Source organism: Rhinopithecus roxellana, chromosome 10 (genome assembly GCF_007565055.1).
Source record: "Rhinopithecus roxellana isolate Shanxi Qingling chromosome 10, ASM756505v1, whole genome shotgun sequence".
Taxonomy (NCBI): domain Eukaryota; kingdom Metazoa; phylum Chordata; class Mammalia; order Primates; family Cercopithecidae; genus Rhinopithecus; species Rhinopithecus roxellana.
Window position 1 is genome coordinate 78,811,584 of NC_044558.1, and position 72,089 is coordinate 78,883,672.

General features: G+C 41.5%; 1 long non-coding RNA gene across 1 annotated transcript; it reads left to right on the forward strand.

The window, feature by feature from the left end:
• The first annotated feature begins 10,018 nt into the window (after positions 1-10,018).
• LOC104666346 lies at positions 10,019-50,570 on the forward strand. The gene is made up of 2 exons (XR_748540.1): positions 10,019-10,298; positions 50,429-50,570. It is a non-coding gene; the product is annotated as an uncharacterized LOC104666346 (long non-coding RNA).
• Positions 50,571-72,089: the final 21,519 nt, after the last annotated feature.

The window sequence follows — 72,089 nt, forward strand, 5'->3', positions numbered from 1 at the left end:
AAGTATTTGCTATTTTGTTCTATGTTAAGCATTCCAGATTTGTGGTGAGCAAAAATGCATGGATCCCTCCTTCTATCCTGTTTATACAGAAAGGATCTCATTCCCTCTCCAGGGTCCCAGATTACCCATACAATATGCTCTTGAAATATACATCACAGGATGCATTGTTGAATGTTACACAATGTTGAATGTTATACAATATAATGTAGTTGATTTCAACAGGAATAGTTTTATGAGTTCCTCAATGCCACAGTTATTATTATGCATTCCCAAATAACATCAAATCTTATAAAAACTGAAATAATTTTTCCAGGAGTTAGCAGTTGACAGGAAACTTTTTCCTCAGTAATGACTATAATCTAATTGTCCGTATTTTCTATTTAAGCACTGTATTAGTCTGTTCTCATGCTGCCAATAAAGACATACTTGAGACTGGGTAATTTATAAAGGAAAGACAGTTAATTGACTCATAGTTCAGCATAGCTGGGGAGGCCTCACAATCATGACAGAAGATGAAGGAGGAGCAAAGACATACCTTACATGGTGGCAGGCAGGGAAGTGTGTGCAGGGGAACTGTCCTTTATAAAACCATCAGATCTCGTGAGACTTAGTCCTTATCATGAGAACAGTACAGGAAAAACCCGCCCCCATGATTCGATTACCTCCCACGGGGTCCCTCCCACAACACATGGGGATTATGGGAGCTACAATTCAAGATGAGATTTGGGTAGGGACACAGCCAAACTCTATCAAGCACTTCAGAGTAATTATTTAAGCCAACTCACAATGAAAACATAACATGATACATGATATTCACGTAATTCAAGCTGTAAGGCCACCTTTTTCGCTAAACATAAACAAAGGAAATCCAATTAAATATTAATGGTAACTACTCAGAAAACAGCAAAGCACATGAGAGCCCTGCACACAGCAAGGGCTCCTGGCCCTGCCATGAGTCAGCCAACTTCTAGAGCTGTAAAAGGAGAACTTCTGTAACTTCACACCACTGGCACAGTGGCACAGTGGCACAGAGGCACCGTGGCACAGAGGCCTTGTCTTGCAGCCTCAGCTGCTTCAGGGTTAGAAACAACCAAATGGGTCCTGAGAATAGGTCTTGTGAGCAGAGAGTGGGGGAATCAAATGAATTCTTCTTGCCGAAACCAAATGTGCAAATCTGGTACTTAGACTGTATGCATGTGTGAAAAAGGAGGATAAGGTATGATTAACAAAAGATAAGTCAGCTGTCTATAAGCACTATATTTTCAGGTGATTTTTTAAAGATTGTTTTTCACAATTTATATATATATTATATATAATATAATATATAATATATGTATTTTATATAAAATATATAATACATGTATAATATAATATATATACATATATATGTAATTTTATGGCCAGGCACGGTGGCTCACGCCTATAATCCCAGCACTTTGAGAGGCCAAGGCAGTTGGATCACCTGAGGTCGGGAGTTTGAGACCAGCCTGACCAACATGGAGAAACCCTGTCTCTACTAAAAATACAAGAAGTTAGCCTGGCATGGTGGTGCATGCCTGTAAACCCAGATACTCAGGAGGCTGAGGCAGGAGAATCGCTTGAACCCGGGAGGCAGAGGTTGCCATGAGCTGAGATTGTTCCATTGCACCCCAGCCTGGGCAACAAGAGTGAAACTTAATCTCAAAAAATAATAATAATAATTTTATAATAAGAAGTCATTTGAATTAATAAAAAAGGGCACCACAAACTACGTGAAAATTGAGCAATGAGCCAATGGATTACTGATTCTCAGGTCACCAACTTTGTCCTGAAAAATGAGTTTCACTCAAATCCCAAGCCTATATGGCTGCCATAATCCCCAAGAACATGTAAGGATAAGGGATAAAAAGGAATAAACTGCATCACCACTTGTAAATGTGGAACGTCCTGGGGCTGTTGCTGCGATAAGGAAAAGCTGCAGCATCTGGCATCAGGCATCCATCCTACCTCATTCCTTGCCTTCTCTTGGGCCACATGTCATAGTGATGCCCCCAGCCAGCCCTCCACATAAGTGGTCCTACCAGCTGCTACCTGGAATGGAACTGAGAGGCCAGATTCATTTTCCAGGAGGAGGCCCCAGTGAGATTAGAGGACATTTACTGAAATGACGGTTCTCTCTGCCTGGAAAACAGCATCCCAGCTCAGGCTTATGCTATACCCCAGGATTTGGTGTGTAATGACAGAGGTCATCCATCCATTCAGGGGACACTCTGGGATCATAGAGCCCCTCTCCCATTTTTCCCTGGAGATAATCTTGCCCATAACAGGAAGATTCTGTGGCAATTATAAAGCCTGGGAATCTTGCGGGCAGGAGACTAGACTTACCAGTGTCCAGCACTAGAGAGAGGGCTGTGGGGAGGAGAGGTGATCCTTTCACAACCAAGGGTTCAGGGTCAGTGGAGGTTGGCAACCCTCTCCCCACCCCGTGACCCCCTCCATACACTCTACCAGGGGTCTGACCTTGGGCAAGTTACCTACCCTCAGTTTTTCTCATCCATAAAATGGGATACTTAACATGACATACATCACAGAGGCGATGTGAGGATTAAATTAGCCCGTGTGCAGACAATGACTGGAACAGTGGGTGTCATGCAGAAAGCACTCAGTAAATTCGGTCAGCAGCCAGTGTCATTGCTGTCACTCTTCCCGCGTCCTGTGTGTGCTCATATGTGGACAGTGCCCTGGTTGCTGTTGCAGTGAGAATGAGCAACAAAGGATTTAGCTTCTAAGAGCTCAAGTTCAGCATTTCCCAGGAAAATTAGAATTTTAAAGGAGCAGTCTCCTGTGCACCCAAAATGAATGGAATTTTAATTCTGCCAGATCTGTGTTAGACCTTGACTGTTACCAAGATATTTAACTTTTGAATGATTAAGTTTGCTAATCTACAAAATAAGGATATTGATATTAACCTGTGGGGTCTGTAAAACTTCAAAAAAGGAAGGGTGAAAATCTGATGGGGTTCAGAAGAGTCTGTGCAGTTAGAGGCAAATGCATGCAAATTCCAGCTCAGCCAATGAGAACTTATCTCCTCTAGCTTCATGTTCCTTATCTATAAAATCAAGATAAGAGTAGCCTCATACTTTAAATAATTATGAGGATTAAATAATCTGTGTAAAATGCTTAGTGTCTGCTAAGAATTTTAGATTTGGTTCTTATCATTACATGAAATTCTATTGTATTAATCAGGCAGGATCCATTCAGCTGCAAGTGACAGAACACTTGCTTAAGCAAAATGAGCTGATTTACTGCCTCATGTCCAGGAATTGATCTGAGGGTTCAGTCCGGATGGGATCCAGGAGCTGAAACACTTCGGTCAGCAATTGTTTTCCTCTCTGTATCCTCACTCTTTTGTTCTTTATAATTTGCCTCCATCCCAAGAAGGTTTTCTCCTGGTGATGTTAAAGCTCTAGTCACATATTCTGCGAGTTTGGCCAGTCTCCGCAGGAGATACCATTTCTTAATTCCAACACTTAAAACATGAAGTCTTCCATGCAGTGCTCACCAGTTCTTATTAACTTGGATGCCATTGCTGGCTCATTCCTGAAGCACTCATTGTGGACAGTAGGCTGAGAGGCTCTGATTGGCCATCCTGGATCATTAGCTCACCCCATAGCCAGGGTGGGAGTCAGCCCCACCTGACGGCATAGGCTGAATATGGTGTGGTGTTTCTCCAAAATGAAAGGGAAAAATTGTGCTGTATCAGTTTGTTGGTGCTGTATCAGTTTGTTAGTGCTGCCATAACAAAAGAACACAGACTGGGTGTCTAAAAAAATAGAAATTTATTTTCTCATAGCATGGAAGCTTTCATAATATGAAAATCCAAGATCAGGATATGGACAGGGTTGGTTTCTTTGGCAGCCTCTCCCATTGGTTCCCAGATGGCTGTCTTCTCTCTGCATCTTCCCATGGTCTTTCCTCTGTGTGCACAGTTACCTCTGTCCAAATTTCCTCTTATTAGGAGGACACTAGTCGTATTGGATTATGACCCACCCTGAAGACTTCATTTTAATTTAATTATTTCTTTAAAGACTGTATCTTCTGATAGGATTACCTTCTAGGCACTGCAGGCTGGGATTTCAATATATGCAATTCAGTGAGGGAGGGGGACACAATTCAGCACATAATTGCTGCTACTAGAGGAGAGGTGCTGTTCAGGAGTGGAAGGTCATGCTGGAATTGCCAACACTCCAAACTATCACTGGTTTATCTCATCACAGGTTGAGTTCTGTTTTGCAAAGTAAGATGCGAGCTCAGCATCGACAACAGGCTTGTTCTGTTTTGTGCCTCCTCTCTCTTGACTGTGGCTTCTGCTTTTCTACCACTGGGAAGAGAAGCTGGAAATTCAGGAGTCAGCCTTTCCACGCTTGAGCCCAGCAGAGATCTCACTTCTGCTCAACCCACTAGCAAAAGGAGTCACAAAGCCCCACCTAACTGCAGGGAGGTTGGACAATCATAGAGAGAAGATGGATATTCAGTGTGCCATCTCCAAAGGAAAAACTGAGTCACTTCAGAAACTGCAGCAATTATCTCATCTTTTCTTCCAAGTTTCCATGCTGGTAGTGGTTACTGCATCATCCTATCACTGTAGAGGCACGTGTTTTTCTTCCTGCCTGCCTCTGCAGTTGAGCAGGCTCTATACTCCATCAGCATCTATACTATACTCCATCAGTTATGTCTATCACATCCTTTTCTTCATGTTTAGTTTAGTGCCATTATCTTTGTTCAGGTTCTCTACAGCAACATATATAGCAACATAGACTATTGCAAGAAGAAGATCTAGAATATAAAAAAGCTCAGAGTTGGAAACTCGAATATGTACTGGAAAAGTAGGAAGGATTCTTCATCCCCAGAGCATAAAATTCAGGACTGGAATGAGGCAAGAGACAGGAGATGAGGCTGGCTGGGCAGGTGAGCAGGAGACTAACCAATACCAGCCTTGATCAAGTCAGTCCAGAAAACTGAGAACTTGCATCCAGTGAGTAATTGGGAGCTGTTGGGTAACCTGAGTAGGGAAGGTGAAGGGTGAAGGGGACTGGGGAAATATGAAGCTAGAAGCAGGAGTCTGGTGTTGGTGGAGTCAGATTTTTAGCCTGTAAAGAGATCACAGAGGTCCACAGGACTTTTGACAAGTGACTAGAGTTCTCTGTCCCTTTCAAGTTCCTTATTTATAAAAAAGCAATAATTCTAACATTTCCCGCAGAAGTGGATTTAGGGAGCTAATGTATACATGACAGCTATCACTGTTCTTGAGCAGAGTAAGTGATCAGTGAAAACTGGTTATAATTCAGAGGGGGAGAGTCAGATGGAGCAGGCTGCCTTGAGAGAAGCTGTGAGATCTGTAACCAAGCACACCCGGTCCGTTGGCGACCCTGCCTGGAGAACACTGATGAAACAAACACATGACTTGATTCTCCCTCGCTCTTTTATCGTCTTCTATCATTGGCCAGAGCTAACTGGAAACCAAGGCAGAAAGGAAGAAAGAACCAGTAAGGGTAGACAGCAAGACAGGGAAGGCAGAGAGTGAGTTCGTGGGGCAAACAGAAAACATCCATTACCCCACTGTGGATAAAATTCAAGAACAAGTATTCTCTCAGCTGCAAGTGATGGAAACTCAAGCCACACTTGCTTATGCAAAAATGAGATGATTTACCAACTCATGCCATTGGAAAGTCCAGCAGTAGATTTTGTAGGTTCAGGCAAGGTGGGATCCAGGTGTGGAAGAACTGTGGGTAAAAGCACAGAGAGAATTATCAGGGTTATTGTACTTACATTTGAGTAGTAAAGTGACCCTTATTAATAGGACATGGTGATCTGTGCTTTGATGCAATTCATGAACAATAGAGAGGGCTTTACTGTCACACACTTGCCTGTCCTTGGCCATCACTATATCACTACAGGTAAACTGAGCCAGCCTGGTTCATCTGTACACTGGTTCACCTGCCCTGAAGAGTGTCATTATCAGCAATTGATTATCTTCCAGTTTTAACCTTCTTGATCATCTCTGGTTACTGAGTGAATTATCTAATAAAAGAAATACACATTTGAGTTGACCATATGCACTGTCTGCATGTGAAACTAGAACCACGCAAGCTTCATTGAAGACCCCTCCAAAGTGGCAAACCAGGTAAGGGGAAGTGTGATCAGAGAGTTATTAGCAAAGCCACAAGCTGTGAAACTCTCCACCCACCACTAGCGGATCCTGAAAGGTATCACGTGGACAATCTGTTACTTGGAAGTCCAGTGTCCCACATGTCCTAAACTCAGAATGTTTTAAAGGTGTTCGACTGGAGTTAGCAAGGAGGTGAGACATGACTATAATTTTATCTCTTAGCATGCTCTTTGACGTCTGCCAGTCCAGGGTTTTTCGTTCTGCACATTTGTCATGACTTGTCGCATGATTGAAAGGAGCACAAGTATCGTCTCCCACCATGATTCTTTTATCAGAGATCTGAATTGGAAAAAACTGATGTGGCAAAGCCCTTCTGTCTAGGGATGGATATCAGAACCCTGTATCCAGGGGATGGGTGACTTTGGTGGGCATAACTTGCCTAGCATGTGACCTTCTCCCACTACAAGAATAGGCAACATCCATCTCTCTCCTGTCTAGCCTAAGCTGTGCAGTATAAGAATGAATGGTTTCTCGTGGACATGAAATAGATGTTTCCTCAGGCACACTCAATACATTTGTCACTGAATTCTTCTTGTTCTTGGGTCTGTAAGAACTGATTATGCATGTCAGATTTTTCCTCAATTCAATGGAGTTTAGCAAAACATTCAAAGGCAGTTTAGAAATGTCTTTCCTGGCCGGGCGCGGTGGCTCAAGCCTGTAATCCCAGCACTTTGGGAGGCCGAGACGGGCGGATCACGAGGTCAGGAGATCGAGACCATCCTGGCTAACACGGTGAAACCCCGTCTCTACTTAAAAAATACAAAAAACTAGCCGGGCGAGGTGGCGGGCGCCTGTAGTCCCAGCTACTCGGGAGGCTGAGGCAGGAGAATGGCATGAACCCAGGAGGCGGAGCTTGCAGTGAGCTGAGATCCGGCCACTGCACTCCAGCCTGGGCGACAGAGCGAGACTCCGTCTCAAAAAAAAAAAAAAAAAGAAATGTCTTTCCTTAGAGTTGGCGTCTCCATCATGCAGCAAATGACTAAGGTCTCCTAATGACTGTCTGCAACCATGGTTATTAATCACTGCAGGGATAGGTTTTATGCCCAGGGACTCCTGCCCCTGGGCTGGTGAGTGGCTGGTGCTCACCGGGGCCCAATGGAAGGTGTCTGATGCTTCACTGTTGCATCTAAATACACCACTTGTCTCAATGACCGCAGATACTGGGTTGATGTGTGGTGCTTTCTGTATTCTCTGATGGTTTTAATATTTTCAACTAAGGAAAAATGCACAAAAGATTTATAATTGCTGTTTGTGGTTGACTGTCGTTTCCCACAGTATTTTTTTCCCGTATTGGGTACATTATTTGAAAAATAAAATCACGAGTTGGACAAGAAATGTCATTACGGGAAACAAACTGTGTAAGGAAATTACCTGCTGTCTTCAAGGACACAATTGTCCCTTCTGACTCAAAAACCTGAAAACTTGCCTCAGGTGAAAAGGGTTGATTAGAGTGTGACAGTTAATGTATATGCCAGTTCGATTGGGCCCTGAGGTGCTCCTATCAAACATCATTTCTGAGTGTATGTCAGGATATTTGCCGACGAGATTAGCATATGAATTGGTAGACTGAGTGAAGTGTAATATTTCCCCAAAGTGTGCAGGCACCAACCAATCCACTGAGGGCCCGAATAGAACAAAAGGTGGAGAAACGAGAATTTTTCCCCCTTGTTTGTTTATTTTTTTCTGCCTCATTGCTTGACCTCAAACATCTCATCTCATCTCATCCTGCCATGAGACTGGGATTTGTACCATCAGTCCCCACCGGTTCTCAGGCCTTTGAGCTCAGACGGAATTACACCAACAGCTTGCCTGGGTCTCCAGATGGTTGGAGGCACATTGTGGGATATCTCATCTCTATAACTGTGTGAGCCAGGTCCTCATCGCCGCCGCACAAAACCCAAAACCGTCTCCCTGTGCATCCATCAGGAGACACCTGATATGACTGATAAAAGGAAGAGATTGGCCACTCAATGCCAGAAGACAAGAGGAGGCGATGGGAGATTCTACCTGACATTCATCAATGGCAAACCATCCAGGCCTTGCTGGTGAAATATGGGCATTGTCAGTGGACACGACAGAGGGAGTCATGCCCACCTCAGGAAGGCTGAGCGGCTTCTCCATGCTTCTGACCTTTCTAGGGGAAACAGCCATCACTGCAGGCCAAGCTCTGATCACTTGTCTTTGCCCAGCTGCCCATGTTGGTTCCTGGCCTGGGGGCTGAGGACAGACACCGGGAGGTGGCTGTGCTAGACTTGACTGGGGCTGCTAGTTCCTCCCTTCTCCTCAGCCTCCTGCAGGCTACAGGCTGTTTCCACACCTGCAAGGAGGTTTCAGCATCAGTCAGGAGAGGGGGTGGTCAGACAGCAACGGGGTCACAGGGGAACACAGAGCTGTCAGTCCAGGGACAAGGGACTGACCGATGAGCCAGGCCTCTGCAGTGACAAATGTCACAGCTGGGCAGTTTTTTTCTGAATTGAGGTGCCCCCATTTGTCTGACTGATTCACCATGGGGAAATACAACAGACAGGTTCTCAGGGCTCAATCTACTTGAAGAAACCTGAACTATACCATTGAGAACATATAGAATTTATAGCCACAACAGGGGCTTACTCTATCCAAACTTTAGTTCTAGTTTTCCTTTTGTCGATGAGTTCATCTACATTCAAATTTAGAAAATGAAATGTATTTTAAAACTCCAAATGCAGCTCATATAGGAAATTTTCAAGCCCTGTAACCTATCAGAATAACAAATGCAAGAGCCCACAGGGGTTAGGCGGGCAGCGTGGAAGTGTGTCTTGGCTTCTTGGCGCTGGAGCAAAGTTACCAGCCAAAACTCAGCATCTCAGGGACACTCAGCCTCAGCCACCTACTGCCCATGGCAGCCAGAGCCACCTGTACCAAAGGTCACCGCCCCTAGGTGCTGACAGGCAGGGCTTCAGAGCCACACTGCAGCTGCTAATCCCAGCAGGGCCACTAACTAGCTATAGGATCTTGGCCCAGTCAGCTACATTTATCAGGGCCTGTTTTCTTATTTGTAAAATAGGAAAACTAACAGTGTCAGCCTCATGATGAGTGTTGAGTCCAGGATTAAATACATTAATGCAGAGAAATCATTTAAAACAGGGGTAACACATTGGAAATGCTACATAGATGTTACCTACTGCTATGGCACATTGATTTTCATTTTTAAAAATACCTTAAAACATGAATTATTATGAGAAGTCTCTTTAGATATGGACAACTAATTGAAATATATTAAATTCATATATTCATATTTATATAGGATACATTTAATATATAATAAATGCATATATACAATAGAGCTTGAAATATGTATATATAATATAAATATATGAAAATATATTCAATACATTTAATATAGTATATGAATATAAATGCAGTATTTATGTCAATGTACTCACATATTTGCATATATTTACATTTATTTGAACTTCATATGCCCTGTATTTGCTATGGGCTGTGGGACACCTGCGAATAATCTCCGAAGAAAAGCGCTCTTCTGTAACACGTGCTGAACCTGTGAGCAGGACAGAACTGGCATCCACATTGTCCATAGTAGAAAATGAACCGGTCTTCTTTGGAGACGAGCTCCGTTTCCAGAAGGAGAAGCCGTGGTTTGCCCATCCTCTTCAACTCCTTCAGTACTGATTGTTCCAACGTTGATAGCCTGCTCCAAAGTTTGTCCCACCATTGGCTAACCAGTGGCCAATCAGATACTCTCAATGGCATGAACCAACATTGGGCTGTGGGCCCTGAACTGTGATGTCACAGAACCTGGGACCTGCACCCATACTAGGCTAGGACAAGGGGTAGAGGCAGAGAGAGAGAGAGAGGAGCCACCCTGAGAAGGAAGAGACCAGGTGGGCTCTGAGATAGGGAGCCCCTTTTTATGTCGGTGCCTTGACATGTGGCACTTTGTGCTCCAGGATCGCCCCCGGAGGAACTGCTATCACTTTCAAACGACCTCGTCTTTTCTAGGGCCTTCTGAACTGATCATCTCTCCCTTCTGATACAAGAGGGTCTTCCCTGGAAGACCACTGCACACCTTCTAGTAACACTGGGACCCTGGGTGAGTCGCTTAACTTCTCTGGGTCTCAGTTTCGGCATCTGTAAAATGTCCAGAGCACCTCCCCAACTCGACAGAGCTATTCTCAGGATCAAAAGAGCAAACTCAGTTCATACGTGAGACACCTGCCTTTTGCCTGGCCCTCAGTAGAAATCGTATATCTTATAATCAGCCACTTGCTTCTCCTGAACCTTTACCAAGTAAAAGTCTGCGTCAGGACTCACAGGCTCCACACTTGTGTCCCATCGGAGTCTCTGACCAGGGAGAGCAGCCTTCAAAGTGCAAACAGGAAATTAGCCTCCAGCCACAGCTGTTCCTCCAAGTGCCATGCGGCACTCAGGCTCAGGCAGGCAGTAGGGCTACAGATCCTTGTTTGTCCACTTGACTCAGTTTCCTTATCTGTAAGTGGGGATAAAATAGTAATCATGTGAGAGAGATACATATTATATATACCTCTCCCTATGTTTGCTATGGGCTGTGGGACACCTGTGAGTGTATATATATATATATAAATATATATATAATCATGTGAGAAATCTATCGATCGATCTATCATCTATCTATACACACATACTACAAGATGAATATGATATAGAGATGAGACATCCCCAATGTGTCCCCCACCATATATACTTGTAAATATACAAGCATAATCATGTGAGATATATACCATATAACAACAGTAACAATAGTAATAGTTAACATTATGATTGCTAACAATAGTTATGTGAGAGATGTATATAATATATATCACATACACCTCTCATGTAATTACTAAAAATATGATATATATCTCTCTCACATAATTACTATTGTTAGTAATCATATATATTAACTACTACTATTGTTAATATACATGAGAACAAAATATACGGATTAAGTAATCTAATGTTCTAATGCCTCTAAAGTGCCTAGAGCCTGTCACATAGTGTTGTATAAATATTAGCTATTACTATTATCTTATTGTATCCAGTCAGCAATGCAACAGTACTCACTGTGATTATTCTAAATTACAGATCTAATTTTCTGGTAAAAATTCTTCCGTGGTTCTCCATTTCTGTTACTTGGCCTGGCCCCTGCCCACCTCTCCATCCTCATCTTATGTTAGACGCTCCTTCCCCAGCAGCCACACTGGCATGTTCAGTCTCTCTTTCAACCCTGGGCAGGTAGTCTGAGGCCCCTACCTCCTGCCTTGTGGAGATGACTCTTGCTCATCCTGTGTGTCACAGCTCAGGGCTTACCTCCTCTGAGAAGGCTTCCTTGACCCCCTAAGTTTGAATTAGATGTCCCCCATCACCTTAGACTTACTTCCACCAGAGCACTTACCGCCCGTGCGGTAATTATTAGTTTGCGTGCTGCCGCCTCACAGATCAGTGAATCCACCTGCTTGTGTGCTATACCCGAGGGAATGTAGCCTAATCACCAGCAAACTTCTCACCCAACAAGCGACAGGTGTTTCTAGGATCGGTTCATTGACTCCAGTCAGAGCTCTGGAAGGCTTCTCTGTGATTCTTTTGGTCTTCCCTCATTGGCAGAAGGTGGCTGCCAAGGCCTCCAAATATTTGGTGCTCACAAAACCACCTGAAAGTGGAGCAAAGGGAGGGATTTTCTTCACACTTCTCCAGCTTAAAAGAGCTAGAGGGAGAGGAGGGGGAGCAGGGTGTGGAACTTCCTGGAGACTGCTCAGTTCTCAAGACTCTAGAATTTCCTGAAATACAATGGTGTAAATACTCTTCAAAACCTCTTCCAGGATTCAGTGACTTTACCCCTAGTGAATTTCATATGTTTCTACATCTATAAATGCTTTGCTATTTTATATAAAGTTGTTAGTGAGGAATGCAGATATCTACATACTAAAGATAAAAGTACGAGGCATAGTTATCAAAAACCTTTGTTGTTTAATAGATAAATATGGGAAACCAGGAGATTGTGCAGTTCTGTTTGGCTCTGGATCCCACTCAAGCTTTCCCCAGCATTGGGAGTGTCTCTCCTGGACTTTTAGCTATCATAGGTGTTATTGGCCTACCTCCTATCATTGCCAGGTAGGGCTGGGGCTGAGATTTCTGCCTGTAGTGTTTTCTGGACTCCTTGCTTCCTGAAGGGACCAGAGGGTTCAGTCATGGCAGAGACACTTTCTGGCCTGACACATCAGGATGAGGACTAAAACTACAGAAAAGAACAAAGCCTCCCTGTTGGCTCCTGCTACTCAAAATTTCCTCTTTTTTAAAAATTATTTCCATAGGTTTTTGGGAAACAGGTTTTATTTGGTACATGAGTAAGCTCTTTAGTGGTGATTTGTGAGATTTTGGTGCACCCACCTCCCGAGCAGTATACACTGAACCCAATTTGTCATCTTTTATCCCTCACCCTCTTCCCACTCTTTCCCCCTGAGTCCCCAAAGTCCATCATGTCATTCTTACGCTTTTGCATACTCCTAGCTTAACTACGACTTATAAGTGAGAACAAATGATGTTTGGTTTTCCATTCTTGAGTTACTTCACTTAGAATGATAGTCTCCAATCTCATCCAGGTTGCTGCAAATGCCATTAATTCATTCTTTTTCTGTGGCTGAGTAGTATTCCATCATATATATTATATTTTATTTATATATATATATATATACACACACACACACACACCAGTTTCTTTATCCACTCGTTGATTGATGGGTTTTGGGTTGGTTTCACATTTTTGCAACTGCGAATTGTACTGCCATAAACATGCATGAGCAAGTATTTTTTCATAGAATAACTTCTGAACAGTAAATCTTCTAATTTCGGATTAATGGGTTTCAGTTTCTCACGGAAAGAGGGTGCATCCTGTCTTGTCTGTGAGAATGGGGAGAAAGATTAAAAAAGCTTAGTTTCTCTTCCACCAAATTCTACCCTTTTTCCTAAATGACAGGAGAGTGAAGCAAATGACCTGCTAATAACCTCCACTTTGGTGGAAAAAAAATTGTGTGGCTGAAGACTAATAATGATAGTAAATTAATAATTGAATAAAATGTCGCATGTGCTCTATGAGAAAAAATAGCTGTGGTCACATGTTGAACTAATTTTACGCATGGCTGCTCACCCTATATAATTGTATCTAACTACTTATTATGAAAATTTTCAAATATGCAGAAAAATTGAAAGAAGTTTTTAGTGAAGACCCATATACCTACCAGCACCTAAATTCTACTGTTAACATTTTATTCTTCTTTCTTTATTCTGTATCTTTTCATTTCTGTCAAAGGATGATGACTTGATACCTGAGATATGTGGTGAATCCTATCAATCTCTTCTCCTTTATGATTTGAGACTTTTATGTCTTTTTTTTTTTTTTTTTTTTTTTTTTCGGAGTCTCTCTTTGTCACCTGGCTGGAGTGCAATGGTGTGATTTCGGCTCACCACAACCTCCGCCTCCTGGGTTCAAGTGATTCTCCTGCCTCAGCCTCCTAAGTAGCTGGGACTACATGCAGCCTGCCACCAAGCCCAGCTAATTTTTAGTAGGGATGGGGTTTCACCATGTTGGCCAGGATGGTCTCAATCTCTTGACCTTCTGATCTGCCCACCTTAGCCTCCCAAAGTGCTGGGATTACAGGTGTGAGCTACCAAGCCTGACCTTTGGCTAAATCTGTCCCTGTTCTCCTCTTGTACTTTTATCATTTTGCATTTTACATTTAATTTTTAATCTAGTAGAAATTATATTTACATAAGAAATGAGAAAAATCTCCAACTTTTGTTTGTTTTTCTTCCCAAATTGCTAACTAGTCATTCTGCTTCTGATTCCAATTTAGGGCTTTGGACTTGCCCTAGAATTTCTTTGTGTCCACTCCTTCTTGGCCCCTGTCTCCTCCATGTGTCTCCATAGCTGGATGCCCTCGGCCCATGTGCTCAAATGAAAGATACATCACAGCTCTGCAAAAGGCACTGGAGGGGACCAGATGCTGAAACTGCAGAACTAATGCTGGAGGCAGCAGTATCTGCTGAGAAAATTAAATCTCTCCTCTGGGATGCAGAAGGGAGAGGCCCAGGATGTGAGAACAATAAAATCTGTTCACACAGCTCAGGGGCTTCTCAGATCCCACCCCACCTATGGTGCTTAGCTTGTATTCAGCTTCAGCCCTGGCCATACTCCAGGACTCCTGGGCAGCCATGTCCCTGGTACTATTCCAGGCCTCACTGGGCTGAGTTGCCTGCTTCCTTCTCATCTGTTAAAACCATAGGCTTAGAATTTAGGATGGCATTGGGGGAAGGGAACTAACCTCTCTTAGGAAAAAAAAATAGGGTCCAGAACACAGCTTTTCAGGGAGAGAGACTGGCCATAATGAGAAAGCAAGAAAGAGAGAAAGGGAGGGGGAGAGAATACAGTGGTGTCCATGAAAACCTGGGTTCTGAACCATGACAATGTTCATAGGTGTTATAGGATCCAGGGTGTGATCACCTATCTGAATTTTGGGTACCCACCTATAAATGATGATGTAATTCTCTTACCGCTAAGGGTTTTGAAGGATTGCGGCAATCCATGCAAACTGCTTCACTCAATAACTAGCAATAGTAGTCACTCAAAAATTAATATTTACACACACACGTGCACATGTACACATATGCACATGCGCACGTACAAGGAAAACATAAGGAACTTCTGGCTACTGCGGGACCCTGACAGGGATCCTTCATTCTCCTCGTAGACAGATTCAAACTTGAACATGCCAAAATACTGAGCCCCATCAAATGACTTTCCCAGGCACTGACTTGAGCTGTCAGGGTATCTTGTGGTCCAGAAACCAAATGCACACAGCGGGGAAGGCAGAGGAACATGGCTGAGTGAGTCTGACTCTTTTGTCCCTCCATCCTGGAAGTCTAAAACCATCAAGGCCTCTTTGGTCTTTGTATCACAAGATGTCAACAATGAAGATGACAGGCCTGGTGAGAGCAGAGGAGGAAATGGGGGAGCAGAGCCCCCAAGTCAGAAAGACCCTGGAGGGCAGTCTGTCTAATGAGGATTTTTATGGTTTTGCTCTGTCTCTCCACCCAACTCTCATCTCAAATTGTAATCTCTATGTGTCAAGAGTGGGACCAGGTGGGAGACGATTAGATCATGGGGGTGGTTTCTCCATGTAGTTCTCATGATAGTGAGTGACTTCTTACAAAATCGGATGGTTTTGTAAGTGTTTGGCAATTCCTCCTTTGATCTCTCTCTGTCTCTCTCCTGCCACCTTGTGAAGAAGGTGCTTGCTTCCACTTTACCTTCTCCCATGATTGTAACTTTCCTGTGGCCTTCCCAGCAATGTGGAATTGTGAGTCAATTAAACCTCTTCCTTTATAAATTACCCAGTTTGGGGTATTTTATAGCAATGTGAACACGAGTAATATAACGGGTATCAAGAGTATGGTACTGCCATAAAGATAACCTGAAAAAGTGGAGGCCACTTTGGAACAAGCAGGTGTTGGAACAGTTTGGAGGGCTCAGAAAAAGACAGGAGGATGTGGGAAAGTTTGGAACTTCCTGGAGACTTGTTAAATAGTTTTGACTAAAACCATTTGACTAAAACCATTGTTCATAGTGATATGAACAATGAAGTCCAGGCTGAGGTGGTATCAGATGGAGATGAGGAACTTATGTTTACAAGGGAAGCAGAGCATAAAAGTTTGGAAAATTTGCAAGCCTGATGATGCAGTAGAAAAGAAAACCCCATTTTCTGGGGAGAAATTCAAGCCACCTGCAAAAATTTGCAAAAGTAACAAGGAGCTGAATGTTAATCACCAAGACATGGAGGAAAATGTCTCCAAGGCATGTCAGAGATCTTCAAGGCAACCCCTTCTATCACAGGCCTGGAGGCATAGGAGGGGAAAATGCTTTAGTGGGCCAGCCCCAGGGCCCCGCTTCTCTGTGCAGCCTTGGGACCTGGCTATGTCCCAGTCACGAAGTGCAAGCAGTGACTAAAAAGGGGCCAAGGTACAGCTTGGGCCATTGCTTGAGCGAATGCACACCCCCAGCCTTGGCAGCTTCAACCTGGTGTTGGGCTTGTGGGTGCACAGAAGACAAGGGGTGCACTTTAGAAATCTCTGCCTAGATTTCAGAGGATGTATGGAAATACCTGGATGTCCACGCAGAAGTCTGCTGCTGGGGTGGAGCCCTCATGGAGAACCTCTGCTAGGGTAGTACAAAAGGGAAATGTGGGGTTGGAGCCCCAGCACAGAATCCTCACTGGGGCACTGCCTAATGGAGCTGTGAGAAGAGAGCCACTGTCCTCCAGCCCCCAGAATGGTAGATGCACTGAGAGATTGCACTGTGCACCTGGAAAAGGCATTCGATGCCAGCCTGTAAAGGAGCTGCCCAAGGCTGTGGGGGCCACACGTTGCATCAGTGTGCTCCAGATGTGAGACATGGAGTCAAAGGATATCATTTTGGAGCTTTAAGATTGAATGACTGCCCTGCTGGATTTCTGATTTCATGGAGTCTGTAGCCCCTTTGTTTTGGCCAATTTCTCCCATTTGGAATGGGAGCATTTATGCAATGCCTGTACCCCCACTGTATCTTGGAAGTAACTAACTTGCTTTCGATTTTACGGGCATATAGGCAAAAGGCTCATGCCTTGTCTCAGGTGAGACTTTGGACTTTGACTTTTGAGTTAATGGTGAAATGAATTAAGACTTTCAGGGACTGTTGGGAAGTCATGATTGGTTTTGAAATGTAAAAAGGACAGGAGATTTGGGAGGGGCTAGGGGCAGAATGATATGGTTTGGCTCTGTGTCCCTACTGAAGTCTCATCTCAAATTGTAATCCCCATGTGTCAAAGGAGGGACCTGGTGGGAGGTGATTGGATCATGGGAGGTGGTTTCCCCCATCTGGTTCTCATGATAGTGAGTGAGTTCTCATGAGACCTGATGGTTCTATAAATGTTTGGAAGTTCCTCCTTCACCCTCTCTCTCTTTTTCCTGCTGCCTTGTGAAGAAGGTGCCTGCTTCCCCTTTGTCTTCTGCCATGATTGCAAGTTTCCTAGGGCATCCCCAGCAATGTGGAACTGTGAGTCAATTAAACCTCTTTCCTATACAAATTATGAAGTCTGAGGTATTCCTTTATAGCAGTGTGAAAATGGACTAATACAAGCCCCCCACCCAGCCCCACTCAGAACCACTGTATTTTCAAAGGGTAGGGGACACTGGGGCCAATCCTTCTTATCCCACAAGTTTAGAAATGTTTAATTGGTAGGACCCAGAGCTGAGCACTAATAATGAGAGTCTGGTGAGATTCTTCTTCTTCTTTTTTTTTTTTTTTTTTTTTTGAGACAGAGTCTTGCTGTGTCGCCCAGGCTGGAGTGCAGTGGCAGGATCTCAGCTCACTGCAAGCTCCGCCACCCGGGTTCACGCTATTCTCCTGCCTCAGCCTCTGGAGTGGCTGGGACTACAGGCGCCCGCCACCTCGCCCGGCTAGTTTTTTTGTATTTTTTAGTAGAGATGGGGTTTCACTGTGTTAGCTAGGATGGCCTCGATCTCCTGACCTCGTGATCCGCCCGTCTCGGCCTCCGAAAGTGCTGGGATTACAGGCTTGAGCCACCGCGCCCGGCCAAGATTATTATTCTTAAAGAGCAGAGCTGCATTTCTGGTGTAGCTTCTGCCTGATACAGATTGGGGAAGTTCATTTGCGAATCTCTTTCATGAGTGAATAGCAACAGACCCACATTTCTTTTGGTACCAATTAAATAACTTCATTCAAACAGCAAACATGGTAATAGAAATGAATTCAATAATTCTGTGTTCTTTGACTTACAAGAAAGATAAATTTGAAAGGAACAAAACAAAACCAGAACTCAACATTGAACAAATGCCACAATTTAAATGTTTTTTATGTCATAAAAGACAGTATGACCATAGAAATGTAAAGAGTCATTGGAAAGGAAAAAGTTAAGATGTCTCTGCTGCAGAATGAATCCAAATTACCGCAACAATACTGCTGGAAATTTGAAAATTAAGTGGAAAGGCTTGTATTTCTGTCTCTCTTTCAGCAGAGGACCATCAGTTCTTTCCTGTTTGCACCCTTGTATTAAAGAAGATTGTCCCCAAAAGTTCCAGTGCCACTGCTTTAGCCCTGACAGAATAGCCACCTCAGGAGACAGAGCTGGTACATTCAAAGGTTAGGAGAAAGGCAGAGTTTAGGGTGGTGGATGAGAGTCTGGGGATTAAGTCAGAGAACCTGTGTCAAGTTCAGGATCTGCCTATCAATAGTTATGTGAGAATGCAATTGGCTGATACTTATATAGAGCTTATTGTTCAAAAGTTACTCATACATTCATCCTCACTGCAGTCCCAGAGAGGTCAGGCACCCCTGCCTGTCCTCTTGTAGTTCCTTGTGCATTTTATGTGTGGTGCATATTTCAGTATGTAATTTAATAAGTATGTGCTTGTTTGGTTAATGTCTTTCTTCTCTGGTAGACTGTAACCACCATGACTGGATGGTCCAGGTTTGGTTTAGTTCTCCACTGGATATTCAGCACCTAGGGCAGTGCCTAACATATCATTAGGGGTTCAGCTATTTAATGAAGGGAGGCTCAGGGCTTTACATTGGAGAGATTGCTGAGCTGCACAAGGTAGGAACTCAATAAATGTTTGACTCTTAAATTCACAAATGAAGAGGGGGGCCTGGATCAATGAAAATTTAAAATCCAAATGTCCTGTAATGTGTTTGGTGCTTAATATGCAGCAGCTATAATAGAGTACATAACCAAAGACAGAATGTTCATAGGCCTAGACGGAAATAATGCTGGTGGGTAGAGGGCATTTAAACACTCCTGAGCAGGTTGAGAATAATCGACTCACAGTGGTGGAGTGAACTCAAGTTGACGCACTTTTGTCCTCAGGAGAATCCCTAAATGGGGTCTGCAACCTGGGCAGAGTTGTGTGATATTTCCTCTTTCCTCTAAGAACAAATTGTTTAGAAGAAAGGAATTCCAAAGATTCTTCCACCTTCAAATGAGAAATAATTGAGAAGGTGGGAACTGTGTCCTGCTTTATATTCCAAATAAAGACAAGCACTTGTGATACGAATAACTGCAGGTAGAGGCTGAACTGGATTTCACCAGGCATGGAGGGTAATTGAATTTCACTTTGGGCTCACTATTTTTCTCTGGATAAATAATAAGAATATATCCTCCAATATTTCTTTACTATAGGCTCCTATGAAATTTTTTCTATCACCTGATCCCAAATGCTGAATGAGAAACACCAGTTCCTGGACTCAAATCACTCAGATCAGGAAAGAATCACCTTCAGTCTTCAGGAAGAAGGTGAAGAATTGCAAAAAATATCTCAGCAATTTCTGGGCTTTATATTTGAAAAAGCAAAAATAATTGTGGCCTGTGTACCAATTTGCAGTTACTTCCTCAGTCCCTAGGTATCTAATTTGGGTTGACATGTTCCACAGTTAGAAATGCACATGGGATATCCGTCCTGTGAGGTCAGAACTGGCATAGTGGGAAAGGCCAAATATGAGTCACTTTAACTGCCCCCACACAGTCAAAGTTGCAAAACCAAAACAATATTACATTTTGAGGAGAAAGCTAGCAGAGATTCACTCCCCAATTAAAGATCAATGAGTGCGCGGATCATGGCCACAATCATATTTTCGTTTATTTCACCAGTTGAGCCCCTCCAAAAAGCAGATGAAGCTTAGCCTGTGACTTTACACTATCTCAACTTCCGTCAAGCAGTAGCCCTGTTCAGTCGCTATCTCAGATAGGCTATTGTTATTAGAACAAATTATTAAAGCCTCAGGTCCATGGTATGTGTCTACTTATTTGGCCAACAATTTATATTTTAATCCCAGGAAAATCAGACACAATTCATATACAAATGGGATGCATTTCTTTACATCTTTGCTCCAATATTATGCTAATACTCCCATCCTTACTCATGATGTATTCTAAAGAAATATGGACCATCTAGACATCCTGAAAAATAACATGTTGTTTCATTATGTTGATGGCATCATGCTGATTGGTCAGGGCAAGCAACAGGTGATTGGTTTGCAGAAGTCTTTAATAAGACACGTATGTAAAAAAATAAAATTCTGGGACCTGCCATGTCAATATGTTTTCAGGTGTCCAGTATTCAGGGTATATAGGAACTCCTCATTAAAAGACAAACTGCTGCACCTTGCATCCCCTGCAACAAGGAAGTAAACATAATATCCAGTGGGACGCTCCAGGTTCTGGAGGCAGCACATTCCACACACAAAAACACTGCTGAGAACCATATATTTTAAGACACAGAAGTTGACTTGCTTTGGTCAGAAAAAAGCTCTGCAGCAGATGCAAGCTCTACTGTAGACAGCCTTGCCACTTGGGCCATATGATCCATCAGTCACTACAGTCACTATGATGTTAGAGATGTCAGGGTTGTATATACACATACACACAGAGACACACACACGCATATATGTATCGTGCAGTTTATGGCAAATCACAATTGGAGTTTTAAAGCAAAGCCATGAAGTTCTACAACCAGGCCATACAATCTGTAGCAGAAATGTATTACTTTTCTTGTGTGAGTCCAATCCTGGCATATTACTCTTCTCCAGTAGGGAAGAAACAGAGATGGACCAAGAGGGCACCAAATGACCATGCATCTGGAACTGTTAGTTATGAGCTATGTTCTATTGGACCCTCTTTTCCCAAGGTCAGGCAGGACCACAAAATCCATCATAAAATGGAAATGGCACATATGACATTAAGCCAGAACAAAACCAGAGGGACTGAGTACACTGTATGAGCAAGTAACTGAGCCATGCATGTCACCTGCCGTGGTTACACAAGAATCATTCCATCAGCTCACTCCCAGATCTTGGTTTTTAGATAGGTCAGCTAGGTATGCACATACAACTTAAAAATGGATGGGGGCTGCATTACACATATACTCAGTGGTGGGGTTGAAAGGCAGTGGTGAGGGTAAATCTTCGTCATTGTTAGAACTGGAATGAGTGTACCTGGCCATCCTCTTTGTATGCAAGTAGAATCCTGAGATGCAAATAGTTATAGATTCCTGAACAGTGGTCAACGACCTGGGTGGCTGGTCAGAGTCCCGTAAGGAAAAGACTGGAAAGTCTGAGACAAAAGATCTGGGAAAGAGGTACATGGATGGGCATAACGGAGTTGGCATAAGCCATGAAGCTGTTTCACACATTTATGTCACTATAAGTAATCTATGATTGAAGAATAAATCAACAATCCAGGAGACAAAATGATCCTGCCAGTTCACACGAGCAAACCTTTGTCATTATCTACTCCAGAACTAGCATGGCAGACACACTGATTAGTCTTCATGGTGGCAAAGGTGGAAAGTATAGATGGGCCCAATAATATGGACTTTAACTCATAAAGTTCATTCTCATTATTGCATCTCTAAATACCCAATCTGCTTGCAAGAGAGATCAAAACTGAGTTTCAACTGCATCTCTAATTACCCAATCTGCTTGCAAGCGAGATCAAAATTGAATTTCAATTATGACACATTGGTCCCAAGGAGAAGAGCCACTTTGTTCCAAGCCGATTAAATTGGATCCCTTCCTTTCTGGAAAACCCAGTGACTAATCACAGCCTTAGATATATATTTTATAGACAGATTTACTTTCCTGCCAGGGAAACCTCAGCCAGTACCACTATCTGTGTGCTTATAGGTGGCTTGATCCACAAGCATGAAATTTCATACAACATGGCATCCAACAGGAACCCACTACATAATAAGGAGGTTCATGAAAGGGCCCATAAACATAAGATCTATCAGCCATAAAACATATTGCATTGCATGGAAGGATTGGAGAGCTTGAGAGAATTGGAATTACTTACTAAGGCATGGTTGAAATACCAGATTGGGGTAATACTCTGTGAGGATATATTACCATTTTTTAGAATGTAGTATATGCATTAAATCAGAGACCTCTATATGGTGTTGTGTAGCTAAGGGAAGACTAAGTTGATCCATAAAATCAGAGTAATAAAACAATGGCTCTATTTACCATCTTCCCAATGGCCCATTGGGAGAATGTTTGTCTCTCATTCCTGCCATTCTGAGCTCTGCACAGCTAGGGGTCCTGTCCCTGAATGGAGGCACTCTGTCCATGGGAAAAGCAAGGTTCCCCTTGAGCTACAGGTTATGGCAGGCACCTGGGCACCTTGGACCCCTTGTGAAGAGGTCAACAGATAAGGGGTCACCATCATGGCAGGCATAATTGACCCTCATTGAAAGGAGATGAAAATGCTCTTACACAATGGGGGCAAGAGAGGAATGGGAAGAATATGCATGGAACTCACGTGATCCACTTTGGTACCTTCTTATATTCCTTTGTCTAATTATAACTGTGAGTGAACATATATAGCAACCCCCGACTGACAAGAGTATGATTACCATGAGGGGTGGTTAGGCTGCAGTATCAAGTCCGCCAGCAAGATCTTCAGGGAAAACCCATGAGAGTGGAAGAATTTGTCATTTATACTGAAGGAGAGAGATGGTAGGAACCTCATGTGGTGCTAAGATCAACTGCAGCAACCAAGTCTGTAGGGTGTTCCATATACTCGCTCTTCTTATCTTCCCTTCAGGGAATAAGGCTCATGGGATACACTGAGTAACTGCTTCCTGATCATGTGCAGAAGAAGCCCTGTGCAGCCCAAGGGGTGGACACTGGCAGCCTTAGATTCCAGTGCTCACATCTCCCTTCACAAAAACCTGCTTCAAGGACCATATGTCTCCATCCTCCCACCCAAGGTATTTCTAAACACTAACCAAAAGTGGCAGTGGGGTAGTAGAGCCAGGACATTTCTGCCCAACGTGCAACTCCCACTGGGCATTTTTGCCTGTGGACTCCTTATGTGCCTGGCTGGATTTCTTAGAGATCTGCAACAGTGTGGGTATGAGTCTTCCTTCCCTCTCTCCACTTGCTGGAGTCAAACCTGCCTCATAGTCTAAAGCCTCTCCTTGCATGTCCCTGTCTACTCTTCTCTTCATCCTTCACAAGCATTTCTCATAATAGACCTTTCATGTGTATAATGTCATCGTGGAATCTGCTTCTCAGTGGACATGAATTGGCAGAAATATTTATCAAATGGAGAATACATAAATAAATGAACAGACCAGTGTTTAAATCCTTATTTTGTCACATTATCACATACTCGTACAGTGTATTTTGACTCTTGTAATTTTTGTTCTCCTCCTCTTTCCCCACTTCCTCCCCATTTAAAGCAAAGTCTCTGTTTGAGGATTTCCTATTTTCCACTAATTTTATGGGCTTTGAGAGTGGCCCAACCCTCAAGTCTCTCAACCCTCTCCCCAAACCTAGGTGAATATATGTCTCAGAGTCCAGGACTGAAAATTACACTCTTGTCCTGACCCCTCAACCACATAGAGTAGCTACCTTGAGAACCCCTTCCCTCTCTATTGCTGCTTTCTCCTTTGGCCTCTCACCCTCTGAAACTAAGGGAAAAAAAGAAAATTAGGATAAATAAAGGTAAAAAGGGAAGACTAGAAACTTTTGTTTAGTATTGAGCTAGTTCACATGGCTCTTCTTGTCTTTACAGGAAAGATAGCTTCTAAAACTCTTTAATGTGGTTTATAAGGTCAGGGGCCTTTTCTAAAGACAGCAGCCTTTTCTAAAGACAGGGGCCTTTTCTAAAGACAGCAGCAGCAGCAGACCCAGTATGGGTAACAAGTAGGGCTCAGTGTGTCATTTGCTCTTTTGCACCATGACAAGCTTGAACAGCTGTTCAGTGTGAAGAGCATCTCCACCCAACAAGGAGGTTTTCCAAAGGACAAAGGGAATTGTTCTGGCCTTGTGACTCACAGAGAGTAAATAGGGAGTAAGTGTCCAATTATGGTCAACTCAACATTACATTCTGGGACACTTTGTTATGCTTGAGTGCATCCCCTCTTTCTCAGAGAAAACAAGGGATGCACAGAGAAATTGCAGCCTAAATGGGAAGGTACTTAGAAAGGAAAGAGGAAGAAACCTCTTTTGCTCTTTGAGAAAGACATAAAATAAGTGAACCAGGGGTGCTTTTTATCTGTTGTTTTATCTCAGGTCTGCCTTTGAGTTGCACTCATACCTGTTTAGCTTTTATTTTCAAGAACGTAGAATTAAATTAGGAAGAACAGCTTTTCTTGAGCTCGAGATTCCCTGAAGGAGGATCTGCATTTCACGTGGATGGTCAGGATACTAAGGTCTCTGAGCCTCTCAGTTCCTTCATTTGTATGATGGGTAATGGTAGCACCAACCTCACAGGGTGCTCGTGGGGATCACCTAAAAAGCTGGCTAGGAAACCAACTGGCATAGTTAAGTAATCAAAAGATGAAAGGCAGTGGTGGAGAGAGGGGGCACTAGAGGAAGGTGGTGTTGTCCAAATGACAAAGGTCTGTTGACAGAGGCCTAATGACAAAGGTCCAAATGAAAAGGTCTGTTGTCATTAACCATTTGTGTGACACTGGCCTGCCTCTCTCTCTTGCTTTAGTTGCTTTATTAGAAAAATGGGATGTGTGTGCGTGTGTGTGTGTGTGTATATATATCTATATAGTACATATATATGTTGTACATATATGTGTAATATACATATACACACACATACAGACATATATTTACAAGCCTATATGAGAGTGTGTGTGTGTGTGTGTGTGTAGAGAGAAAGAGAGAAACAGAGACAAGGAAAGAGGGTTGCTGTATAACATAATTTAACTCATGCAAAGCAATTAGGAGAGTGCCTACATGTTGTTGCTGCTCAACACAATGTAGATCTTCTGGTCACTATAATTATGTAAGCACATAATCTAGACTTAAAGTGGGATACCCAGGGAAATCTCAGCTGGCAGCAAGATTGGCCCCCAGATCTTCCTCAGGCAAAAAGAAAAGAATGAAAGACAATAAACGCCTCCCTCAAAAAAGTAGAAAATCTTCAAATAAACAAACCTAACGATGCATCTCAAAGAATTAGAAAAGCAAGGGCACATTTAAAGCAGTGTGTAGAGGGAAATTTAGATCACCAAAGGCCCACAAAAGAAAGCAGGAAACATCTAAAATTGACACCCTAACATCACAATGAAAAGAACTAGAGAAGCAAGAGCAAACACATTCAAAAGTAGCAGAAGGCAAGAAATAACTAAGATCAGAGCAGAACTGAAGGAGAGAGAGACACAAAAAACCCTCCAAAAAATCAATGAATCCAAGAGCTGGTTTTTTGAAACGATCAACAAAATTGATAGACCGCTATAGCAAGACTAACAAAGAAGAAAAGAGAGAAGAATCAAATAGATGCAATAAAAAATGATAAATGGGATATCACCACCAACCCCACAGAAATACAAACTACCATCAGGGAATACTAGAAACACTTCTATGCAAATAAACTAGAAAACCTAGAAGAAACAGATAAATACCTGGACACATACACTCTTCGAAGACTAAACCAGGAAGAAATTGAATCTCTGAATAGACCAATAACAGGCTCTGAAATTGAGGCAAGAATTAATAGCCTACCAACCAAAAACAGTCCAGGACCAGACGGATTCACAGCCAAATTCTACCAGAGGTACAAGGAGAAGCTGGTACCATTCCTTCTGAAACTATTCCAATCAATAGAAAAAGAAGGAATCCTCCCTAACTCATTTTATGAGGCCAACATCATCCTGATACCAAAGCCTGGCAGAGACATAACAAAAAAAGAGAATTTTAGACCAATATCCCTGAAGACTATCAATGCAAAATCCTCAATAAAATACTGGCAAACTGAATCCAGCAGCACATCAAAAAGCTTATCCACCATGATCAAGTGGGCTTCATTCCTGGGATGCAAGGCTGGTTCAACATAAGCAAATCAACAAATGTAATCCAGCATATAAACAGAACCAAGGACAAAAACCACATGATCATCTCAATAGATGCAGAAAAGGCCTTTGACAAAATTCAACAGCCCTTCATGCTAAAAACGCTCAATAAATTTGGTATTGATGGAACGTACCTCAAAATAATAAGAGCTATTTATGACAAACCCACAGCTAATATCATACTGAATGGGCAAAAACTGGAAGCATTCCCTTTGAAAACTGGCACAAGACAGGGATACCCTCTCTCACCACTCCTATTCAACATAGTGTTGGAAGTTCTGACCAGAGCAATCAGGGAGGAGAAAGAAATAAAGGGTATTCAATTAGGAAAAGAGGAAGTCAAATTGTCCATGTTTGCAGATGACAGGATTCTATATTTAGAAAACCCCATCGTCTCAGCCCAAAATCTCCTTAAGCTGATAAGCAACTTCAGCAAAGTCTCAGGATACAAAATCAGTGTGCAAAAATCACAAGCATTCTTATACACCAAAAACAGACAAACAGAGAGCCAAATCATGAGTGAACTCCCATTCACAATTGCTACAAAGAGAATAAAATACCTAGGAATCCAACTTACGAGGGATGTGAAGGACCTCTTCAAGGAGAACTACAAAACACTGCTCAAGGAAATAAAAGAGGACACAAACAAATGGAAGAACATTCCATGCTCATGGATAGGAAGAATCAATATTGTGAAAATGGCCATACTGCCCAAGGTAATTTATAGATTCAATGCCATCCCCATTAAGCTACCAATGACTTTCCTCACAGAATTGTAAAAACTACTTTAAAGTTCATATGGAATCAAAAAGAGCCCATATTGCCAAGACAATCCTAAGTCAAAAGAACAAATTTGGAGGCATCACACTACCTGACTTCAAACTATAGTACAAGGCTACAGTAACCAACACAGTATGGTACTGGTACCAAAACAGAGATATAGACCAATGGAACAGAACAGAGCCCTCAGAAATAATACCACACATCTACGACCATCTGATCTTCGACAAACCTGAGAAAAACAAGAAATGGGGAAAGGATTCCCTATTTAATAAATGGTGCTGGGAAAACTGGCTAACCATTTGTAGAAAGCTGAAACTGGATCCCTTCCTTACACCTTAAACAAAAATTAATTCAAGATGGATTAGAGACTTAAATGTTAGACCTAAAACCATAAAAACCCTAGAAGAAAACCTAGGCAATAACATTCAGGACATAGGCATGGGCAAGGACTTCATGTCTGAAACACCAAAAGCAATGGTAACAAAAGCCAAAATTGACAAATGGGATCTAATTAAACTAAAGACTGTCTGCACAGCAAAAGAAACTACCATCAGAGTGAATAGCAACCTACAGAATGGGAGAAATTTTTTGCAATCTACTCATCTGACAAAGGGCTAATATCCAGAACCTACAAAGAACTCAAACAAATCTACAAGAAAAAAACAAACAACCCCATCAAAAATTGGACAAAGGATATGAACAGACACTTCTCAAAAGAAGACATTTATGCAGCCAACAGACACATGAAAAAATGCTCATCATCACTCACCATCAGAGAAATGCAAATCAAAACCATCAATGAGATACCATCTCACACCAGTTAGAATGGTGATCATTAAAAAGTCAGGAAACAACAGGTGCTGGAGAGGATGTGGAGAAATAGGAACACTTTTACACTATTGGTGGGACTGTAAACTAGGTCAACCATTGTGGAAGACAGTGTGACAATTCCTCAAGGATCTAGAACTAGAAATATCATTTGACCCAGCCAACCCATTACTGGGTATATACCCAAAGGATTATAAGTCATGCTGCTATAAAGACACATGCACACGTATGTTTATTGTGGCACTATTCACAATAGCAAAGACCTGGAACTAACCCAAATGTCCATCAACGACAGACTGGATTAAGAAAATGTGGCACATATACACCATGAAATACTATGCAGGCATAAAAAAGGATGAGTTCATGTCCTTTGCAGGGACATGGATGCAGCTGGAAACCATCATTCTCAGCAAACTATCACAAGAACAGAAAACCAAACACCACATATTCTCACTCATAGTTGGGAATTGAACAATGAAAACACTTGGACACAGGAAGGGGAACATCACATACCGGGGCCTGTCATGGGGTGGGGGGCAGGGGAGGGATAGCATTAAGAGATATACCTAATGTAAATGACCAGTTAATGGGTGCAGCACATGAACATGGCATATGTATACATATGTAACAAACTTGCACGTTGTGCACGTGTACCCTAGATCTTAAAGTATAATAATAAAAAAAAAATTTCTTCTTTTCCTGTTTCAATGTAGAATGTTGCTGTGGAATAAAAAAAGACCTCAATTTTGATATTTACTTGATACACTGAATTACTGCAAATAAGTGAATATTCTGAAATATTGTCTTATTGCTTTATTTCTTTAGAGAGTAAACAAAGTTAATGTGGGTATTGAAGAACAGACTTCCTTCATTTAATATCTGAGCACAAATTTAATAAAATAAATTATTCTGAAATATTAACATTTGCTGATAATAGAGAATACTATGGTTAACACTCCAGTAACAAAAAAATGAACGTAACTATGTTCAACAAAAAGAAAGAAAGAAAAGCATGGGCAAACCAAACCCAAAATTAGTTGAAGAAACAAAAAATAAAGCTCAGGGATGAGATAAATTGAGTTGAGACTCAAAAAATACAAAAGATCAACGAAACAAAAAGTTGGCTTTTTGAAAAGATAAACAAAATTGACAAACCTTCAGCCAGACTAAGGAAAAAGGAGAGAATAGCCAAAATAAATAAAATCAGGATGAAAAAGAGAACATTATAACTAATGTCACATAAATCCAAAGGATCATTAGAACCTATTATTAGCAACTATACACCAACAAACTGGAAAATGTAGAAGAGATGGATAAAGTCCTACATACATAAAACCTACCAAGATAGAACCATGAAGAAATCCAAAACTTGAATAGACCAATAACAAGATAGAAGCAGTAGTAAAAAGTCTCCCATCAAACAGCACCTGCTGAATTCTATCAAACGCTTAAAGAAAAATGGATGTCAATCCTAACTAAATTATTCCAAAAAAAATCAAAGAATAGCAAATACTTTCAAACAAATTCTATGAGGCCAGTATTCCCCTGATACCAACACCGTACAAAGACACCAAAAGAAAATTACAGGCCGAAATCCCTAATGAACACAGATGCAAAAATCCTCAAAGAAATGCTAACAAACTTAATTTAGTAACATATTAAAGAGGTCATTCATCATGATTATGTGGGATTCATGCAAGAATGTTTTAACATACGCAAATCAATAAATGTGATACAGATACATCATAACAGAGTAATGCACAAAAAACATAAGTTCATTTCAATAAATGCAGAAAAAGCATTTGATAAAATGTAGCATCTCTTTATGATAAAAACTCTCAAAACACTGGGTTTAATAAAGGGAACATTCCTCAATATTATAAAAGTCATATACAACAAAACCACTGCTAATATAATAAACAGGGAAAAACTGAAAGGTCTTTAACTAAGATATGGAACATGACAAGCATGCCCACTTTCACCAATTTTTTTAAACATATTCCTAGGAGTCCTAATTGGACCAACTAAACAAGATAAAGAAATAAAGGGCATCCAATTTGGGAAGGAAGAAGTCAAACTATGTTTGCAGATGATACAATCTTACATTTTTAAAAACCTAAAGACTCCACCAAAAAAAACTATTAGTACTGATAAACCAACTCAGTAAAGAAGTAGAATATAAAATCAACATACAACAAATTAGTAGCATTTCCATATGCCAACAGTAAACAATCTGAAAAAGAAATCAAGAAAGGAATCCCATTTACAATAGCTACAAATATAAAAAAATTTTAGCAATAAATGTGGCCAGAGAACTAAACAATCTCTTCAATGACAACTATACAACATTGATGAAAGTAACTGAAGAGGACACACAAAAAAACGGAAACATATCTCACGTTATTGGATTGGAAAAAGCAATATTGTTAAAATATCTATACTACACCAAACAGATTCAATGCAATCTCTATCAAAATACCAAAATTTTAAAGAAATACTTTAATTTAAAATCTTAAAATTTTAATGGATCTACAAAAGACCCAGAATAACCAAAGCACACATGAGCAAAAAGAATAAAGGTGAAAGCATCACATTTCTTCACTTCAAATTATACTACAAAGCTGGCCAGGTACAGCGTCTTGTGCCCGTAATCCTAGCACTTTGGGAGGCCAAGGCAGGTGGACAACTTGAGCCCAGGAGTTCGAAACCAGCCTGGGCAACATGGCAAAACCCCATCTCTACAAAAAACACAAAAATTAGCCAGGTGTGATGGTGCATGCCTGTAATCTCAGCTACTGGGGAGGCTGAAGCACAAGAATCACTGTAATCCAGGAGGTGGATGCTGCAGTGAGTTGAGATCATGCCACTGCATTCCGGCCTAGGTGACAGAGTAAAACTCTGTCTCAAAAAAAATAAATAAATAAATAACTTTAAAAATCTGTCTGTCTATACTATAAAGTGATAGTAACTAAAACAGCATGGTACTGCCATAAAAACAGACATATAGGCTAATAGAACAGAATAATAGAGATCCCAGAAATAAATATACACATTTACAGTGAACTTATTTTTGACAAAGGTGCCAAGAACATACTCTGAGGAAAGGACAGTCTCTTTGATCAATAGTGCTGGGAAAACTGGACATCCATATGCAGAGGAATGAAACTAGACCCCCATCTCTGGCCATATACAAAAATAAATTTAAAATGGAGTAAAAGAATTAAATCTAAGACCTGGATCTATGAAACTACTGAGAGGTGACAATGTGCTAGCAGCCCTCACTCTCAGCGCCTCCTTGGCCTCCACGTCCACTCTGGTGGCGCTTGAGGAGCCCTTCAGCCCCCCACCGCACTGTGGGAGCCCCTCTCTGGGCTGGCTAAAGCCGAAGCCTCCTCCCTCTGCTTGCTGGGAAGCCAGCAGGGAGAGGCGCCGGCGGGAACTGGGACTGCGGAATGCGCACAGCGCTCTCGGGCCAGTGCAAGTTCCAGCGGGTGCTGGTTCGGCGGGCTGCACACAATGCGGCCATACGGTACCTCCGGCCCAGGGCAGTGAGGGGCTTGGCACCCCGGCCAGCAGCTGCGGAGGTTGCGCCGGGTCCCCCAGCAGTGCCGGCCCTCCTGGGTGGCACTCTCAAATTCTCACCGGGCCTTAGCTGCCTCATCGCAGGGCAGGGCTCGCAACTTGCAGCCAGCCACGTCTGAGCTTCCCCCGCTGCGGTGGGCTCCCGCGCAGCCTGAGCCTCCCCTACGGACGCTGCCCCCTGCCCCTGGCTCCTGGGTCCCACAGGACAGCGCAAGGGCTGAGGAGTGCAGGTGCAGCTCGGGACTGGCGGGGAGCTCCGCCTGCAGCCCCAGTGCAGGATCCGCTGGGTGAAGCCAGCTGGGCTCCTGAACCGGATGGGGACTTGGAGAACTTTTATGTCTAGCTAGAGGATTGTAAATACACCAATCAGTACTCTGTGTCTAGCTCAAGGTTTATAAATACACCAATTGGTACTCTGTATGTAGTTAACTCTGTAAGTAGCTAACTAGCACTCTGTGACTGTCTAGCCCAAGGATTGTAAAGGCACCTATCAGCACTCTGTCAAAATGGACCAATGAGCTCTCTGTAAAATAGACCAATCAGCAGGATGTGGGTGGGGTCCGATAAGGGAATAAAAGCTGGCTGCCCCAGTCAGCAGTGGCAGCCTGTTCAGGTCCATGTGGAAGCTTTGTTCTTTTGCTCTATTGTAATAAATGTTGTTGCAGCTCACTCTTTGGGTCTGTAACATTCACTATGAAAGTCTGCGGCTTCACTCCTGAAGCCAACGAGTCCACGAACCCACTGGGAAGAACAACAACTCCAGACGCACTGCCTTTAAGAGCTGTAACACTCACCACAAAGGTCTGCAGCTTCACTCCCGACAGTGAGACTATGAACCCACCAGAAAGAAGAAGCTCCAGACACATCTGAACGTCTGAAGGAACAAACGCCGGACACACCATCTTTAAGAACTGTAACACCGCGAGGGTCCGCGTCTTCATTCTTGAAGTCAGTGAGACCAAAACCTACCAATTCTGGACACACTAGAAGAAAATATTGGGAAACTCTAGGATATTGGTCTTGGCAAGGATTTCTTGAATAATACCCGCCCACACAGCAAGTAAAGCAAAAATGAACCAATTGAATTGAATTAAGTTGAAAACCTGCACAGCAAAGAATACAATAACAAAGTGAAGAGACAACCCACAGAATGAGAGAAAAATATTTGCAACACACTCATCTGACAAGATATTAATAAACAGAATATAGAAAGTGCTCAAACAACTCTATAGGAAAAAAAATGTAATAATCCAACTAAAACTGGTCAAAAGACCTGAAGAGACTTCTCCAAGAAGACATACAAATGGCCAAGAGGTATATGAAAAAATCCTCATAACTTATCATCGAGAAATGCAAATCACTGCTGTAGTGAGATATAATCTCACTCCAGTTAAAATGGCTTTTATCCAAAAGACAGGTCATAAGTTCTGGTGAGGATATATACTGTTGTTGAGAATGGAAATTAGCACAACCACGGTGGAGAACAGTATGAAGTTTCCTCAAAAAACTAAAAATAGAACTACCACATGATCCAGGAATCCCACTCCTGGGTATATCTATAAAAGAAAGGAAATTCATATATTGCAGAGATAGCTGCACTCCCATGTTTATTTTAGGACTATTTGCAGTATTCACACTATTCCAAGATTTGGAATCAACCTGTCTATCAGTGGATGAACAAATAAAATGTGGTACATTACACAATGGAGTATTACTCAGCCCTTGAAAAGGATGAAATCCTGCTATTTGCAACAACATGGATGGAACTAGAGGAAATTAAGTAAAGTAAGTCAGGGACAGAAAGACAAATATTGCATATTCTCACCCATATGTTGGAGCAAAAAAAAGTTGATTTTATGGAGGTGGAGAGTAGAACGCTGGTAACCAGAGGCTGGGAAGGGTTTTTGAGGGGGGCGTAAACATGCAGTTAGAAGGAATAAGTTCTAATATTTGACAGCAGAATAGGGTGACCATATTTAACAACAATATATTGGGTATTTTAAAATAGCTAGAAAAGAGAACTGGAAATGTTCTTAACACATAGAAACAATAAATATTTGAAGTGATGGAGACCCCAAATATCCTGACTTGATCATTACATTTAACGAAGTATCACATGAACCCCATACATATGAACACCTTATTATGTGTCTATAAAACATTAAAAAATAATTTCCCAGTAAACTAATACCAAGCAGAGCCACTCTGTGATTCTAACAGACTAAGATGATAACTAGACCACTTTAAAATCATGTCTGAATTCTCAAAAATACAATGACATTAAATAACCTACAAAAACGATGAAATATCCCTTTATTTTCCTGACTGATATGAGTGAATACAGTTTTTTCTTAATTATAGGCTTAACTTTGATCTGGTATTTCTGCCTTTTAGATAGACATATGAACAAGTCCAGTTGTAGCATTAACCTTGCTTTTAAAAAGCATTTTATTCAAAGTCCTCACTTTACGGAACCTATCCAAAAATCATCTGAAAGAAGAAAGCCCAAATCCTAGAATGCTCTGTTTCTGATACACTCTTCTTGAGACACCTAATGGTTCCCATGGTGTTCACCTTTTCTTGTTACCACAAGGTAATTAACCCAATTTTGCTGAGCTACAGGTGTGTCCTTGCATGTCTTTGATTGAAGGGTATTGGCGCCATTCTCACTGGAGTGGGCCCTGCTCTGTGCTGACCCTCCCCTCAGTGTGAGACCCCGCACCCCTGTAGCATCAGCCGCTGACTTCCGCTGGATGGGACGCTCCACATGAGCAGGCCTATTAGCATCTAAATTTGATAGAAGAGAAAACTAGACCCAGAGAGGCAAAGTAACTGCCCACACCCATGCAGTTGTAGGTGCCTGGGAGTCCAACCCAGCCTTCTGTCTTCCCGGCTCCAGGACCTGCATTCTTTCACTGCATTCTTTTTAACCAGAAAGTTTGTCTTTTATTTTTTTATTTTTTTATTATTTTTTATTTTTTGCCAGAGTCTTCTCTATCACCCAGGCTAAATAGAGTGCAGTGGTACAATTAAGGTTCACTGCAACCTTGACTTCCCAGGGTTCATGACTACCTCCCACTTCAGCCTTGCACCTAGCTAGGACCACAGGAATGCACCATCACGCCCAGCTAATTTTTGTAATTTTTATAGAGACAGAGTCTTGCCGTGTTGTCCAGAATGGTCTCGAACTCCTGGGCTCAAGCATTCCTTCTAAAGTGCTAGGATTGCAAGCATGAGCCACCATGCCTAGCCAAAAATTTGCTTTTAACCAAAATTGCCCAAACCTGTCTGGTTTTCTGAGTCACATTGGCACTTATTAAAAGTACTTATTCCTGGGTCCCACCCTGAACTTATATACCTCTCCCAATGAGAAGCCTGGCATCTTTACATTTACCAACATCATCAGGTCATTAATTTTTACCAGTCGGGTTTAGAAAACTCTATTTGGATAATACAACACGTGTAGAGGTAAGACACCTGCCAAATTAAGTTCACCAGGCTTTATTGAAGACAAAATCTAATTAGCCATCTCCTCAGTGAGAAGTAACCTTTCACTGAAAGATAACTTTCGTGTTTTTTCTGCTTCTCGCTAACTCGCCCATAAAAAATTATAAGGAAATAAAAATAAAAAGCTGAGAGGCAGAAGTATTTACCACTTACTGTTTATTCAGGGCAATAGGCAGTTTCAAAGAGGACAGGAAAGAAGAAAACAAAATGTTGTCCAACATAAAGCTTTCCCTGCTGTGAAAGGCAGCACAGTGGCAAATCTGATTGGTCTGGATCTGTGCACCTTTCAAGGGATGAATTCATAAAATACTACATATACAAGCATAATGAACTTTAATGGTGTCTCCCTTCACTAAAGGAAATCAAGGACACGCAGAGAAAAATCAGGAAACTTCCTTGCAATGAATGATTGGGTTCTGGGTGAAGATAAAGTGGACTTGGTTATTTGTCCAAGAATATTGAAGACTTCTCCATCTTTCCACTCTCTGGACTGAGGGCAGGCTGAACCATCAAAAAATAGGTAATCTTGGCTGCGTGCAGTGGTTCACGCCTATAATCCCAGAACCATGCAAGGCCAAGGCAGGTGGATAACTTGAGGCCTGGAGTGACCAGCCTGGCCAATATGTCAAAACCATATCTCTACTAACAATAGAAAAATTAGCCGGGCATAGTGGCATGTGTGTGTAATCCCAGCTACTCAGGAGGCAGAGACAGGAGAATTGCTTGAACCCAGGAGGCAGAGGTTGCAGTGAGCCAAGATCATGTCACTGCACTCCAGCCTAGGAGACAGAGTGGAACACTGTCTCAAAAAAAAAAAAAAAAAAAATACTACTACTAATAAAAAAAAGGCAACCCAGATACCTATATGTTAAAGAAACCTGTTGAGGGCTGCTTAGCAGATACTCTGACTTTACACAAAAGTGGTTAGGCGATGTCAAACCTCAACCACAGAGGAGAGGTTCAGGGAGCCAAATACCTGGATTTCTTCTCCTCTCATTCTCTGATTTCTTGTAATTAACTCTCATTTTCCAATGTAACTTGATGTTGGAGGGCAAAGCGTCTGATTAATGGTGCCAAACCATATTGTTAGCCCTCATGGGTACAAAGTGGGAGGGAAAATGGTGAAGAGTACTGAAGTGTTGCCAGTGGAGAATATCCGGCACACAACTAGAGAGTCACTGTCTTTGCTTTAGAAAAAGTACTGTGAGCTGCAAAACATTTTCAGTTTTTCCATGACCCCATGATCAGCAACAGAAGGTATTTGGAATAAGAGTGATTCATAGTCTAAAGAATTCAATAGTAAAAATTCCTATAGACCAGCATAGCACAAAACAAACTCTTGTAGACTTGGGAGGTACTAAGATGAAGAAGGATAATTTCTGGGCATGAGGAGCCTCTCAGAAGGGAACGAGAGATGATACAGCAGCAATCTGTGTGACCCAGTTAACCTAGTACAAGATAGGATAAAGGATGTCTCTGCAGAGGGCTGCACAGTCCAAAGATACCATGTGGGCCGTGATACTCTCTAAGTCATTTGAATAGAGATACAGCTTTGGAGAGAGACAGTGGCAACCCTAAATCATCATGACAATGGCAATTACAAGTACCAGGCACTCCTGCAAATGCTTTGTATTGACTCATTCACCCATCGCATCAACTCTAGGGTGTGTGCATTACTGTAACTCCCATCACGGGGAAGTTGATCTTCCTCAAGCCCTCATAAATTGAGTAAGGTCAGCATTCCTCAGAGATGAGAAGAGGTTAAAAATATAACTTAAGTAGAATTTCAGAATAAAGCAAGATAAGATTATATGTCTTGATGATCTGAATTTGTGGATGGAGACGTGTGCCTTCCACATACAGATGGTTTTTCCTAGTCTTGATTGCTGCTGGAAGAGATTTCAGGAAGCATCCTAGGCAACGATGGTTGAGTTTTTGTTTCTGGGTAGCCACCAGTCTGCCTGATCGTATAAATACAACATCCTAATGGCAGGTGAGCAGTCTGAGGTCTGAAGGAAAGTAAACTCAGTCCCGATAGATAGGAAATGCTAAGAAGGGCCTAGAATTCAGACGCAGAGCTCCTGCGGCATAGTCCCTCTGTGGCAGATACAGGAGACGACAACCTCTGAGGGTCTCCAACTTCAGCTAAGATCCAACCTTGTACCTTTTAAGGAGAAGCACCTTAAAGCAGAGATTCCAAAACCTTGCTTTGAAACATTTCCAGGTGTCTCTCATTAAAGGAATGCTGTACATATGTAAGTGTTTAATAATTTAAATATATCAATATATCTTTTAATGTATATTAATATATATATTTGAATCCATATTAAGTACTTTTTGAATCACTTTAAAAGTCACGAATGAGTGGACGGGATGTCACAAAGTTGTCACAGATTGTAGTCAATTCAGATGCTTAGGAATCATGTATTTTATGACCAATTTTCCTATGACACCAGCACTTTTTTCTATAGTAAGAGAGCCTCAATATAGCACACTTGACGTGTTTCTTGTGCACACACATGGGCTGATTCTTTATTAGCTGCACAGGTCAGTGACAGGACCAAGCAACATCAAATCCGTTGACGATAAAATTGAGTGATAAAACAATTATGTCTACTCCTGTTTATTGTATTCTTTAGACATTTAGTAGGTCTGTGGTGGGGATCAACTCTGTGTTTTTCCAGCAACCCCAGAGGTGGCATCGAAGCTCCTGGTCCTTAAAAATTTCCGGCAACCTCAGAGGTGGCATTGAAGCTCCTGGTCCTTAAAAAACATACTGAGCATCAAGGTCCCAGAAGATCCCCTTAGGCCTCATAAGCCAGGATTGCATCACCATTCACCTTTGGTTCTAAGGGAGGCAGGGAAAGCATTTGGCAAAGAGGAATGGGAAGTCAGGGCTGTAGCAGACAAACCATGACTCAGTCTCTGGGGCTGGGCACATTACTGTCTGGACAAAAGCAATTTAGCCATAAAGACAAAACAATGACTATCGGGAAGAAAATTGTTGCTGCCAAGGCAAATGTTCCAGAGAAGCTCGTGTAGCAAAGAAAATGGAGTTTCCGAGCATGTTTCATTTCTTATGTCTGTCTATTGCCAGTATCCACTATATGAGTTGCATTTGCCGTTTTATTAACTTTGCTGATTTTAAAAAATACTTTCAAACATACAGAGAAATTTAAAGGAACCTATAACAAAACTGCATGCACTGCCCAAATTCAATGAAGATGCAGACTTTGCCCTATTTCCTTTATTTATTTTGGAACCATTTCAAGAAAAAATTATGAACAGCATGATACTTCTACTCTAAATACCTTATCACACATCTCCAAAAAATAAGGAATCTCCTATATCAGCTAACACTATTTTGATGTTTAACAAAATTAGCAAATCATTCATTTCACCTGGTCCACGTTTAAATTTCTCCAATTGTCCCCTAATTGTTTGGTGTAACAGCTTTTAATGGATCCAGGATCCAGCCAAGAATTAACTGATTTCACCTTAATTGTTCTCGTCTCTTCCAGTCTCCTTGCTCCTTATACTTTAGACCATCACTGGGCCCCCTGACCCCCTTCCTTTACTATTCAAACCCCAGATGGATTATTCTCTCAAAATTTATGCTACTTATTTTTTCTGTCTTCCAGGGAGTATCTCACCTTACCATTCAAGGGCGCCACTCCAGTGCTACTGAATCTGGAACACCTACCATGTCTTGGATTTGACCTCTGCTTTATCATCTACATTTCCTGTCATTCTTCCCTCTGCAGGCTCCATTCTACCCATCATTTCTTTCTTCCAAATTTTTATCCATCCTTCAAAGCCTGAATTCCATATCTAACGTTTATTTGATTAGCTCAGATTAGAGAAACCCCCCATTTTTAAAATGTAACAACAATCCCAAAGATAATCCCAAAGATACCCACATGGTATCTTTGGACTGTGCAGCCCTCTGCAGAGTACATCCTTTATCCTATCTTGTACTAGGTTAACTGGGTCACACAGGTTGCTGCTGTATCATCTCTCATTCCCTTCTGAGAGGCTCCTCATGCCCAGAAATTATCCTTCTTCATCTTAGTACCTCCCAAGTCTACAAGAGTTTGTTTTGTGCTATGCTGGTCTATAGGAATTTTTACTATTGAAAATTAGTCTTGAAATGAAGTTGTGTCTGTGCACATTTGCTCCATCCAGTGAGCATTCTAAGACCTAGAGGCAGGGTTCCTGTCGAATTAGCTCTATGTTCCTAGTGATGTGGGTAGTCCCTGCTCCATGGTACTTACTGGGTAAATGTTTGGTGAGTGGTCACTGGGCCCCCTGACCCCCTTCCTTTACTATTCAAACCCCAGATGGTTAAATACATGCATGATTCTGTCTATTAAATATACTCAAAGTGGCCACCATCCTGAGTGCAAGAAAGCTCCTGTGGCTGCAAATTATTCAGGTTGTCTAAATATTTGAGTGACATAGAAAATATAATTCAAAACAGCTTAGGTACACAAGATAATTTGTTGGTGTAACTCTTTATTGGAAGAAATGAATTCAGGCAAGGCTGGGATTGGGACTCACACAAGGATACCAGAATTTGGTCTCCATCTCCCAGGTCTTCCCTTATCCATGTTGACTTCATTGTCAGGCTCCACATGGAATTGAGATGGGATCTGGGAGGGGTGTATCCTCTCAGGTTCAAGTCCTATTAAAAAATGTGTTTTTCCTCCACACAATGGTCCCAAAAATTCTTATCTCTCATTTACACATTAGGTCAATAACTATTCCTGAAGTACTGTGGTCATGTCAATGAGATGCTTTGATTTCCCTCATATGAGGTACATATTTAATTCCAGAAATGAATGAGGGCATTCTATGGAAGAAAAATGTTATCACCTATTTCTCCCCATTGTGTGATAAAGTATAAGATATCTATTGAAAGTAATGAACATTTTAAAACTTACTAAATCTAGGATAATAGAGCAGATATGGATAAAGGTGCCGCATCTGGGAACTAGCTATGGTTTAGTACAGGAGCGGCAATTAAGTAGCTCTTATTACACCACAACCACTCAGTCTTCCTGACCTGCAGCAGACATTCCTAGTCAATCTTTTTGCTTTTCCTTCTAACCCTAGATGCATCTTTAGAAAAATCTCAGCACATCTCTGGGCAATGAGATCATTCTTTTGGGACCTGACACGTGAACTAAAGTGTAATTGGCATTCTTTATGGAAGGGGCATGGATTTAGAGGTAAATTGTCATGAGTTCAAATACCAACCCCATCTATCATTTACTATACAGGTGAATGTAAACAAGTGATATAACTCTTGTAAGTTTTTTTTTTTTTGTCATTTGGAAAGTGGGAAAATTAAATATATATACATATATTAAGTGAGTATAGTTAAGTTCATAACCCAGGCAGTGTTAAATACATGCTATTTTGCCTTCTCCTTCCCAAAAGAGATTCTCTTTGCACCAAGTGGAGCTTGTGGGATCCTCTCTTTGAGGAATTGAAGACAAAGAAACCTCAGCCTGTAATCAAGTAGCTATAACTCTCCCTATGAAATTCAAGATTGAGGGTTTCAACTCATCCAAATCACCTAGTACCACCTATCTTTGGACAAATGATAGTCTTGGAAGAACAAATGTGTTTCAGGACGCTAAAAAGACTTAATCTATGATTGAAAAAATACTAACCCACTCAGTACAAAACCTTTGTAAGATTATACTGGAAAATTTTAACAATGTAATTTGTGACAGAGGATTGTTGCCTTTAGAGGACAGGGCATCCTGCATGGAGCTGCTTGCCTAAGGGACCAGCCCTACCCCCAGGACACTTAAGGCAAATCAATAGCTCCTGGATACGTTTCTCCTTTAGAGCCCATTTACACTACTTTTTTTTTTCTTTACTCTGAAGACACACAATCAATGAAACATGAGTGATTACCTAACCTGAACTGAGTATATGTATACTTATGCCATGTTGGTGTGCTGCACCCATCAACTCGTCAGCACCCATCAATTCATCATTTATATCATGTATAACTCCCCAGTGCAATCCGTCCCTCCTCCCCCCTCCCCCCTCCCCATGATAGGCCCCAGTGCGTGATGTTCCCCTTCCCGAGTCCAAGTGATGTCATTGTTCAGTTCCCACCTATGAGTGAGAACATGCGGTGTTTGGTCTTCTCTTCTTGTGATAGTTTGCTAAGAATGATGGTTTCCAGCTGCATCCATGTCCCTACAAAGGACGCAAACTCATCCTTTTTTATGGCTGCATAGTATTCCATGGTGTATATGTGCCACATTTTCTTAATCCAGTCTGTCACAGATGGACATTTGGGTTGATTCCAAGTCTTTGCTATTGTGAATAGTGCCGCAATAAACATACGTGTGCATGTGTCTTTGTAGTAGAATAATTTATAATCCTTTGGGTATATACCCAGTAGTGGGATGGCTGAGTCATATGGTACATCTAGTTCTAGATCCTTGAGGAATTGCCATACTGTTTTCCATAATGGTTGAACTAGTTTACAATCCCACCAACAGTGTAAAAGTGTTCCTATTTCTCCACATCCTCTCCAACACCTGTTGTTTCCTGACTTCTTAATGATTGCCATTCTAACTGGTGTGAGATGGTATCTCATTGTGGTTTTGATTTGCATTTCTCTGATGGCGAGTGACGATGAGCATTTTTTCATGTGTCTGTTGGCTGTATGAATATCTTCTTTTGAGAAATGTCTGTTCATATCCTTTCCCCACTTTTTGATGGGGTTGTTTGTTTTTTTCTCGTATATTTGTTTGAGTTCTTTGTAGATTCTGGATATTAGCCCTTTGTCAGATGAGTAGGTTGCAAAAATTTTCTCCCATTCTGTAGGTTGCCTGTTCACTCTGATGGTAGTTTCTTTTGCTGTGCAGAAGCTCTTTAGTTTAATTAGATCCCATTTGTCAATTTTGGCTTTTGCTGCCGTTGCTTTTGGTGTTTTAGACATGAAGTCCTTGCCCATGCCTATGTCCTGAATGGTACTACCTAGATTTTCTTCTAGGGTTTTTATGGTATTAGGTCTAACATTTAAGTCTCTAATCCATCTTGAATTAATCTTCGTATAAGGGGTAAGGAAAGGATCCAGTTTCAGCTTTCTACTTATGGCTAGCCAATTTTCCCAGCACCATTTATTAAATAGGGAATCCTTTCCCCATTTCTTGTTTCTCTCAGGTTTGTCAAAGATCAGATGGCTGTAGATGTGCGGTATTATTTCTGAGGACTCTGTTCTGTTCCATTGGTCTATATCTCTGTTTTGGTACCAGTACCATGCTGAGTATTTGTTTTCTTATGCATCAAAAGTTTGGAGAAAGCATTTCGATTCCAAAAATTGCCTTTCCTCCTTGTCCACTGGGAAAGTGCCCTTGCCTTTGAGCTTACATGTAACTGCACTGGAATTTGGTAATAATGCTTAATCTTTAATAGAAGTATGAAATGGCATTTCTTTGTCTCATCCAGCTTTTAATTGACAGATAATTTGGAGTGTCAACTATTTTGTCAGACCCTCCATTATGTATTAGGGGGTGTACCTGAGAAACTTGCTTCCCGTTTGCTTCTGAAATTTGCTATTGAATAAAGAAGGCAGATGTTAAACCATTTATTTCAAAATCCACCCTTTAATTGCATTTAAGACAATACCTATCAAGGAAAAGTGCACAATGCAATCTAAAGGTATAACTGGGTAGCTGTTTTATTTTTAATATGTATTTTAAAGTTTTATATAAAATAATTACGCTAAAATGTGTAGTATTTTTAATACTGAAGAAAAATTGAACTTTGGGGAATATTTTGCATTAAAATAGCAGATATCCTAAATAATAATGATTTAAATTAATAACTATGGAGATGAGCAGTGCTAAGGTCATTTATCAGTGCTGTCATATCAGGTTGTGGCATCACCATGAGCCAGTCCTCTCAACTTTCAGGTTCAGGTATCATGGCCTTACATAATAGTCATCTGAAGCAGGATGAGACAGAGCAGGCAGAAAAGGATACGTTTCTGACAATGTTCTCTTATGAAGAATCCACCTTTCCTAGAAGCCCCAGCTAACCTCCCATCTGACTTACAGGTGCAAATTGCCTGAAAGACTCATTCCAAGACCAAGCACTGGTACAAGGGCCAAAACTGGCTTAGAACAGGCATAACTCACCTCTTCAGCTTCAACAACTCCTTGGGCCCTTTGTTTCCAAACTTAAATAACTTTCTTACAGCAGCCCTGGCAAACAAATATACCTATTTGTGTTTGCTCCTCTGTGTTTGATTTTTTTCTGTTTGGGGAATTCCCCAACTGAAGATTTTTGTAGGAAGCAAAGATTACCACCCACTCCACAATATGAAACTGCCAGGGCCTTCTCCAACTCCCGTGCAGCTGGGGTACAAGAGACCAGCCTCACCAAGAGAATAACCTGAGCTGGCTATTGTTTCAGGAGATGTAAATGCAGCAAAGTCTTATGAAGACTTCATGGTAAATTTTAGGTGTCGACTGCATTAAAGGATATCCAGAGAGCTCATAAAGCATTATTTCTGGGTGTATTAGTCCACTCTCATGTTGCTAATAAAGACATATTCGAGACTGGGTAATTTATAAAAGAAAGATGCTTAGTGGACTCATAGTTTCACTTGGCTGGGGAGGCCTCACAATCGTGATGGAAGACGAAGGAAGAGCAAAGCTATGTCTTACCTGGCGACAGGCAGGAGAGAGCTTGTCCAAGGGAACTCCCATTTATAAAACCATCAGATCTTGTGAGACTTACTCACTACTACAAGAACAGTATGGGGGAAACTGCCCCCATGATTCAATTATCTCTAACTGGCCCTGCCCTTGAAATGTGGGGATTATTATGATTCAAGGTGAGATTTGGGTGGGGACGCAGCCAAGCCATGTCCGTGGGTATGCCTATGAGGATATTTCTGGGAGAGATTGGCATTTGAATAAGTGAGCTAAATAAGGAAGATCCACTTCACCGAATGTGGCCAGCACCTTCCAATCGACTGAGGACCAGATTAGAACAAAAGAGGAAAGAGGAATTAGTTCTCCCTGCCTCTCTCTTTCTCCCTCTCTCTCCTGGAACTGAGACACGCCCCCTCTCCTGTCCTGAGAGATCAAAATTTCACATTTTCCAGCCTTCAGACTCCTGGACTTGCACCAGTGGCCCCTGGGTTCTCAGGCCTTTCATCTTAGACTGAGAGCTACATCATTTGCTAATGAGGGAGGGATGGGGCTGAAGAGGAGGGAATGAAGTGAAATTAACCAAACATTTGCACAGTGTACCTAACAGTCCTAAAGGTCAACTGGGTCAAAGAACCATGGGGCAAGCAGAACTTCTAGTTGCATTTGACTGGCCAGAGCACATGGATATGATCTTGCACTAAAGTCACATAACAATCTCCAATTTTCCAAGTTTATTCACAAATCTGAATGCCAATGAGAAATCCAGGCAAAGGCTGGCAGTCATTTTTTTCCTTGGTTCACAGTCATATTCCTAGACCATGTAAATATATTGCATTCATTTGAGATTTGGTCTGCATTACACAGGTTAAAAATAGAGAAATCTTTCCCTAAATGGCAACTATTCTATGATCTAAGATCTCCCTGCATGCACCAAATTGTCTCATAATCTCTTATTAAGCAGAAGTGAAATAAAAATACACAATTAGGAATAATTTTAATTATAAATGGCCCTCCCAGAGAGAACTTCAATTACAGTTAAAACATAGAAAATCAAATAAAATCCAAGAAAATACCAAAGAGCAAATAGAACTCTGAAATAAAAGGTCCTTGTACAGAAAGCAGATTGCAGATAATTAGAAATAAAGCTGGAGATTCAATTACTTGGCTTTTCTTCTAAGAAGACAATGTTTATTTTTTGCAATATGTCTGATTTTTAAACAATAAATCACAATGGAAAAAATATTGAAATAATTCATTATACTTAAATATCAAAATACAAATAATAGCATCATGCCATTTAAAATAATATATGATAGCAGCATTTACATTCAGGAATGAATGTTCCAAACTTGCTGTCAAAAAGCCTTACGATCTTAACTGGGCTTCATGAATTTTAACTTTATGAAACAGGCAGAATTATGATTGTTTAAAAAAAAGTAAGCAAAGGAATCCAACATTCACATATAGATGGAATAGAACTCAGAATACAATTACTGGTGAAAATCAATAATTTTTAATACTTGTATATGTTTTTTTAACTTTTCATGTAAGCAATAAAAATAAAATATTTTATCAAAAAATAGCTACATTATATGATTGAGCCCTATGAGAATTTCTGTAGTTTACCAAGTTCTAGACAAAGCAAGACAAATATCTATAAAAGAAGTAATTTTCCTTCACTCATTTTACTTCTTTTGACTGGAATTCATAGATTTCTATTTTCATCTCCATCAAAACATAAACATTAAAGACGTGAATGACTGACATGATTCTCTTCGCGAGATCTTAGTCTGTTTGGGATGCTATCACAAAATGCCATAAACTCAGTAGCTTAAAAAGCATGAATTTACTTCTCACAGTTCTGGAGGCTGAGAAGTTTAAGACAGAAAGCTGGTGGATTCCACACCTGGTGAGGACTCACTACCTCATTCACAAAGACAGCCTTCTCTCTGTGTCCTCGCATGGTGGAGGGGAAAAGTTCTGGTCTTTCCAGCCCCCTTTAAAGGCACTCATTCCATTGTGAGGCTCCACATTCATGGTCTAATCACCTTCCAACTGCCTCATCTCCTAATAGCATCACCTTCAAGACAGGCTTGGATTAGGGCAAGCCAATCCAAGGGCTTGGACATAGGAACTTTGGTGGGGCACAAGCATTCAGACCATAGCATAGAGTGATCATCATCAGTGGTGTTTTAAAAGCTCTCAGGAGGCCAGACTGTCTCCTATATCCCAGGGTTTAAATATTTTTGAAATCAAGACATTACACATCTTTATCTCTGTCTGTCATGCATTTCCTTTGAACAATTTACTCCTTCCTCCTTCTTTTCCATCCCCTGTGGAGTAGTTGTGGAGCTTGAGCACTCCCACATCCTCAAATCCATCATAGCCTAAGTAAAGATCATGAGTGCAACATTCTCTCAAGGTAAAATAGATAGCACATCCCTTTGTATTCTTAAACAGGCTTCGGTCTGGCTAAGCCTCCACCCATCAGGGATGGTAGAAAACGCAGTTGAGTAATTTTGAGGGAGATCTTCCCTCACCATCTGTGATTGTCAGGAATGTAGAGACTTGTACAAGCTGGAAGAATTGAAGAAATCCCTGGTCCTCAGTTCACCGTGGCTACTGCTCCTGGGGTCTCCTGTTTGACATCCACAGTTTCTGCTCAGAGACAGCCAGCTCGCTTCCTTCAAGCTGTGCTGGAGATGAAGAGCCCTCTGCAGAGGAAACGGGTGCCTAGCTGCCTGCACAGGCTCAGAGCTCCACCTGCTTGATCTTCTACGGTGCTCAGGGAGCTGGGTCCACATGGGGGTAATCCACAATCTATCTTCCACATCATCTGGGCCAATCCCCTTAGTTACTCCACCTCAATCTGGCCACTCTCCATAATTGCAACCCTCTTCTCTCTGGGAAACACCAGCCACTTAGAATCAAGAGTCTAAACATTCAGAGGCTGGGCGTGGTGGCTGGCACCTGTAATCCCAGCACTTTGGGAGGCCAAGGTGGGGGCGATCACTTGAGACCAGGAGTTCAAGACTCACTTGGGCAACATGGCAAACACCCATCTCTACAAAAATTGGGAAAATTAGCCGGGCATTGTGGTATGTGCCTGTAGTCCCAGCTCCCCGAGAGGCTGAGGTAGGAAGATCTCCTGAGCCCAGGAGTTTGAGGCTGCACCATGAGCTGTGATTGGGCCACTGCCCTCCAGCTTGGGCAATGGAGCAAGACTTTGGGAGGGAAAAAAAGGAGTCTGCACATTCTGAAATTAAGCTCTCCTAATAATTTACTTTGCCATCAAAGATGAGCTTTTCCCTTCAGGAAAGGAAACTCCAGTTTGGATTTCGGGTTTCTTTCTTCAGAAGGGTGTGGACAACCCTTATTCATCCATGATAATTCTTCTAATAAGAAATCAAGGAACAATCTTTTTTTTATTGAAGCCATCTAAATCCATAGAACCTTCTCTTTCTAAGATGATTATCAATCTTAGGCACACTTGCAGACTTTTAAAACTCCCAGGCCCCCAGTCCAGGCCAACCCAATCAGAACTTCTGTAGATAGACCTTGGGCATTACGAAAGGGCAGGTAAGCCATCCTCAGGTGATTCTTTTGTGCAGTGAGCACTGAGAACTGCTGTTCTACAGCATGGGTTTCCATTACTTGAACAGAATCCTTGGTAACTGGTTAATGAGGATAGAGGCTTTGTATTGTGTTAACTGTTTTGCAAGGATCGTATGCATCCAGATGATGTTCTAGGAACTGTAAACTTTGAGGGAAAAAACAGAAGACAAGATTGGGCATTGCCCACAAAGTACAACAGTTTTCTGCTTTATCATAATATAGGCAAAAAGGAAAAAGAAACAAATATTTATAAGAGTAATATTTATAAAATAATATAAACGTTATAAATTATAAATATTTTATTTATAAAACAAATCAGTGAGCAGGTACAAGAGATTGTCCTTAGAGATAAAAGCTAACATTAATTGACTACATATAGCCAAAAGCATATTGGTATTGCTAAAATTGGTGGTGATGGACAGAGAATATCAGCTTATGAGGGTTGCCTGTTGTGCAGAGAAGGAAGGATTAATGCAGGAACAGGGCTCTGAAGATTTGATTCACTGTCTGTCAATGGCTCAAGCACACAGTGATCAGGTACAGGAGATTGCTCTTAGAGATAGAAACTCACATAAATTAACTACATATAGTGAAAAGCATATTGGTACTGATAAAACCGGTGGTGATGCACAGAGAATATCAGCCTATGAGGAAGAAGAGGGGACGCTGACTTCCCAGAAGCCATTCAGTCCCCAGCCTCCCTCCCACCTGCATGAGGCTGTTGGAGCTCTGTGGCACCAAAAACCATTGGCTCTCAGGATTCTATAGTCCAGACTGAAGTTCTGGCTTCCTGCTCACAAGCTGTGTAAACCTGGATAGGTTACTTAACTTCTCTGTGCTTCTTACTGTAGCCTCAATTGTAAAACTGGTTTAATGATAGTGATTTGTTACCATGAGGGTTATAAAAGTAAACATTTACAGAGTGCTTAGATTAGTGCTTGAAAGGGCAAAAAATGGTCCAAGATGTATTATGTGATACATTTATTCTAGTTGGGATCAAAGGCAGAGGCTAGTCAAAAATCTTAGAGGTTTACCAGTACTATAATACTTTTTGTTACTAAAATTGGTTTTGGAAAAACAAAATGCCTGTGCTGTTTTGAGAATGAAGCTCCCTACCCCATGCCTGCAGCATTGTCCAGAGCTCTGGATTTTGTGCAGGTGAGGCTCCACAGATATAGAAACCTGCTCATCTGTAGCAGTGAGCACGGTCCATGAGCTCTTTATTGCTCCTGGGCTGGGTGGGACATTGGAACCTTTGCAGGATAGTGCTGTGGGTGGACCTTGATCAATCCCGCTGAGCATCCTCTCTATGCTCCTAACACCTGAGTTAATATCACAATGATACTGCTTGCCACTTATACATATGTGCGAATGGGAAGACATCAGGATTAAAGAACAGTGCTGGGTCTGGGAGATTAGATATAGATGCTCTTATCACTTACCAGTGGATTTCCATATCTCTTCCTTTACAATGATTATGTATTACTTATATTTAAACTTGGAAAACAAAAATCCTGTTTTCAAAGATTTTAATGGACCCACAAATGCTTAAGACAGAATACTAAGTGGAAAAACAATACAAATGATCTTAATGGTATCTTCTTTAAAATATACATACAGAAAAACTACTGGAAGTTAATACTGTTTATCTCAGGGATACAAGGCTTTGGATACTTATATTTTCTTCTTTAGTTGTAATGAAAATTTTAAATTTAAATGACAAAACAGTTCCTTTACAATGGGAATTTATATGTCCTAATCAAAAGACATATTTAACTTACAAAAGAAATGGCATCATCAATTTTATCTATTGTACGAACTTTTAAAGAGTCCCTGTTGCTAATGCTTAGGATTGTGTTGCTTGAACCTTCTGAAAACTACATATACAGGAGAACTATTGGCTCCTTTTTTCCTTCAATTACTGAATTCTCTCTTCTTGACATTCTGCTGAGGCTCTATTAGATGATGGGAAAAAGCATATAGAATGTCTGGTACTTTTTTCTCAAGAGAGAAGGCATTAAATGTAATACTGGGTATTTTTCCAAATATCTTAAATTGAGCTGCTAGGGTGTATAGGTTTGGCAGTCTTGACTTTTCTGCAGGAGTCTTTTGGGAATTTACTGAGTATGTCACGCAGTGTTGGAGGAAACGTTTTGACCTAGAGTCTTGCTTAATATTCACGTGACTGACTCTGCACAGAAGGTTGGACCTGGCTGCTTCAAAGGGTCACCTATTGTGCGGGGAAGGAAGGATTAATGTGGAAACAGAGCTCTGAAGACTCAATTCCCTGTCTGTCAATGGCTCAGGCATACAATGATCAGGTACAAGAGATTGTCCTTAGAGATATAAACTAATATTAATTACTCAAAACCTTTCATGCTATGATTAGGGTAGAACTTACAGTACTTATGAAAGTAGCCGTGGTTCATGGTTCATACTTACTGACTTCTGATAAGGTTAAGATATGAGACTGTTCCAGGCATGGTGGCTCACTCCTGTAATCCCAGCACTTTGGGAGGCCTAGGTGGGTGGATCATGAGGTGACGAGTTCAAGACCAACCTGGCCAACATGGTGAAACCCTGTCTCTACTAAAAACTACAAAAAAATAGCCGGGCGACGTGGTGGGCGCCTGTAGTCCCAGCTACTTGGGAGGCTGAGGCAGGAGAATGGCGTGAAACTGGGAGGCGGAGCTTGCAGTGAGCTGAGATCCGGCCACTGCACTCCAGCCTGGGCGGCAGAGCGAGACTCCGTCTCAAAAAAAAAAAAAAAAAAAAACTACAAAAATTAGCCTGGCATGGTGGCACATGCCTGTGGTCCTGGCTACTCGGGAGGCTGAGGCAGAAGAATCGCTTGAACCCGGGACGTGAAGCTTGCAGTCAGTGAGCAGTGATTGCTTCACTGAACTCCAGCCTGGGCCACAGGGTAAGACTCTGTCTCAAAAAAAAAAAAAAAAAAAAAGATATGAGACTGAACTTTCCCAAGAAATGCAGTTCAAAACAACAAAACTAGCATTTCAATACAATGAGAGAAACACATATTTGGAAACCAATGAAACCGCCAAAATAAAATATTTGATTGAGCATGACTGTGGTCACAAACCCACCTCCCTAGGACAACATGCATGTGGGATGTCTTGTGTATATTGGAAGCAGTTCTAGGAGTGAATGAACTAAATTTTTTCCCTTGAACTGATGACTTTTGTTCTATATGAAGCAATACTTATAATGTAATAAATCTCAAAATAAAATTAATTAAGTGTCCTCCCTAACCCTTCCTCAGATAATATTCTACTTTGAAGAACACCAATAGACGGAAGCAAGATGACTAATTTTTAATGCTAAAGGATGCAAAACCTGCCACTTCACTGGCAAGCCATGAATTATTCATAAATATGGACTTGGTTAATATCTTTAAAAATGCAGCATATTTTGCCTTGTGATTTCTAGCTTGGATAACAGTTTTGGAATCATGACATATGAACCAAATTACAACAAGCCCCCATACTGATTTTCTGTAGATTAGGGAAATATGTTCATTGACTCAGTAAGAGATCATCGGTAGGTACCCTAAATAAGGAAATTAAACTCATCTTTCGCACAGCAGTTTTGGCAGGATTTGTGCTAGGAACACTGAAATAAAGAATGTATCATTTTAGGGAAATGTTTATTATATGTTTTAACAGCTGACGAATATTATTCAGTGGTTTCTCACTAGCTTTGCCTAAAAATTTTGATTAAATTGTGGGCCTCTCCATTGAGCAGGAGATACTAATATCAAATGTGTGTGCATAAGCTGGAATGACAAATCCTTTAGTCTCAAATCACTGAGCTGGAAGGGGTATCCCATCACCGTCTCTCCCTACAGTTAGTTTAGACTTAAGTTTTCAAAATGCATTTATTTTTAAATTCACTGACCTACCCCAACCTCTTGCTTCTCAGGTAATGCTGTTCTTTGTAAGGGGATTTTCAGATTGAATTTGACTTCCTCAGCTCCAGGCCACACAGAGTACTGTGTATACTTAATCATAACTGAATGCTTTTACAACTGCTCTAAAGAGATTACTATGGATTCCATCTCAAATGCCTCACAGTCACATTATTTTCGCATACTTATAATTACCTGCAAAGGTTTTTAGATGCGATGCACTTTTTCCATAAATACTTGATGTAATCTACATTCTGTTTGTCACATTTTGTTCATTTCTGTTGTGGATGCAAAATATCAGAGCAATTTAAGATCTTACTGAATGAGAAACTTGAACAGAAATAATGACGTAGTATCTGCCATTTTTATTCTAACTAAATAAAATCAAATATCAATTTAAAACATGCAATAAAAAATAAACATTACATGAGAAAGATACAATAGTACATGTTATTAAAGCCAAAATAGGTGAATAAGAATATTAACATGGCTATGTTGAGCTGGGTCTTTTAAAACCGACTGCTAATGAAATCAGGCATTAGGAAGTGAGTCTTCAGTTAGAAACACTGTGTTTGACTTTTGTCTTCTAGATGAGAGTGGCCGCAGCTTAGACACTGGGTAAGAAGATGGGAGGCCCTCAGCTTGGGAACCTCAGCAGGTCTGACTCCTGCCTTCCTCCTTCAGCCCTAGAACAAAGAAGAAGGTAATTGAGGTGATTTCTGGCTTTTTGTTATACTCCCTCAAGGCCAAGGAAAGGGAACCGGTCTTGTGCTCTGACTCTGAATATTCACAAGAACATTATCAGTTGTTACTATCATTCCCCAGTGAACATATGCGGAGGTGAACATGACCTATGATTTCAGAGCTGGGAAGAGACCTTGGACTTTCATTCAGGAGAAGTCCAAGGAAACGAGCGGTTTGCTGTCAGGGCTGGCAAAGAAACACTGGGAGAAGTTTCACCTCAATTTTCTGCCTGCACCAAAGGTTTTTGCGACCAGCAAAAACGAGGACATAAGAATCAGAGTCTTCTTGGTTTTATTCTCATCTCTGCCTCTCAGCGGTGTGACCTTGGTCAAGTTGTTCTGTTTCTTCCTGAAATAGGAAAAGCTCCTGTGTATACGGGTGTGTGTGTGTGTGTATGTATTAAATGTAATGATATCACATACGTGCAGGGTCTGGTTCATGGACAGCCTCCAACACATGGTGTGCAGCAAAGGAAGAGCAGCTGGGCTGGAACTGTCATCTGTAGAAAGGCCTGTTGTCAAGATAGGCCCTTTTTCATCTGGAAACTTGTCTCTCAATGTCAATAGTTCACTGATAAGAGCGCCCACTGTGCCTAAACTGCTGTGCAAATGATATTGTTTATGTGAACACCTGCTTTTCCTCTGGGGAGTCTGGAATTTGGGGGCTCGTCAAAAGAAAGAAGCAGGTGTTCACATAAACCATACCCTCTGCTAGACAGAGGGTGTCTACATGACCAGCCCACAGTAAAACCCCTGGGCACTGAATCTGTAACAGATTTCTCTTCGTTGAAACACAGTATTCATGGTTCAGCATTTTTACTGTTGGGCGAAGAGTGTGCTTTGTGTGACCTTTGTGGGAGAAAGATTATGAGACTCCTGCACATGGATTCCTACCGACTCCACCAGTATAACCCTTGTGGTTCAATTGAATATCTGACCAATATTGCAGTAATAAAACTTAGCTGTATAAACAATATGTGCAGAGCCCTGTGAATCTTTCTAGGGAAATCTCTGAACAGGCAGGTGGTCCTAGGAACCCCAGAAACCAACAGGGCTTGTTACTATCACACTGTGAACTTCATTATGGTGTATCCTTATTTTACCCCTGTCTGAATCTCTTACAGGTCAAGAAAAAAGGCTCAAGAAAAATATGATACAAATATTCTAAAAACTGAAAAAGTGCTTGGGACTGAAATGCTTCCAGTCCCAAGCATTTTGGATAAGGGATATTCAACTGTATCTGCTCTACTGAGATCTGTAGTCCCAGATCTACAATTACGCTTTCGTAATTGAGCTACATTTTTCATTTTTGGTCTGTGGGTTATACTTTAAAATTAGGCCCAAATTTACTGAAGGACATACATTTTTTTGTATGAAAAGACTTCCAATACCCTAGTCCTGTCTAAGACATTGCATTAAAAGAGTACATTCCTCTAGGGGAACTTTATGAGGATTGTTACAGCTAAATCTGGTAAGGTATCATTTGCAGCAGACTTAAGGATCTTGGAGTACAAGGCTCTGGCAGATTTTTAGGACCATGAAGTGTTGGAGGATGGGTGTCACTCCCAATTATGGAGCTGTCACAATGTTCTTGGCCCTATGCTCAGCATTTTACAAGCGTCACCTCACTTAATTCTGATGACAATCCAAGGAGGGAGGTTCTACCATTATACCCATTTTATATAGAAGGGAACTGAGAGAATTTAAATAGCTTGAGGCTAAGAAATGTTTTCAAGTCCACACAGCTGTTAAATGTCAGATCTCTATCCAACCTGACTTCATCTGACACCAGACCCTGAGGCCTCTACATCCTGCCTTTTACAAGATACTGTTTGACAGTTTCAGGGAAATCGTTGAAAACCAGAGACAAGAATACAATCCTTGAAGGGTTTGTGGAAAATCACATCTATTCCTAAAGTATGCACTTTCACAAAAATTTCTCCTAACAGTTCCTCCTATTTGATCTCGTTTTTAGTATGTACATTTTAAATACAACCCACATCTTCCCCAACAGGGGCAGATTAGCACCTGCCTGCCCGCCTTCCTTCCTTCCCTCCCTCCCTCCCTCTCTTTCTCTCTTCCCTTTTTTTTTTTTTTTTTTTTTTTTTTTTTTTTTGAGAGGGAATCTCGCTCTGTCGCCCAGGCTGGAGTGTAGTGGCGCAATTTCAGCTCACTGCAAGTTCCACCTCCCGGGTCGGGTTTACACCGTTCTCCTGCCTCAGGAGCAGCTGAGACTACCGGAGCCCGCCACCACGCCCGGCTAATTTTTTGCATTTTTAGTAGGGACGGGGTTTCACCGTGTTGGCCAGGATGGTCTCTATCTCCTGACCTCGTGATCCGCCCTCCTCGGCCTCCCAGAGTGCTGGGATTACAGGCGTGAGTCACCGCGCCCGGCCCAGGGAGCTCTTTCTTTCTCACTTGTCATCCGGGTCAACAGATGCAGCCAGTGCAGGTAGAATATCCCTGATCCAAAAATCCGAAATCCCAAATTCTCCAAAATCTGGAACTTTTTCAGCACTGATGCTCAAAGGAAATGTTCACTGAAGGGTTCTGGATTTCAGATGTTCAGATTAGGGATGTTCAATGACAAGTATAATACAAGTATTCCAAAACTGAAAAAATCAGTTTCCAAATATGCTATAATACAAAGATTCCAAAACTGAAAAAATCAGTTTCCAAATATGCTATAATACAAAGATTCCAAAACTGAAAAAATGCTTGGGACTGAAATATTTCTAGTCCCAAGCATTTTGGATCGGTGTACTCAACTGTATCTGCTCTGCTGAGATCTGTTACCAGGTGGGAGTTGAGGATGCAACACTTATTCTAACGCTTTGAAATAGGGATACCGCCTGCCCGCAACCTTTTTCTATATTTCCAATCTTAGCCTCTAGCTATTAATATAATGATAATTATATTTATGAAAACAGCAATAAAAATATTAATAATTTTCCAAAAACATTGATTAGGTGCTGGGAATTGTGCTAAGGGCTTTACATGTACAATTTTATGTAATCTTCCCTAGAACCACCATATAATTGGTATTTGTAATCCTTATTTTTCAGACAAAGAAACCAGGGTACAGAGATATTAATAATTCAGCTCATATCTCTCAGCCGGAATGTGGAAAAGCCAACAGTCACCCACAGCTCTGGGTTTGACCCAAAACTGCCTACAATTCCCTACTATGTGATTGATAACAAAGACTGCAGCCAGCATAGCATTCTCCTGTTTGAGAACTACAGCAGCAGCCTTGGTCTTCTTACACATTGCAGACATATGCAGCATGAAAGGAGAACAGCTTTCATAACCAACGACGAGTGTTCTAAAATAGACACCTTGGAGCAGCTACCTCTTAGAGTTACAGGAGGTGGCTGGTCAGGTGTGAGCAGGGCAGGAGAGGGCTCCCTAACCAGACACACGCCAGGAGTGTTGGGTGACCACCAGGTGATGGTCAGGCTGTTGCTAACCCTTTTCAAAAGTAATGATTAGCCACAGCCTGCACCAGGAAAAGGCAATATCCTAATCGACAGAAAACACCTGAAACTGATCAGCAGCTTCCCAGTAAGATCTGGGAAGTATGCCAACGTAGAAAAGCCCCAAGTCAGGCCAGGCGCGGTGGCTCACACCTGTAATCCCAGCACTTCTGAGGCCAAGGTGGGCGGATCACAAGGTCAAGAGATCGAGACCATCCTGGCCAACATGGTGAAATCCCGTCTCTACTAAAAATGCTAAAATTAGCTGTGCATGGTGGCACGTGCCTGTAGTCCTGGCTACTCAGGAGGCTGGGGCAGGAGAATCACTTGAACCTAGGAGGCGGAGGTTGCAGTGAGCTGAGATCACGTCACTTCACTCCAGCCTGGCAACAGAGCGAGACTCCATGTCAAAAAAAAAAAAAAAAAAAAAAAAAAAAGCCGCAAGTCAAGAGGTCAAGCTGCATACTTGATTTCTCTAGTTGCCCCTTGGCCCTCTCTCAAGCTGTACTTTTCTTCCCTTGCCTTTCCTTCCTTTCCTTACTGTTCTAATAAATTTTTAATAAACGTTCACTCCTGCTCTGAAACTTGCCTGGGTCTCTCCTTCTGTCTTATGCCCCCTAGTAAAATTCGTTCTTCTCAAGAGGCAAGAATTAAAGTTGCTGCAGATGCATAGGGATTCGCCACTGGTAACTCAGTGTAACTCAGGATACCCGTCACCAGTAACACTATGGCATATTATGGCCCTTATAACAGGTTTGGAGGTAATGTGCTGAATCAGTCTAGCTTTTGTAAGACCTTCTCTGAGACAGAACTATGACCTGCTGGATTCAGATCAGGTAAATAGAGATAAATTATGTTTATCCTTACACACCGAGTGTGCTTTTGAAACTCAACATATACGGTGGTGGTTTTTCCCTTGTCACTACTATGTATATATGACCAGGTCTGGTAAAACACAGGCCATTCTTTCTTTCCTTATAGGTCTTTGTTATAAATATCTTAGCATTTTCACACAACATATTTCCTGTAATTTTTCCAAGTGAGCTTTCATTAATTTATTTAGATAAAACATGTTCTTATAATAAAATACACACAAGATTTGTCATCTTAGCCGTCTGTAAGTATACAGACCAGTGGTATTAAGTCCATTCATATTGTTGTGTTGTGGACTATGTATTTTGACATTAGGTACTGATCATTCCTGGGCAAAACTGAGGAAAACAACGTGAAAACTTTCTTTTCCCCATATATCCTGAACTGTGGTCTCCAGGCACTGCAGGGACATGGCAGAATTCACTAGAGCATTGGAGTAACAACATTCTATCTCAAGTGCTTTAGCTCCTGAAGAACTCTAAGATATAGGTAAGCTAACACGGAATGTTAGTTAGTATGTTAGATATAGTTAACCTAACATTGAACAAAGCTGGTAAATATATCAAACAATGAGCTACTTTGAGAGGCATGCAGTCTAATGGTGAAGATGATAGAGTTTTACGTAACAAAATGAATGTCCCATAATTTCTTTTTAAAAATGCAAAGTGGACCTTATCAAAATGCAAAATGCTTGCACTTCAGAAAATGTGAAGAAAATGAAAAAAACAACAGACAGAGAGAAAACATTTGTAAAATACAAATCTGATGAAGGACGTTTATCTAGAATTTACAATGAACTCTTAAAAATTCAATAATAAAAAGACAACTCAATCCAAAATAGGCAAATGATAGGAATAGATATTTCACCAACGAAGGTATATTAGTGGTTAATAAGCATATGGAAAGATGTTCACCATCATTCGTCATTAGGAAAATGTAGGTTAAAACCACAAGGAATACCATTTCACACCCACTAGAATGACAACGGTAAATGAGAAAAATGAATACAAGCAGTACTGTAACATTGACTGAAATGTAAAACGGCACCACCACTTTGAAAAACCGTTCTTCAGAAAGTTAAATGTAAAACTACTATATGACCCAGCAATTTTACTTTTGGAAAAAGAGGTAAGATGAAAACACATGTCCATGTGAAAACTTATGCACAAATTGTTCATAGTAGAATTATTCATAATAGGAAAAAGTAGAAACAACTGAAATTTCCATCAGTTGGTATGTAGTTAAGATACAATATATTCATAAGTGAAACAGTATTCAGCAATAAGAATGAATGGACTACTGACACACGCAATGTCATGGGTGGACTTATGATTTCCATGTTCAGTGAAATAAGCCAGACACAGGGGAACACGTATTGTATGTATTGTATGTTTCCATTTATGTAAAATGTTCACACAAGGCACATTTATAGAGATGGAAAAGTAGATTAGTAGTTGCCTGGAGCTGGAGATGGGACCAGGGATATATTGTAAATAGGATCTTACGGGAATATATATTTTTTGAAATGGAGTCTCACTTTGTTGCCCAGGCTGGAGTGCAGTAGCGTGATATAGGCTCACTGCAACCTCCGCCTCCCAGGTTCAACTGATTCTCCTGGCTCAGCCTCCTGAGTGGCTGGGATTATAGGCACCCACAACCAAGCCCAGCTAATTTTTGTGTTTAATTTATTAGAGATGGGGTTTCACCATGCTGGCCAGGCTGGTCTCAAACTCCTGACCTCAGATGTTCCATCCACCTCGGCCTCCCAAAGGGCTGGGATTACAGGCATGAGCCACCATGCCCAGTCCCATACAGGAATATTTTAAGGCTGACTTATAGTAATGCTTTCAAGACTTAGTAAGGTGACTAAAAGTCATGGAACTGTGCACCTGAAATGGATGAATTTCAAATGGTCAAATATACCTCAACAAAGTTGTTTTTAAAAAATAATGATAAGATGTCTTAATTTTCTATTGCTGCTGTAACATGCTTAGCTTAAAACAGCGAAACTTTGTAGTCTTACTGTTCTACGGGTCATACATCTGAGTTTTTCTGCCTTAAACCAAGATATGGACAAGGCTGCATTCTTTTCTGGAGGCTGTAGAGAAAAATTGGTTTTCTTGCTCTTTCTAGCTTCTAGAAGCTGCCCACGATTCTTGGCTCATTGCTGCCTTTTATCTGTAAAGCCAGCAATGGTGGTGAGTCCTTCCCACATTGACTCACTTCAATGTGTGCTTCTCTGACCCTCCTTGGCATCCATTATCCACCTTGAAAAACCCTTGTTATTATTGAGCCTACCCAACAATTTAGGATAATCTCTTCCACTTTAAGGTCCACGTGATCACATCTCCAAATCTGTTTTGCCATATAAGGTGACACTGTCAAAGATTAGAGAAACTAGGACATCTTTGTAGGAGGGGACATTATCTGCTTAGCACACAGAGGGTCTCAGTTCAGACTTCCTGGTGAGACTGCCAGTTGCTTAGTGGTGTGACTTGGGCACTTTGCCCATCCTTGCTGTGTTTCAGTGTCTTCACTGGTGTAATGACCATGATATTAGTATCTGATGTACGAATTGCTTTGAGAGATATAAATGGGTTAATGCATATAAAATATTTAAAAATTTAACCTGGTTAATATTCATAAAGTTTCAACATATATTAGCTATTATTATTATATTATTGTTTAGTCCAGTTCATTAATCATTTACTTTTCTTTTCACAGATATCAATAAGAAGGGCCCTCTATGGCTGCAGAACAAAGAGAAAGACCCACATTTCCTTGGCAAAAGTAACCAACACCTGTGTTATGCATTCAGCTGTGTTAAATCAATCTCGGTGCAACTGATGGCCTGCAGGAGTCTGCTGCTATCAAACGCAGACTCAAGAAATGTAGTGGGTGAGCCTACGACAAGGAAATGTCAAAAGCACTGGGAGACCAGGCTGCCAACCCACCACAGTAGAAACAACAAACTCTGCTCATTCATTTGGAAATACAAAATCTTTTTTAGGGGAGTGGGAAGACCAGAAAGAACTTTTTCAGCTGAAGGTGATAGAAATCCCATCTCAAATTGGCAACAATATGAAGTTTATTCATGTTTATCATAACTGAAATATCCAGGAAGGAGACTCCTTCAGGTATGGCTTGAACCAGTGATATGGTTTGGCTGTGTCCCCACCCAAATCTAATCTTGAATTGCAGCTCCCATAATCCCCAAGTGTTCTGGGAGGGACTCAGTGGGAGGTAGTTGAATCATGGGGGTGCATTTTTCCCATGATAGTGAATAAGTCTCAAGAGATCTGATGGTTTTATAAATGGGAGTTCCCCTACTCACGCTCTCTCTTGCCTGCCACCATGTGAGATGCGACTTTGCTCCCTCACTCACCTTCCACCATGATTGTGAGGCCTCCCCAGCCATGAGGAACTGTGAGTCCAACTTCTTTCCTTTATAAATTACCCAGTCTCAGGTATGTATTACTAACACCATGAGAACAGACTAATACAACTAGGGATGTCTTTAATGTCACCAGCATCTGGTTACTTTCTTTTCTTCTCTTTGCATTGTTTCCCCCTGCTGGTTTAATTCTTAGACAGAATCTCCCTTTCTGAAGGCACAATGGCTGTATTATCTCCAACTTTTCATTCTACTTGACTCCAGTTCCCTTAAAAAGAACAGGTGCATCTTCCAACACTCCCAGACAGGGACCCATCATTACTTGTCAGCTCTGATTAACTCTGAAATGGACATCTATGAATCAATCACTGGGACCAGAGAAACTGAACGATCCAGTTGATCTGGCCTGAATCAGTACCCCTCCATGTAATAAGACAGAAGAGGCTTCCCAAATTCATAATCTGAAAGTGGGAGAGGACTGCCTACAGCAAACTAAGCTGTTATTACTGGGGAAAGGGGAGGGCTCAGGGACTGCTGATAAAGGGCAAATGTGCACCACGAAGCAGCCAGAAGACCCCATACCTTGAGAACAGATTTGCATATCCCACAGTGTCTTTAGCTTTGATTCATGCAGTCAGGTCACTTCAAGCCAACCCCTAGGAGAAAAGGGTCTGTGGGGAAGAAAGGATCAGATTTGATAGGGGAAAAGGAGGTACCATAATTAGGTCAGTTCCACAGGGTCTGCTTACACAGAGGAGCAAGGTTATGGCTCAGCATAGTGAAAAGAGCCTGTTTCAAAGTGGGATGAGACTCTTCCAGAGCAGGGAGTGGATGGCTGCTAAAGGGAGTGTATCAGTTTGGATCCAATCAGGAAAAAGGAAGTTATGGTGCTTACTTTAACAGAAATAGGTTAATACATAGAGTTGGTTGAATAGACACTGATGGACTGGATGAGCAGAAGGGAGACTTAGATAACAGTTCTAGTAAATGACAGAAGCAGTTCCCTAGTGATATGATTTGGATCTGTGTCCCTACCCAAATCTCATGTGTAATTGTAATACCCAGTGTCGGAAGTGGGGTCTGGTAGGAGGTGATAGGATTATGGGGGTGGAGTTCTCATGAATCATGGTACACCTTCCTCCCTCGGTATAATGAGTGAGTTCTCATTAGATCTGGTTGTTTAAAAATGTGCAGGACCAGCCCATGGAGGGTGAAGCAAAGCAGGGTGGGGTGTCACCTCACCCAGGAAGCACAAGGGGTTGGGGGATTTCCCTTTCCTAGCCAAGGGAAGCCATGACAAACTGTACCTGGAAAATTGGTACACTTCTGCCCAAATACTGTGCTTTCCCATGGTCTTAGCAACCTGCAAACCAGGAGATTCTATCCCGTGCCTGGCTCGGTGGGTCCCATGCCCATGGAGCCTTGCTAACTGCTAGCACAACAGTCTGAGATCACCTACGAGGCTGCAACCTGGCAGGGGGATGGGTGTCCACCACTGTTGAGGCTTGAGTAGGTAAACAAAGTGGCTGGGAAGCTTGAACTGGGCAAAGCCCACTGCAGCTCAACAAGGCCCACTGCTTCTATAGACTCCACGACTGTGGGCAGGTCATAGCTGAACAAAAGGCAGCAGAAACTTCTGCAGACTTAAACATCCCTGTCTGATAGCTCTGAAGAGAGCAGTGGTTCTCCCAGGATGGCGTTTGAGCTCTGAGAACAGACAGACTGCCTCCTCAAGTGTGTTCCTCACACCCGTGTAGCCTAACTGGGAGACACCTCCCAGCAGAGGCCAGCAGACACCTCATATAGGCAGGTGCCCTTCTGGGACGAGGCTTCCAGAGGGAGGATTAGGCAGCAATATTTGCTGTTCTGCAACACTTGTTGTTCTGCAGCCTCCGCTGATGATACCCAGGCAAACAGGGTCTGGAACGGACCTCCAGCGAACTCCAACAGACTTGCAGCTCAGGGACCTGACTGTTAGAAGGAAAACTAACAAACAGAAAGGAATAGCATCAACATCAACAAAAAGGACAGCCACACTAAAACCTCATCTGTAGGTCACCAACATCAAAGACCAAAGGTAGATAAAACCACAAAGACAGGGAGAAACCAGAGCAGAAAAACTGAAAAGTCAAAAAACTAGAGCACCTCTTCTCTTCCAAATGATCGCAGCTCCTTGCCAGCAACAGAACAAAGCTGGATGGAGAATGACTTTGACGAGTTGACTGGAGTAGGCTTCAGAAGGTTGGTAATAACAAACTTCTCTGAGCTAAATGAATATGTTCTAACCCATCACAAGGAAACTACAAACCTTGAAAAAAGGTTAGACGAATGGCTAACTAGAATAAACAGTGTAGAGAAGACCTTAAATGAAGTGATGGAGCTGAAAACCATGACATGAGAACTTCGTGATGCATGCACAAGCTTCAATACCTGATTAGATCAACTGCAAGAAAAAATATCAGTGACTGAAAATCAAATTAATGTAATAAAGCAAGAAGACAAGATTAGAGAAAAAAGAGCAAAAAGAAATGAACAAAGCCTCCGAGATGTGGGACTATATGAAAGACCAAATCTATGTTTGATTGGTGTACCTGAAAGTAATGGGGAGAATGGAACCAAATTGGAAAACACTCTTCAGGATATTATCCAGGAGAACTTCCCCAACCTAGCAAGTCAGGCCAACATTCAAATTCAAAAACGCAGAGAACATCACAAAGATACTTCTTGAGAAGAGCAACCCCAAGACACATAGTTGTCACATTCACCAAGATTGAAATGAAAGAAAAAATGTTAAGGGCAGCCAGAGAGAAAGGTTTTAGGTTACCCACAAAGAGAAGCCCATTAGACTAAAGGTGGATCTCTCGGCAGAAAGCCTACAAGACAGAAGAGAGTGGAGGCCAATATTCAACATTCTTAAAGAAAAGAATTTTCAACCCAGAATTTTATATCCAGCCACACTAAGCTTCATAAGTGAAGGAGAAATAAAATCCCTTACAGACAATCAAATGCTGAGAGATATTGTCACCACCAGGCTGGCCTTACAAGAGCTCCCGAAGGAAGCACTAAACATGGGAAGGAATAACCAGTTCCAGTCACTGCAAAAACATGCCAAATTGTAAAGACCATCGATGCTATGAAGGAACTGCATCAATTAATGAACAAAACAACCAGCTAACATCATAATGACAGGATCAAATTCACACATAATAATATTAATCTTAAATGGGCTAAACGCCCCCAATTAAAAGACACAGACTGGAAAGTTGGATAAAGAGTCAACACCCATCAGTGTGCTATATGCAGGAGACCCATCTCACGTGCAGAGACACACATAGGCTCAAAATAAAAGGATGGAGGAGGATCTATCAAGAAAATGGAAAGCAAAAAAAAGCAGGGGTTGCAATTCTAGTTTCTGATAAAACAGACTTTAAACCAAAGAAGATCAAAAGAGACAAGACCATTACATAATGGTAAAGGGATCAATTCAACAAGAAGAGCTAACTATCCTAAATATGTATGCACCCAATATGGGAGCACCCAGATTCATAAAGCGAGTCCTTAGAGAACCACAAGGGAAATTGATAGCACTAAATGCCCACAAGAGAAAGCAGGAAAGATCTAAAATTGCCACCCTACCATCACAACTAAAAGAACTAAAGAAGCAAGAGCAAACAAATTCAAAAGCTAACAGAAGGCAAGAAATAACTAAGATCAGAGCAGAACTGAAGGAGATAGAGACACAAAAAAACCCTTCAAAAAATCAATGAATCCAAGAGCTGGCTTTTTGAAAAGATCAACAAAATTGATAGACCGCTATAGCAAGACTAACAAAGAAGAAAAGAGAGAAGAATCAAATAGATGCAATAAAAAATGATAAAGGGGATATCACCACCAACCCCACAGAAATACAAACTACCATCAGAGAATACTATAAACACCTCTACACAAATAAACTAGAAAATCTAGAAGAAAAAGATAAATTCCTGGACACATACATCCTGCCAACACTAAACCAGGAAGAAGTTGAATCTCTGAATAGACCAATAACAGGCTCGGAAATTGAGGCATCATTAATAGGCAACCAAAAATGTCCAGGACCAGACAGATTCACAGCCAAATTCTATCAGAGGTACAAAGAGGAGCTGGTGTCATTCCTTTTGAAACTATTCCAATCAATGGAAAAAGAGGGAATCCTCCATAACTCATTTTATGAGGCCAGCATCATCCTGATACCAAAAGCCTGGCAGGGACACAACAAAAAAAGATAATTTTAGACCAATATCCCTGATGAACATCGATGCGAAAATCCTCAATAAAATATTGGCAAACTGAATCCAGCAGCACATCAAAAAGCTTATCCACCATGATCAAGTTGGCTTCATCCCTGGGATGCAAGGCTGGTTCAACATACACAAATCAATAAACATAATCCATCACATAAACAGAACCAATGACAAAAACCACATGATTATCTCAAGAGATGCAGAAAAGGCCTTTGACAAAATTCAACAGCCCTTCATGCTAAAAACTCTCAAAAAACTAGCTACTGATGGAATGTATCTCAAAATAATAAGACCTATTTATGACAAACCAAGGCAATATCATACTGAATGGGCAAAATCTGGAAGCATTCCCTTTGAAAACTGGTGCAAGACAAGAATGCCCTCTCTCACCACTCCTACTCAACATAGTGTTGGACGTTCTGGCTAGAGCAATCAGACAAGAAAAAGAAATAAAGTGTATTCAATTAGGAAAAGAGGAAGTCAAATTGTCCCTGTTTGCAGATGACAGATTGTATATTTAGAAAACCCCATCGTCTCAGCCCAAAATCTCCTTAAGCTGATAAGCAACTTCAGCAAAGTCTCAGTATACAAAGTCATTGTGCGAAAATCACAAGCATTCCTATATACCAATAACAGACAAACAGAGAGCCAAATCATGAGTGAACAATTGCTACAAAGAATAAAATACCTAGGAATCCAACTTGCAAGTGATGTGAAGAACCTCTTCAAGGAGAACTACAAACCACTGCTCAGCAAAATAAAAGAGGACACAAACAAATGGAAGAACATTCCATGATCATGGATAGGAAGAATCAATATCGTGAAAATGGCTATACTGCCCAAAGTAATTTATAGATGCAATGGCATCCCCATTAAGCTACCAATGACTTTCTTCACAGAATTGGAAAAGACTACTTTAAATTTCATATAGAACCAAAACAGAGCCCATATAGTGAAGACAATCTTACCCCCCAAAAAAAAAAAAAAAAAGCTGGAGGCATCATGCTACCTGACTTCAAACTATACTACAAGCCTACAGTAACCAAAACAGCATGGTACTGGTACCAAAACAGAGAAATAGACCAAGGGAACAGCACAGAGGCCTCAGAAATAACACCACACAGCTACAACCATCTGATCTTTGACAAACCTGACAAAAACAAGAAACAGGGAAAGGATTCCCAATTTAATAAATGGTGCTGGGAAAACTGGCTAACCATATGTAGAAAGCTGAAACTGGATCCGTTCCTTACACCTAATACAAAAATTAATTCAAGATGGATTAAAGACTTAAATGTAAGCCATAAAACCATAAAAACCCTAGAATAATACCTAGGCAATACCATTCAGGTCATAGGCATCAGCAAAGACTTCATGACTGAAACACCAAAAGCAATGGCAACAAAGGCCAAAACAGACAAATGGGATCTAATTAAACTAAAGAGCTTCTGCACAGCAAAAGAAACTATCATCAAGGCGAACAGGCAACCTACAGAATGGGATAAAATCTTTGCGATCTACCCATCTGACAAAGGGCTAATATGCAGAATCTGCAAAGAACTTAAACAAATTTACAAGTAAAAACAACCCCTTCAAAAAGTGGGCAAAGGATATGAACAGACACTTCTCAAAAGAAGGCATTTATGCAGCCAACAAACATGAAAAAATGCTCATCATCACTGGTCATCAGAGAAATGCAAATCAAAACCACATTGAGATATCATCTCACACCAGTTACACTGGTGATCATTAAAAAGTCAGGAAGCAACAGATGCTGGAGTGGATGTGGAGAAATAGAAATACTTTTACATTGTTGGTGGGAGTGTAAATTAGTTCAACCATTGTGGAAGGCAGTGTGATAATTTCTCAAGGATCTAGAACTAGAAATACCATTTGACCCAGCGATCCCATTACTGGGTATATACCCAAAGGATTATAAATCATGCTACTATAAAGACACATGCACACGTATGTTTATTGTGGCACTATTCACAATAGCAAAGTCTTGGAAAAAAAACCAAATGTCCATCAATGATAGACTGGATGAAGAAAATGTGGCAATATACACCATGGAATCCTATGCAGCCATAAAAAAGGATGAGTTCATGTCCTTTGCAAGGACATAGATAAAGTTGGAAACCATCATTCTCAGCAAACTATCACAAGAACAGAAAACCAAACACTGCATGTTCTCACTCATAGGTGGCAGTTGAACAAGAACACATTGGCACAGGGCAGGGAACATCACACACTCGTGCCTGTCAGGAGGTGGGGGGGCTGGGGGAGGGATAGCTTTAGGAGAAATACCTAATGTAAATGATGCGTTCATGGGTGCAGCAAACCAACATGGCACATGTATACCTATGTAACAAACTTGCATGTTGCGCACATGTACCCTAGAACTTAAATTATAATTTAAAAAATCAAATAAATAAATAAAAATTAAAAGACAAACAAACAAACAAAAAATGTGCAGCACCTCCCTGCCACCCTTCCTCCTGTTCTGGCCTTGAGATGTCTGGCTATCCCTTTACCTTCCACCATGATTGGAAGTTTCCCGGGGCCTCACCAGAAACAGAAACCACTATGCTTCCTATACAGTCCCCAGAACATAAGTCTGTTAAGTCTCTTTTCTTTATAGATTGCCCAGTCTCAGGTATTTATTGCAGTGCACAAACTGACTAATACACCTAGGCACAGGGAAAAACAAAAGGAAGAGGATGGGTTTATCAGAATCTGGAAATGTGGGAGAAGAGTCACACAGACTTGAAACCCAGACTCCTCGTGGGGCGGGGGAATCCTGGCTGTCTGCCGCTGGTATCTCTGAGGAGGAGAGTTGAGGTTGGTTCTGATCATGTGAGAAGAAAAATGAACAAAGACAAAAATAAACAAAAGAACACCTGGGTTTTCCCTATTTTAGTTATTATGAATAATGAATTGTAGTAATCTGCTCTACAAAGTAGTACCCATAGTTAGCAACTCAGTGTTGTGCAGATAAAAACTTGTTAAGAGGATAGACCTCATGGTAAGTATTTTTATAAAACAGTAAAGAGCAGAGCAAAGGGACACAGGAACCTTTAGAGATGATGGATACGTTTATTACCTTGTGTTCATGCTATTACGGGTGCCTGTGTGTGTCCACAATAATAAAAATGGACATATAATATACATGTATTTTTTTCATATCAATGGTACCTTAATAAAGCTGTAAGAATGAAAAAAGAAAAAGAGGCAAACTGGAACCAACAGCTGCTCATAGGATGAACAGCCACCGCCAGAGTCTTGCTGGCAGAACAGAAAGCAACACAGGAAGGTGCGAGCTCCTTTGCCCTCCGTTTTCCGGTCTCCCTCCAGTCCCCGCAATTGGCAGAACCTGGAGTTAGCAGTGGACAAATTTGTTCTTCACAGTCCTGGCTCTATGCAGGTGAGGATAGAGGGTGGCTTGGAGCCAGGAGATGATGGCCAGAGGGAGAACAGTCCCGAATGGACCAGAGTTGACGGTGGAGATGGAAGATCATTCTTACCTGTTATTCATCGGCATTGCTGCTGTCCTTAACCTTTTCTTTGGATATTGGAATTTCTTTTTCTGTTCCTAATGGAGACACCCAAAGGAAGGCAGAGTGGAATTGACTCACAAATAATCAACCTCCATTAACAGCCCAATTTCCAATTTAGAGTAATTTAGCAGCTTCACATTCCACACATCCAGGAGAAAGAAAAAAGTCTCTAAAAAAGACAAAAATAGACCTGGCTGCAAAAAATCTGTTGTTTTTTGCCTACTCAGCATTCCTGGCAAAGGCTGTTCATTTCCATTTGTGGAGTCAGCCTGTGCTTGTGTGTGTGCATGTGTGTGTCAGTGTGTGCATGTGTGTGCATGTGCATGAGAGTGTGTGCATGCGTGTGTGTGCATGTGTTTGCGAGTGTGTGTGCGTGGGTGAGTAGTGTGTGTTTACGAGTGTGTACGTGTGTGTGTGCATGTGTGTGTCAGTGTGTGCATGTGTGTGCATGTGCATGAGAGTGTGTGCATGTGTTTGCGAGTGTGTGTGCGTGGGTGAGTAGTGTGTGAGTGTTTACGAGTGTGTACGTGTGTGTGTGTATGTGTCTGGGGATGAAGAAGCCAGACCCAGCCTTCTCTTTGCTCTAGGACTGTTCCCATCATCTAAACCTTTCTTTTAAGCCTGTTTCATCGTGGTGATGAGTGCAGGATAGGTAAAGAAGCTTTAAAAAATAGAGAAACCCGGCCGGGCACGGTGGCTCAAGCCTGTAATCCCAGCACTTTGGGAGGCCGAGATGGGCGGATCACGAGGTCAGGAGATAGAGACCATCCTGGCTAACCTGGTGAAACCCCGTCTCTACTAAAAAGTACAAAAAACTAGCCGGGCGAGGTGGCGGGTGCCTGTAGTCCCAGCTACTTGGGAGGCTGAGGCAGGAGAATGGTGTGAACCTGAAGGGCGGAGCTTGCAGTGAGCAGAGATCTGGCCACTGCACTCCAGTTTGGGCGACAGAGCGAGACTCCGTCTCAAAAAAAACAACAACAAAAAAAGAATAGAGAAACCCAAAAAGCACAGCATATAGAAATGCTGTTTAGTTTATGTATGGACACTCTCAACTACCTGAAACGTCCCCAAATGATCACCTGCATATTTGTAAAGATGCTGCTGGTGCTGTGTGTAGAAGAGATCTTGGAACACGCTGCTGACTGCATCATCTGAAACAGGAGGAATCAAGCCGGGGGCTGGAATAACAATCCCCCAAGGATTCCAGGGGACAGACTCTCAGGGAAAGGACCCCTAATGCCCTTCTCTCCCCAAACTTCTGTCTTCCCTCATGCTTAGTAGGTTAAAACTCACCAATTTTATGTAAGCCTTACCTCCCCTCAAGTGACTCAGTTCCATCCTGACAATTCTAAGAGTATAATTCTCAAAGTGTAGCCCCCAGACCCATCAGCATCAGCATCAACGGGGAAGGAAACTGTAAGAAATGTGAATTATCAGTTCCCGCCTCAGTTCGACTATATCAGAAACTCTGGGCCAGGGGCACAGTAATCTGCCTTAATACATTCTCCAGGTAATTCTGATACAATAAAAATTGGGAACATTTGGTCTAAATCTTGGTAGTCCCATTGCTCTTGCCACTGCTTAGTTTGCAATATTTAAAAAGTCAATATAGTAACATAAATTAACATATAAATGAATATATAAATAAGGAATTTGAAATTTATACTCTAGTATTTATTATTTTTAGAAAAGTATGTGTATTCCAAAACTGTTCACCAAGTGGTATAAGTTATAGTGTGACTGATTTATCAAATAATTTTGATAATTTCCCCCATTTTTTTATTTAAAGAGCAGTTGCTGGATAAGCATACTTCTGAAGCCAAAAGAAGAAAAAAATAGTTGGTGTGATCTTTTGTTTGGCATGATTTTCATTTGTTCAATGATGCTCACGTCTGAGCTAATCAGGGAATTGAATCAAACTCTTTAAATGACTTCCTTTATTAACTTCATCATTGCATGGTTTGCAAAGTAAACAGAATTTCTGTTAAGACAGTGACATCGTCAAGGATTTCTACGAATACAGTTCAATGGCACTCTGCAGCCCCAAAGGCCATGTTCTAGGGCAGAGGATATCAAAGGAAGCTCCCCCATGAAGAGCACATCCATCAGTAGTTTTCCTGGCCACAGCAACATAAGCAGTGATCCCACGTCATGAAGTGGGAAGATCCTAGAGACCTCAGCCACCTCCCCACTCATGGGGTTGGGTAAGAAGATGCCCTGTGCCCACCCTAAAGACCTAAGCCATCTCCTCACCCGTAAGGCTGGGTAAAAAGACGCCCTGTGCCTGCCCTGGAGACCTCAGCCACCTCCCACCCACGGGGCTGGGTAAGAAGATGCCCTGTGCCTGCGCTTGGTCTCACTGCTCTGCCCTGCCTCCACGTTCTGAGATTCTTGGGGCTCTCTTGTGTTCTTCTGGTTTGTGAAGTTGCATGTTGGAATTGAAAGTTTTGGAGAAATTCTGATGGTCCTCCCTGAGAAATGATGTAATCACCCAGGTGAGGGTGAGTCTCATTAATGACTTCCCTTCGATTTTTCCAACTGAAGGAGAATGTTTGGAAACAGAGTCCTGCAGAAGAGCTGTCTACGCTGAAAGTGAAAGGAGCCAGTTGTACTTAGTTTATGAACAGACAAGGATTACACTGGCCTTCCAGACATGTTACTTGGGAGGATTGACCAGCATTTTTCATGGGAATTCCTATACTGGTCAAAAAGATCTCTTAGGTTCAGTCACGGAAGCCATGTCAAGGGGGCTTGACATTAGAAATTGGGCTGTTAATGGAGTTTGATTATTTGTGAGTTAATTCTGCTCTGGGGGACTGTTTGAGAAAGACACTAGGCAGGCACGCAGTTGACTCTGGGCCTGGCCTTTGCTGCCTCACTGGACACGGAGTGGAGGCAGAAGGGACACAGGTGCTCCCTGACTATACATCTTTCAGTGACTGTAGGAGCACAGGCCAGCTGACTGACTCTGAATCCTGATTCTAGCCTCTGGGAGAAAGAAGGGGATCGTCCCACCTATCGCCAAAGAGGCTGGTGGGGACAGACAGTGAATGAGATAAATGACGAAGTCGGTGGCACATCAGCAAGCAGCAAGTGCTGGAGAGGACACAGGAGGCAGGGAGGGGAATAGGGGCTCCAGTGGAGGAAGAGGAATCTCCCTTTTAAATAGGCAACTCAGTGAAAGCCTCACTAAGAAACGAGCTTTGAGTGGATGCCAGAAGTTACGGAGTGATCAGTGTCCCGTCTTGGGGAAGAGCTTTCTAGGAAAAGAAAGTGGGCAAGTTTGGAGAGGAACAGCTGGGAGCCCAGTGGGCCTGGGCAGGGAGTGCGGGGTCAGTCCTGGGGCTGATGTCAGAGGTAAGTGGGGACCACGGGGTCAGGTAGGGTAGGGATGGGGGGCATTGGCTTCCCCTCTCGAGGGACTGGGCCAGCAGAGGGTATAAGCAGATTTTCCTTCAGCTAACAACTATGTATTTGGAAGAGGGATTTTAAAAAGCTGCTTATTATTGTCTTCATTCCCCCAAAATCAAACTGAGATCAAAAAATTTTAAACTATGCATGAAATGATTAAACAAGGAAACTTGAAGTTGACAAGGTCTTTTTAAATAGGACACGTCATCTAGAGGCCACTAAGTAAAACATCAGAAGACCTGACTAGGTCGGGCGCGGTGGCTCACGCCTGTAATCCCAGCACTTTGGGAGGCCGAGGCGGGTGGATCACGAGGTCAGGAGATGGAGACCATCCTGGCCAACATGGTGAAATCCCATCTCTACTGAAAATATAAAAAATAGCTAGGCATGATGGCACGCGCCCGTAGTCTCAGCTACTCGGGAGGCTGAGACACGAGAATCACTTGAACCCAGGAGGCAGAGGTTGCAGTGAGCCAAGATCGCACCACTGCACTCCAGCCTGGCAACAGAGCGAGACTCCCATCTTGGAAAAAGAAAAACAAAAGGAAGACCTGACTCTATAAAATACAAAACCTTTATATGGCAAAAACAACTTGAAAATCAAAATGTAATTCATAAACAGAAATCAAGCTGAGAATACAGTGGCAAAGCATAAAATGAAGAACTAATATTCATTTGCAAAAAAACACAATACGGTTAAACAAATCAATACAGAAGTAACGACCTAGATAATTTACATAAAATATCAAGGATATGAATACTCAGCCTCATTAATAATTATAGAAATGCATATTTGATCAAAATATAACTTTATTTTTATCAGATGGAACAGATGAAATTACTTACAATCGTTAAACGGTTGGGAAAGAAGGCCTTTCCCTAGGGTGTTGATGGGACTATGAGTAATTATAGTTATTTGAAGGCCAAAATGGTATGATTGCTTAAAAATAAAAATGTTACATTCTTTGACCCCAAAGTTAAACTTCCAGAAATGTATTCCACAGAAATATTTGCACAAAAGTCTAAAAAGATATAGATACATATACATACATATGTGTGTGTATGCATGTTTATTATAAAACTGTATTTTTCTTCATTGGTAATGGAGAAAAAACGAGCTGGAATTGCCCAAATATCTGTTTTCAGGAGATGAGTTAAATGAACTATGTGATGTCTTTTAAATAGGATTCAATGCAGTCTTTCAAAGAGGTATTTTACATACTCTAGTATAAAAAGTTGATGTCCAAGGCCAGGCGCAGAGGCTCTGCCTGTAATCCTA